At 39.9% G+C, this 72,089-nt stretch overlaps 2 protein-coding genes across 2 annotated transcripts; both read left to right on the forward strand.

Moving 5' to 3' along the window:
* Positions 1-12,931: 12,931 nt before the first annotated feature.
* LOC133806858 (uncharacterized) lies at positions 12,932-15,068 on the forward strand. Its single transcript, XM_062244943.1, has 3 exons — positions 12,932-13,787; positions 14,104-14,652; positions 14,734-15,068. Exons 1-3 carry the CDS (start codon positions 12,932-12,934, stop codon positions 15,066-15,068), a joined length of 1,740 nt encoding a protein of 579 aa, XP_062100927.1.
* A 6,994-nt stretch (positions 15,069-22,062) lies between these two features.
* Positions 22,063-46,524, forward strand: LOC133804632 (tocopherol cyclase, chloroplastic). The gene is made up of 10 exons (XM_062242778.1): positions 22,063-22,443; positions 22,539-22,783; positions 23,467-23,546; positions 31,975-32,051; positions 32,209-32,378; positions 33,037-33,134; positions 43,581-43,688; positions 44,824-44,940; positions 45,229-45,378; positions 46,115-46,524. The coding sequence occupies exons 1-10, from the start codon at positions 22,088-22,090 to the stop codon at positions 46,289-46,291; spliced, it is 1,578 nt and encodes a 525-aa protein (XP_062098762.1). The 5' UTR covers positions 22,063-22,087; the 3' UTR covers positions 46,292-46,524.
* Positions 46,525-72,089: the final 25,565 nt, after the last annotated feature.

Consider the following 72,089-nt stretch of genomic DNA (forward strand, 5'->3'; position numbering starts at 1 on the left):
CCCTGAGAGAATTGAAAGCGATAACTTCCATATATCACTTGGTCATCAAGTTCCCAACCCCTAGAGGAGTAGCTAGTATGAAAGGAGAACAAAGAGAAGCGAGGGAATGCTACAACACCTCCCTCCGCGCATCCGTGAAACCACGAGAACCGATGGCCATGGTGGTACACGAGGCACCACGCACACCCACTGGAAGCCCGCAGGAGCTAGACCCCAGAACCGTGGAGGAATCAGGGGCGGAACCTGTGGAAGAAATAGAGGAGGTTGAAGTCATGGAGGAACCGTTGAGAAAATTGAAGGTAGGAAAAAGCCTTCAGAATGACATGAAGGAGAGGCTGATAAGGTTTTTGAAGGATAACCTAGATGTATTCGCATGGAGTCACGAAGATATGGTGGGAATAGATCCTAGTGTCATGTGCCACCATTTGAATATCTCCACTGAGGCAAGGCCTGTTAGGCAGAAAAGACGAGCGCTGGACCCAGAGAGGTACGCAGCCTTGAAGGAGGAAGTAGACAAGATGAAGGCCAATGGGTTCATTCGCGAGTCATTTTACCCTGTATGGGTATCGAATCCAGTGCTGGTCCCAAAACCGAATGGAAAATGGAGGACCTGCGTGGACTTCTCAAACCTGAATAAGGCATGTCCAAAGGATAGTTTTCCCCTCCCGAGGATAGATCAGTTGGTGGATGCGACAGCTGGGCATGAATTACTTAGCTTCATGGATGCCTACTCTGGGTACAACCAGATTCCTATGAACCCAGGTGATGAAGATCATACGTCATTTATAACGGATAGAGGACTCTACTGTTACAAGGTGATGCCCTTCGGGTTAAAGAACGCGGGTGCTACCTACCAAAGGTTGGTCAACAAGATGTTTGCTAACTAGATAGGGAGGAACATGGAGGTATATGTTGACGATATGCTGGTGAAGACTCGTAATGCCGCCGAGCTCAACAAGGACCTAGAGGAGATGTTTGACACACTCAGGAAATATCAAATGAAGTTGAATCCAATCAAATGCACTTTCGGAGTATCTTCGGGGAAGTTCCTGGGGTTCATGGTCAACTCCAGAGGTATCGAGGCTAATCCTGATAAGATAAAGGCCCTGATAGAGATGTGCCGTCCCAAGAGTAAGAAGGAGGTGCAATGCCTAACGGGAAGGGTGGCAGCCCTTAACAGATTCATCTCGAGGTCGACTGACAAGTGCCTCCCCTTCTTCAACATCCTAAAAGGGAGCAAAAAGTTCGCTTGGGATGAAGAGTGTGAAGTAGCGTTTATCAAGCTGAAGGAGCACTTAGGGAAGCCACCCCTGTTGGCAAAACCTGAAAAGGGTGAAAGGCTATACTTGTACCTGGCAGTGTCCGAACATGCCGTAAGCACGGCTTTGGTTAAAGGGGAGAAGAAGCATCAACGACCCGTGTACTATGTCAGCAAGCGATTGGCGGACGCGGAGAGTCGATACCCTGAGATTGAGAAGTTGGCATATGCATTAGTGGTGGCTTCAAGGAAGTTAAGACCCTACTTCCATGCCCATGCAATCGAAGTTCTCACTAATAGTCCCCTGAGACAGGTCCTGCATAAGCCTGATGCCTCGGGAAGACTAATGAAATGGTCGATCAAGTTGAGTCAATTCGATATCGTTTATACCCCGAGAACTTCCATCAATGGACAAGTGCTCGCAGACTTCATAGTGGAGTTCACTGGTCAGCCGAATGGAGGAAGAAGTGAAGAAGAGGGGCAGTCAGTTGCAGAGGGGGAGACAAGGAGTGTTGAGGGATGGAGCCTGCACGTGGATGGGGCATCCAACGAAGGAGGATCTGGAGCAGGCCTCGTAATGACTGGACCCGAGGGACTCAGGATGTACTGCGCAATACGATTTGGATTCGAAGCCTCGAACAATGAGGCAGAATACGAAGCGCTTCTGGCAGGACTGCAATTGGCCCAGGGGCTGAAGGTAACACATCTACACATCTGTAGTGATTCACAGTTGGTGGTATTCCAGGTGAAAGGGGAGTACCAAGCGAGGGGACCCAAGATGGCTGCATACTTGGAAAGGGTAAGAAGCTATTTGGAGCAATTGGTGGAATATAGCATAGAGCAGATCCCGAGAGAGAAGAATATCCATGCTGATGCCCTCGCGAAGCTGGCTTCCACTAGAGATGGAGATACCCTCGAATTAGTGCCCGTAGAATACTTACCAAGGCCAAGCATTGCCAATCCAGACGTTCACATGGTCAATGCCCCGAAGGAGTCGTGGGTCAGCCCGATTATAGACTATCTGAAGGATGGAGTGGTGCCAACAGACAAGAGGGAGGCTAGGAGACTAGTTTACAAGGCAGCTCGATACACCTTGGTGGATGGGGTCCTATACAATAGGGGGTTTTCTGTGCCGCTCTTGCGGTGTGTTGATGAGGAAGAAGCTATGAAGGTGCTGTATGAAATACATGAGGGTGAATGTGGCAACCATGCAAGTGGACCGTCCACGGCTCGGAAAGCCATGAGGCAAGGGTACTACTGGCCTTCTAGGAGAGAGATGCTAATGATTTCGCAAGGAAATATGACAAATGCCAAAGGCATGCGAACTACCCCCGAAAACCCCCTAATGACTTGACCAGCATGACCAGCCCTTGGCCCTTCGCTGTCTGGGGGATAGACCTGATTGGTGCCCTCCCCCCAGGGAGAGGTGGTGTGAAGTATGCGGTGGTGGCCGTAGACTACTTCACCAAGTGGGTTGAAGCAGAACCTCTAATGAAGATAACAGCCAAGCATATCGCTACCTTTGTCAACAAATTCATTGTCTGCAGGTTCGGAGTGCCCTACAAGATTATTTCTGACAACGGCACTCAATTTGAAGGGGGAACGTTTGAGGAATACTGTAGGGAAAGGGGCATAAGGAGGAGCTTTTCGGCCGTCATGCATCCACAGGCCAATGGGCAGGTGGAGGCCATCAACAAGGTCCTAAAGAGAAACTTAAAGACAAAACTAGAGAAAATGAAGGGTGCTTGGGTCGAGGAGTTACCGAACGTGCTTTGGGCCTACAGAACCACTCCCCGCACTACCACTGGAGAGACCCCATTCTCCTTAGCATATGGATGTGAGGCTGTCCTCCCGATTGAGATAAAGATTAACTCGCACAGGATACAGGCATACGAGGACCAGGTCAACCATGAGGCAATGGCTGAAAGCTTGGACATGCTGGAGGATAGAAGGGAAAAGGCGCAAATGAGGGTGGCAGTATATCAGCAGCGGGCAGCCAGATATTACAACTCGAGGGTGTGAGAGAGAACATTCAGAACAGGTGACTTGGTATTAAGAAAAGTACTCCCCAACACGCGAGACCCGGGGGCAGGGGTACTTGGGGCGAACTGGGAAGGACCGTACCAAGTCGCTCAGTACATACCACCAAACACCTATAAGCTGGTGCGCATGGACGACACCGTCATACCTCGAGCGTGGAACGCAGAACACCTTAGGAAGTACTACCAGTAAGACTTCCACTCCCAGCGCAGGCAGTAGCTGTGTTTAGTTTGTTGCAGGTTAGGCTATCTCAGTAGACGAGAATCAAAGAGGTTACCTAGATAACCTCACAAGTAGATGTAAGCCTTTTATCTATTTATATATCGTTGTAATCTGACTACTATGAATGAAACTGTTCTCCACTTCGTATGTTACTTACTTCTTTATGCGAGTATCAACTAAAGTCCCCGCCAAGATAAATCTCACCAGGTACTTGGGGGGTAGGACGACAAGAGTAAACCAAAAAAAAAAATCTCTTATATTCAAAAGGATTAGATACCCTTATGAATATCAAGGGAACAGTTTAAAAGGATGACCTCTAACTAAAGGCCGTAAGGAGGGAATCACCCGATAAGTCTAGATCGGCCATTAAGCCGGCTAGCCAAAAAGGGTCTTACAAGGGACCCTTGAAAAAAAAATAGTACTATGTATAACGATGAGAAGGACGCTTCTCGCAAAAAAAGTAATAAGCGCGCGCAAAGAATATAAAAGGACCCCAACAGCCCAATGGGTTAACGTGTCCTTACAAGTATAATCAAGGTGCACCAGAAAGATTATCGCCATCAGATCAAAGAAAAATATGTAACCCACGAACAGCAGTAATAAGAGGGACTTACCAGAGCCCCTTAAGTTTGATAAAAAAAAAGAGAAAAAGAGAAGAAGTGGTGCGAGGGATTACATAGTAAAAGCATACATAGACTGAGTACAAGGGACCTACAAATCTCCACCTCGACCTTTCCACTCAAAAATCTTCTCGACGGCATAGTCCCCAAAAGGAGATAGGTCAACGGTGGGGTTAGTCCTCCAGACAGCATGCAACGTTTTCTCGATTATGCAATCCTCAACGTTCACAAGCTCAGCCTCAAGCACAGCGATCTTCCCGTTTAGATTTTGGATGGTAGCCTCCAACTGAATGTTGGTATGAGAGGTTGATGCAGCCCGGGCCAAGGCGGTATCCCTCTAGCATACCGCCTCGGCCAGTTGACTTGACAAGGCATCCTTTGCAGTCTCGGCCACCGATAGGTTCCCCAGTGCCTCCTCAAGCTCGTGTTGCAACCGTTGGGCCGATGAAGAGTGGGAGGCGAGCAGCCGATGGTTCAAGATGGAAGCCTGAGTGAGGGCGAGGATATGAAACAAAGCCTCAAGGGTCAGATGATATACCAGAAATAATATAAAAAGTATATATATGGCCATCATAAATGAATAAACCAAGTATCGCGACAGTTACCTGCAGGGAGGCTCGCATATAGGCATTCTCTAGCTCAGCCTCGGGGACATTGTGCAGCGTCCCCCATTCACCTTTGGGAAAGTTTCCCAAGTGATGGCTCATGGCTTCCCCATATTGGCTCGCCAAAGGATGATCTTCAGGAATAGAAACATGAGCTGGGCCGGGGGAGGCGTGAGTGCCTGCCGAGGCCCGCTTTGGCAAGGATGGGGACCGAGAAGGCCCTGACCCATCTGCAGTGGTGCGGGGAGCAGAAGAGTGCGGAGTCGTTTCCTGGGGTAAAGAGACGCCTGTGGATGCCCACCTGGGATGCCTCCTCGGGAGTGAAGGAGCCCCATCAAAAGGAGGAATGACAAAATTCCTTCTAGGCACGGAGGGGCAAGGGACAGGGGCATCGAAGGCAAACTCGCCGCCAGGCGTTGACGGCGACATCCGAGAGGTAGCACCGCCAATATGACCGTCATCAGCTACACCCTTAGCCCTGCCAGCAACAGAGTACAAGCAGGAGTAGTTCTCAGACACCACGGTCTCCTCAACGTCCATATGGTCGCCCGGGGGGTAGACATAGTCCCTATCGGCTACTTCATCATAATTTCTTTCATCGTGACCATATACCCACGGACTCTCGAGTACGGGTGCCGCTGGGGGTAGATCCACAGGGTCGGGAGACATAGGGCGTGGACCCGCAGGGATGGGTGACGCGGGGTCAGGTGACGCGGGGCGTGGATCCTCAGATTCAGAGGAAATGGAGCATAGGGTAACTTTCTGGTCCGGGGTCAGCAACCCGTACAAGTGGAGGTTGCTCTCTGTGAAAAGGGCGCTGGCTTGTTTGCATACCTTCGACATGGCCAGGATTTGTATTACTCGGTCATGAGCCGACCGTTTCAAGTTGGGGCCAACAACCCCTAAGAGACCTGCCATCAAACGAAAAGAAATAACCACAGTTAGAAAAGCTATAAAAAAAAGAGAGAGAAGTCGAATAATAAGAGAAACCTCTGATATATGGGATCAAAGTGAGAATAGCCTTATGTGGGGTGTTGAAGCTAGAGTGTCGAGTCTGCCCGCTATAAGTAAAGAAGTAGTCTGACTTCCACAACCCCCTATTGGAAATAGATCCCTCCACGAGGGAACTCCCTTTAAGGGCCGCGGCTTTCTGGAGTTGGTAGAACCCGGGGGCCGATGTATTCTCCCTCAGGGTGAAGAAGTAATGAACCTCACTCATCGAAGGCCCCCTAGAGTACACCCGACGGTACAACACATATAGGCAGCTAAGCATCACCCAGGAGTTGGGGGACAATTGTAGTGGCGCTAATTCAAAGTAGTCCAACACTTTGATGAAGAAAGAGTGAAGTGGAAAAGCTCCACCAGATCGGATTATGGAATCGCTGAATGCCACGAACCCTTTTGGCGGTGCGGACGTGCGTTCCTTGCGCTCTGGTATAACGAACTTGAGATTCAAGGGTAACTTATGAGCTTTCAGCATGTTGCCCATTTTCTTCAGGGTAACTGTGGACCTGCCGGTTTCATCGGAGGTGTCCAAGGCTCTCTTCGACATCTCGGGTACCTGGACAAAGACAGGCAGTTTATGAGCAACAGACTTTCTGAGGGTTCTGGGAGACCCCCCACATGTCCTATGCCTACCAGCGCTTTGCTTAACCCTAGGGCGCAAGACATGGGATAGGAGAGGAAGCACGGGCAGAACCATGGAAAGGAACTCCGGTTCAACCAATTCACGTCTACCGCCTTCGAAGGAGGAATCCCTATGATCGGGAGACTCGTCACGACAAAAGGAAAATGGCTCAGGGGGCAAGTTTTCTTCTAGGCAAGCAATTTCAGAAAGGCAATCCTGGAGGATTGATTGTAGCTGGGAAATGTATGTCGCTTGCTGGGGGGAGAGACCAGAACCCACGTCCCTAGGATGGGATTCTAGCTCCCTCTCCAGGTCGCACGCACTACAACAATATTGAGTATATATTACATTAAAGAATAGCATATTTTGAAAAGTGCTATTATTAATGGGGGATTAAAAAACACGGAACTGATGAATAGTGGGGATTAAAATTTTTGGCGCCATATGACTAAAATCCTAGGCGGCAAAATGAATTTATGCCAAAATTCCCTTTCTCTCAGATTTTCTCAAGCCTTTCTCTAAGTTACCCTTTCTCTCAGCCTCCATCTCTCACTCACGAAGCCCTCTCCGCCCTCACGAAGACTCACCGCCCTCACCGCCCTCAACTCATCTCTGCCTCACTGCCCTCACTGCCCTCACGAAGTCTCTCCGCCCTCAACTCATCTCTGCCTCCGCCCTCACGAAGTCTCTCCGCCCTCACCGAAGTCTCTGCCTCACGAAGACTCGCTCCAGAGTCGCGTCTCTCTGCCTCTCCGTCTGGACAGTAGTTGCATCTCCTACCTGATATTATATTTTGTGTTCACCGATCGCCTCAGCGACGAGGAGTCTCTTTCACTCTCTTCCGATCGTGGCTGGCCTTGCGCTCATTTATTAGTCAATCGTTGTTAGATTTTCTTATAAAGTTCATTTTAAAAAAAAAACTGGGAGCTTTCCATTTCTAAAGTGAGAGTAAAACTCATTATTTCTGACTAACAAACTTGTAATTAGGTACTTCTTAAGTCTTTCTTATATAAAAGATTGGCCTGCCTGATTCTGCTTGCAGATTTTGTGCATTCATCTAAAGCGTGTTTCCTTTAATGTGTTCGGCCAATCCTTTAAACTTCAGGTAATGCAATTTTCAGTTATCTTGATTCCTAAGATTTCTAACACTTGTAAGCCCCAAAAAATAGAAGGTTCTGGAACAGTTTTCCATGAAATCCAGGAAACACTTATAAATTGCTGCGTTTTAAAAAAAAAATTGGTCATTGATTGTATGTGATTGCAAAGTTTTTAAATACTCTTTGCCTTCACAGCCAAGTATTTGTAATGTGATTTTCAAGATGTGCCGACTTCTGACTCAAATCAATTTTAGTTTCTTAAGCATCTTTTTAGGATTAAGTTGCATATGTTATATGGTTTTTGCACATGTTATATGTGTTTTGGCTTTATGGTAGATGTTATAAACTACCTCGTATATGTTTACAATCATTGCTTAAGACTTCAAAAAATTGTCTTAATGGGATTCCATTTTACTGTTGTAGTTTGTTGATTTTTATTTATTATTTTTTTGGTAGGAATTGCATCAGTTCTTTACAATCCTAATCATACTATTACCTACAAAATAAATTGAGGAAAAAAATACCAGTTTTAGTTTCGAAAGGAAATTAAAACTGAACAATTCGAGAAATTGACGTAGTTAGTTCTCCTATTCTCACATTTACATCATATTCATGTATTTCTATAAATTTGTTTAAACCTACTTTTCTTAGGTTCATTTTCTAATAATCCAAACAAATTAGGAAGAACAAAATTGGGATAAAAACCATTCAAGTTGGCTAATCTTAATATAATCTCCTAATTTTTATTTATTTTTTACTGAAGACCTTAGATTAAAAGTCAGTGAATGTATGCCATTTGTGATAACAAATCTTGCCCCACGTGGCTTTAAATGAAACTTTAGTCTACCAATAATTATACCACAAGTTAAATTATATATATAGAGAGAGAGATCCAATTAAGGTAAAGTCAACCGTTGTATAGAAAATACCACATTAGCCTTACAATTAATCATCTATATATATATTATTTATGAATGTATGTATATAACATTGCTCTGCTATTAATACAGGTCATCCCATCCCTTCGTCAATAATCTTATATTTCTCTGGTATCGGCTTGCACTCAGGTTCCCACAAATCATATTGTGAAATTCTGTCCTAACTAAACTTATTGTGAAAGGTATTTTTTTTTAAAAAGTTTTGTACAATTTTCTTATTGACATGCATATATAAATATATATATGTATGTATAACATATAGTAAGAAGAACTAGTGGTGTATACGCGTGTAGTTGTTTGAATATTGTATGGTAATATACTTTATAATTTATAAAGGCTATTATTACATATATATAAATATACATTTTATGCTTGTTGTTTAATTTTAGTGTTCTTAACATACGATTGATACAGGGCAATTTAGTACATGCCGGAGGAAGAGTTATTTGTTCAGCCGAAGGAGATTTTCAATAATACAATTACCAAAGCAAACTAAGTACGACGGTAATAAACTGATCCAAATAACCCAAAACTCTATTAAAATTTTAGTATTATTATATAATAAATCAAACTCAGCTAATCATATGATTTAAGTTTATATATTTTGCTTATGGAATATTTTTAATTTATATAAGCTCCTCACATTCACAGTCTGTGCATATATGTTAGCATGCAAAGTTACGACTTACATGGTTGAACATGTATGTAATCTTAATTAAATCCCAGTATATTACGGTTAAACAGATTTAATGTTGTTGGTATCCTTAATTCTAACCAGCTTCGATCTTACCCAAGGATACAAACAAAGTAATGAAATAATATATAAGTCGTGTGTGGCCTCCTTTGATTTTCTCTCTTAGCTAGGAATTGGCTATGTGTGTGTTGTGTTTAATTAGTTCTTTCATGAAAGGTGGGTAGTTGGATTTGTTGTCACTGACTGTACTGCTACGTACTGAAATCATTGATTTGCTTCTTCTAGCGCAAAAATATAAGGTAGACACAAGCAGAAAAACACAAAACTAGTGGTGGATAGATCCTTCTTTTGATCGGGCAGGAAAACACACACAATATCATAGAATGAGTGATCACAGAGACAGTGGTTTCTGAGCATTGAAATCTATAAGATGGTTTAGTTTTCTTTGTTAAAAAAAAAAAACAGAATAAGAGCTGAACTAAAGGAGGTTATTATATTTTTTAATCAATGATCATTTGAGTATGTAAATAATATCTATGTCTTTGTTCATGTAATTTTTATTTTGATCTTATAAGCATGTTGTTCTTTCAATATGAGATAATTGTGACATGACTTTTTGATTTATTGGGTTCTCTACACAAGTTTCTAAATTTCTTTAACTCTTTCAGAAATTCAGAATTGGAGGGAACTTTATTTGCAGCAGTTTGCAAGAGGTATGTTTTCTTTTATTTTTGTTAAAATACTTTGCAAATGTTAGAGGAGTTTGAATATCTTAGATATTCATCCATAGTGAAGTAGGTTCTGAGATTATTATTATTGTGTGCTGCGGTGATAACGGAAGGTTGAGAACTTGTGTGTATTAGTGAAGTAGGTTCTGAGAAATTTGTGTGCTGCGGCGAGATAAGGAAGAAAACTTGTGTGTTGATTGAATATTTTGAATTGATAATGATTGATGGTTGGTTAATAAATATGGCTGAAATGTTTTCTGATTTTCTGTTAGTTATTTGATGTATATCTAATAAACTTCAAAAACCATAGAAATTTAAAAGTAGAATCGAAACCCATGTAGGGAAATATATTAGAATAATTATAGAAATAGCTTCTTGCAATTCAAAAATATATTAGAATAATTGTTCGAATATCAGGAGAAAGACCGCCATGAACACAAAGTACCTGGAGAGAAAAATAATATATATTATTACATAACTGAAGCACCCAGGCATCTATGCAACCAAATAACATATGATAAGTGCGTGTATAAACTATGCATAAATAACAGGAAATATTAGAATGTGACATCATGTGTGAGTGTGTGTAAAGCAAGAGAACCTTACAGTGCCATCTATGATTGCTGAAAGTGTCAAATAATCAAAAACATCTCAACATTCTCATTCTCAACATCCAATCAAAGAAGGACCCATAATAGCATTCACATTCTCAACATCCTACATGTACCACAGAAACAAGCATATTAAATACACATAAAAAAAACTATCAAATAGATCAGTTAAGTATGCAGTGAAACTAGGAAAGTGTTCGTCACCTTAACCACGCCTTTTCCAAGGTAGTCTTATCCTCCATCCCTTAGCTCAAGAGTCTCGTACACTCCTAGTTAAACAAAAAAGGAACACAAAATAGCTGAATCCCAATCCTAAGAAACGTTTATCTGAACAATAGAGCCAATAAAATAATTTTACAAACAGAGCATATCAACAGATTTAGTTCCAACAACAATTAATTTAATACAAATAGCATATCAAACATAAAAATTTAGAAAATAAAAATAAAATACCTCACTTTTCTCCTGTGTTCTAATAGTTTTCCCTCCCTTAGTTCATAAAATAGAAATATCGTATGAACTAACTCAGGATTCAAAATATATATTGTCAAGGTTACAGGCTCAAGAACACTCGAACACACTCCTCAGTCCTCACACAACTCAGAACAATATCTTTGTTTTTCTAACCTCTTTTCCAGAGGTCATATTAGTTATATATGTATAGGTTTCTTTCTCTCACATGTGGAAACGGCCACACTTAACTGTCAAACAGAATTGCAAAATTCATTTACTTGAGCCTAAAGTGATCCAAATATTATATCACTTATCATTATATTAAATTATAAGATTTACTATTTATAAAATTATGAAATTAATTATTAACATTAAATAAAAATGAGATAGAGGTTCAAAACTGATTTGTCATATAATAGTAATAATAATAATACATCCTCTGTAATGAACCATACATAGGAATACATTTAGGTGGCTCAAATAATAGCATTGTTAAATTTGGCACATAATAAATATTACATTTTTATTTATTTGTTCACTACTAATTAATGTCTTTTATTGAAATTTTTTTTAACTTTTTATATATATAATAATTTTTTGATATATATTTAAAAATATGATAAACTTTTTGAGATAATTTGTACTTTATGCATTAAAGCATAATTATAAATATTGTGCTAAATACAGCATTTGCTCATTTTATGAGCCAAATTTAGAAAAAATTACATGTTTTATGGCTTTTTTTAACAAGTTTACAAAAAAAAATACTTATTTTATGATTTTTTTTTATTTTTCAATTTTATGAATTTAATTTCCCATATTTTTGTACAAATATTAGTTTATGCCATATTTTTATTCTTAATTAAGTTTAGGCTTATTTGCATCATTCAACTATTTTGTCTTTTTATACATTTTTTTTCTTTTCTTTTTTTGCAAATTTTACCTAAGCAAGTGCACCACTATTTTTTTGTCATATACTATGAGGTTTATTATAAGTGAAGAATGAGAGAAGGAATGGCTTCACCCACTTCTATTTATCTATATTCTCCTGCTATGCTTTTGTGGATTTCTATGCAATATATTATGATAGAAAAATAGAGAATAAGAAATAAAGAAAGAAAGACCTTAGACACGTAATAATTTATGGATCAATAGATATCAAATTCTTGAACTGACAATACTCTTTATATATATATAAATATATATAATATTTCTTTGAGATGAGGATTGGAAATGCCAAGTTTAGCAATAAGACTAAATAAACAGCTTAAATTCATTTCTGAACTCAAAATCAAGTAATTTTAAAAATAATCATATAGTATATTTTGGTTGATACAATTTTGTATTTACCATTACATAGACTTATCAAAATTTTGCTTTTTGTTGGTTAGAACAGGACAACTAAATTGGTGATCATGTTGGATAAAATTTGGCTACGCTTCAATAGGTAATAAGAATTAGGGATTTAATTAGTGCTAGCTTAGTAAAATTAGTAACTTACTGTATTTGTTACTAATATATTATAAATATGAACTTGTCTTTGAATTGTAGAGCCTCGGATGAGTATAGAGAAGGCGCTAAGAATTTTGTAGAAATGTCAGAAAAGCTAGCTGGTTATCCAGAAAAGTTATTGTGTCCATGCAAAGTTTGTCGAAACTTAAGTCACCAATGTATTAACATTTTGTATGAACACTTAGTCATTTATGGGATTGATCCAACATACAAAATCTGGTTTCATCATGGGGAAGAATTATCAAGAGATGATGATGTAGAGACAATGGAAACATTTGATTCTTACAACTTGTTTAGGGCTACAAATATTGATGGTTGTGATTTTGAAAGTCATCTAGAAGGTCATGATGACACTTTTATGGAAAAAATAGAAGATGCAGACACTCCATTATATCCATAATGCACTAAATATACTAAGTTATCGTCAATTGTTGCATTGTATAAGGTTAAAACTACCAATGGATGGTCTGACAAAAGTTTTGATGAATTGTTAAGACTTTTGAATGATATGTTTCCTTTAGATAATATGATCCCCAAGTCTATGTATGAGGTTCGAAAATTTCTTCGATTATTTGATTTAGGATATGAAAAGATTCATGTGTGTTTTAATGATTGTTGTTTGTTTAGAAAAGATAAAGAAAACTTGCAAGAATGTCCAACATGTGGAACTTCACGTTGGATGTCAGATAAGCTGACTAAAAAGGTTCGACATGGTGTCCCAGCAAAAGTTTTGAGGTACTTTCCTATAATCCCTAGGTTGAAACGGATGTTCATGTCTAAAAGAATTTCAAAGGAATTAAGATGGCATCACAACAATAAAAGTTGCGATGGAAAAATGCGTCACCCAGTGGATTCAGCAGCATGGGAGCTAGTCAATGATAAATGGCCATCATTTTCAAATGAAGAGAGAAATATTAGACTTGGCCTTTCCACAGATGGATTTAACCCATTTAGTAATTTAAGTTCTAAGTATAGTGTTTGGCCTGTTTTGTTGGTCATGTACAACTTACCCCCATGGTTGTGCATGAAACAGGAGAATAATTTATTATCAATGTTAATTCCAGGACCTAAACAGCCTGGGAATGATATTGATATATACTTAGAACCCCTCGTAGAGGACTTGAAATTATTATGGAATGAGGGTGTTGATACTCATGATGCATTGGACAATACAAATTTCAAGTTGCAGACTATTTTGATGTGGACAATCCAAGATTTTCCAGCATACGGGAACCTTGCTGGTTGTAAAAATAAGGGATGTTTTAGTTGTCCCCAATGTGGTTATGGTACTCATTCAGAGTGGCTAAAACATAGTGGGAAGTTTTCATATCGAGGTCATCGGAAATTTCTTAAAGAAGACCATCCATTTCGGAGTAAAAGAAGTTGGTTTGATGGAGAAGTTGAGCATGGAAATCCCCCAAGAATCATGAATGGGACTACAATTGCTGAACACCTTAAAGATTTTGTGAATGTTTGGGGAAAATCCACTTCAAAGAAAAGGAAACAAAATGATTCAAAAGAAATGTGGAAAAAACGATCCATATTTTTTCAGTTACCTTATTGGAAGGTTAGCACATTCTTACTACTCTAAAAAAATTTTGTGTAAATTATTGTTTTTGGAGGAATTTCATTAGTTATTTCTTTTGCAATTTTTTTAGGAATTGTATGTTCGTCACAATTTGGATGTGATGCACATAGAGAAAAATGTTTGTGAAAGCATCTGTAATACATTGCTAGATGTTGCTGGAAAAAGTAAAGATGGACTAAAAGCTCGCTTGGATTTGCAACATATGGGTATTAGGAGTGCATTACACCCACAAGAGAAGGGGACTAGAACCTATCTTCCTGCAGCTTTACACACACTATCAAAGCTTGAGAAAGAATTATTTTGTAAAAGGTTGTTCTCATTGAAAGTACCTGATGGATATAGTTCAAATATTCGAAATTGTGTTTCAATGGAACAATGCAAGCTCATGGGCCTTAAGTCACACGATTGCCACATTTTGATGCAACAATTACTACCGGTGGCTATAAAAGGATTGATGCCATTGGGTCCAAGAGATGCTATAATAAGATTATGCACGTTCTTTAATCGAATATGTCAACGTGTTCTTGATAGAGAAAGCATAATGACATTAGAAAATGATGTTATTGAAACTTTATGCTTACTAGAGAGATTCTTTCCACCATCATTTTTTGATGTCATGATTCACTTAGTGGTTCATATCGGACGAGAAGCACGACTATGTGGGCCAGTCCAATTTCGATGGATGTATCCATTTGAGAGGTGAATCACTAAGACTTAATTGTTTTGTTTATTCTTATTAGTTTATGTGAACATTCTATTAATGATGAGCAATTGTGTGATTAATAGACGCATGAAGATATTGAAAGATTATGTCAGAAATCGAGCAAGGCCTGAAGGTTGTATTGCAGAGTGTTATCTTGCAGATGAGTGTGTGAGCTTTTGTAATGAATTCACTGACCATTCAATTGAACTAAACACAAAAAAAGGTCGAAATGAAGAGTGGTCAAATGATGTGATACTTGAAGGTCGTCCAATTTCTAGGAGGAAAGAAATTATATTGACAGATGAGTTGTTAGAAATTGCACATCGATACATTCTGTTAAATACATCTGTTGTGGAGCCTTTTCCAGAGTAAGTGTCTGATATTAGAAATTTTTTTTTTTTTTATTAAAAATGTAGTAATACTAACTCATTGGTCCTATAAATTAGGATTCACTTAGAGGAGTTGAAAAAAACAAACAAAATATATGAGAGAAATAGTGGATTATTTTGGAAGAAACATATACAAACTTTTTCAACATGGATGAAGGAAAAGGTAAATTAATGCAAACTAACTGGTTCATATCAGTTGTTTTAAATATCATTAAGAAAATTAACAATGTCATACTATTATTTGTATAGGTTCCTATGCATTCCTCAACTTCTGATGAAACTGATTTGTTGAAATGGCTAGCATATGGACCCAGAAAACATGTTGCTTCTTACACTGGATATATTATCAATGGTCAAAGATTCCATGTACATGACATTGAGAAGTCCACACAGAATAGTGGTGTCTCAATTGAAGCTACAACTATGTGTAGATCTAGTGCCAAAGATGTATCTCAAGTTCCTAATTTAGTTTCATACTATGGGGTTATAAGGGAGATAATCTTGTTAGATTACTATATAGTTCAGATTCCAATTTTCAAATGTGATTGGGCAAATGTCCCTAACGGTGTTAGGGTGGAGGATAGTCTTACTTTAGTTAATCTACACCAAAGTCAATGGTCTGTTGGTAGAGACCCTTTTATTTTAGCCTCACAAGCTAAACAAGTCTTCTACTCAAGAGAACATGATTCTTCCAATTGGTATGTGGTGATTAGGGCACCCCCTAGAGGTTTTTATGACATGGAAAATTATGATGAGCAAGAATTCATGCCTGTAATGTCTGAAGTTACTGAATCTAGGTTATATAATGTAGTGGAAGATGAACAATATGTTAGAGATGATTGTGAGGGTATATTAGTTTGATTATTGTTGTGTTTTTTGTAAATTGTAGAAGATGTTGCACTTGACATTCAAAGTTGTAATCAATGGAAATTTCAGTTTATACTTTAGCTCATTAATTGGTTGTTTCTTATTTGTGTATTTTTAGCGAAGAACTCTTGAAAACATATGTCTTTGATGCCAAGAATGACTGTTTATTTCTTTCTTTCTGACTTTTATTATATGTTTTTTTTTGTGATAATTGATAATATGTTGTTATATATGATTTTTGCAACTCATCAAAAATCTTACTAATTATAGAAACGGTTGATCAGAAACTAGTCAAAGAGTTTGCCAAGTACAAGATATGTCACCTCCATCTACAAAAGGAAAGAGGCCAAAACACATACCTATAGGAAAATTAGTTAAACTCCTCAATGAAAAGAGGAAGAGCTTTAGACTAAATTTGGAAATGGATAAGGTTGTTGAAGAGAGATATACTAAGGATGTGTCTCCAAAGAAAAATACACGTAGAATGATTGTAAGAAATGACTCTTCTGATGAAGAAGAAGTACCCATCTCCCCTGTGACAAGGAGATCTCTTAAAAATCTATTTGAGGTTGAACAACCAATAGACTCTCTTGAAAAAATAGTGAGACCACCTACTAATGACCTAATTTCTCCATTCTTAGCTTCAATGACAGCCACTAGGGGATCTATTAAAAGAGTGGTTGAAGTAGAAATTAGTCCTTCAAATGACCATGCCATCTCACCAACAGCCACAAGAAAATCACAACGCCTACAAATCCCAGAAAACCCAAATGAAACAATTGTTGAAAACTTGCCTGACGAACAAGAACTACCTGAAGAAGTTGTTGCACCTATTACCCAAAAGAGAACTAGAGGCCCTAGTAAAATGAAGTCTATTGCAATAGACAGTGATGGTCGTTTGGAAGTTAAGTTTAACTCAAAGGGACAACCAATAGGTGCAACATCAATATCTTTGTCTTCATTTTTGGGTGCACTTGTTAGAGAAATTGTACCAGTAACAATAAAAGATTGGAGGAAGATTCCTCTAGGAATGAAAGAGGTCTTATGGAAATCTATTCAGGTATATATACTCAGGTTTTATGCATTGAACATGAAATTTTTTGAAATTCATTTACATTAATACTAACCTATTATTAATTTTACTAGGCAAGATATAAGGTTGACAAAGATTGGCAAAAGAACTATATATTCAAAAGTATGGCAGATCTTTGGAGAGCTTCGAAATCAAGGCTAGTTACTAAAATAACAAATGCACCAAATGAAGAAGCAAGATTGAAACTAAAGCCTGATAATATTAAATCTATGAATGAGTGGAAAAGTTTTGTTAAGGAAAAAATAGTGCTGAGTTTAAGGTATTTTATTCTTAACATCTTATAACCAAATATATTTATGATTAAAATTTATAGTTTAATGTCTCTATTAACTTTATATTCTTAGGCTACAAGCGAGAAATTCAAAAAAATATGGACAAAGCAACTACCCCACACTTGTAGTCGGAAAGGTTATGCAAGATTGATTGATGAATTGGTAAAGCCAAACATATTTACAGTTGTTTTATTATAGAATTTGGTTTAGATATTTTTTTAATTTATTTTCTTATTTTGATAGATGAACCATAGTGAAACCAATACACCACCTTCTAGAGTTGATGTTTGGACCAAAGCACATAAGAAGAAAAATGGCGAACCAGTAAATTCAGAAGTGGCTGAAGCTTTTGTATACACCTTGCCCTTTCAAAATCATGTGACTTTAGTTTTAACTTAATCATTTGTTTGAATACATTTATTGATACTATTTATTTTTGAAGGATTTGGTTGAAGAATATAAGAAAGATCCTGGTATGTCTTCAACTACAAGTGTTAATGAAGACATCCTCACAAAAGTCCTTGGTCCTGAAAAAAATTCATACATGAGAGCTTTCGGAAGAGGAGTTACTCGATCAAAGTTGCAAATTGTGTCAGAAAGAGATGACCATTTGATGAAGATAGAAGGTCAATGCAAAGATTTGAAAGACAAAATGCAACACATGGAGCAACTCATTGTTTCTTTAATGAAAAATCAAGTAAGTATTTTGATGCTGAAACTATATTTTCATGTGGCTGAATTGCAATAATAACTAAGATTCATGTTTAATTTTTTGGTTAGTCTTTACTTTTGTATTTTTTTTAATTTTGATGTTGAATTCATGTCTTTCTATCTTACTTGTAAATAGAATACATCTACTCAGAGCGAGGAGCAATCAAATGTCAATGTTCAATCAAATTCTCATGTTCATTCCACTCAAGTAATTATGATACTAATTATATGAAAATGATAAAATCTAAAACATATAATATTCAATATAAAATCATTTACTGCTGCTGAATTTGTTATATTGATATATTGTTAGAGTGTCAAGAACCACACATTTGACTCAAAATGCAAAATATTAGATTGGATTGGATCTGGAGAAATTATTGCAGAAGGTTATTTTATCTCAAGTGACCCAAATGATGAGGTTCACCATGTTCCTCTTGGGCCTAGTGCTATGAAAGTGGGGATAGATCTTGTGAGAAAGAATGATGCATTTCTGTGGAGGCCTTCAACAATTATGTCTACTATAGAAGATGCTGTAGGTAGTATAATTGCATGACCAGCTGATAAAGTTATAATTAGGTAATTAACGTTTTTTATGTACTCTTTTAGTTTACTATAACTTTAAGTTGAAGCATTACTTATTTAAATTTTGTTGTAGCTAAACAAATGGACTCGCAACAAAGACAAGTGCACAAAGGATGATGAATTGAAGGATGGAGCAAGTTTCACGCATGGTTTACTTTTGTGTATCTTGTAATGTTTCTATTTTTCATTTTTGAAGTAAAAATTGTTCAAGATTATAAAACTTTATTATGTTATGCTTTCAAACTTAAGTTAGAACCAAGATCTCATGAAGTAGACACATTCATGGTTTGAATTAGTTATTGTTTAATGTAATACTTATGGTTTATCAATCTATTGAGAATTACATTTTATGATTAATTTTGAATTTTTTTTATCAAAATACAATAATGAAAATCTTTTAATTAAAAAAAAAACCATATAAGTATACTTATCAAAATAAAATTTAAAATTTTATTACTATATGTTATGATTTAAAAACATATTATAAGCGTAAAAAATCGTTATGGTTTATATAATATAACAAACTAAAAATGTTATCAAAATAATCAAATGTAACAGTTGAAAAGTGTTATGAAAAAAGTACAAGATTAAACTTCAAATTTATAATAAAAAACTCTATCTAAATGTTATTATTTGAATATTATAGCACCTAAAAATGTGTTATTGAATAGTTTAAGATAACACCGAACATAACATTCAAAAACTGTTATAGAAAAGACTGGACTTTTAATAACATGGGCTACGTTAGCATTTTCAGAAGTGCTATCAATAGTCCCGGTTAGCACTTTTTAAGTGTTATGAATACTGTTTTTTCTTGTAGTGACGCTTTATGTCTGAGGTAAGACAGTCTCCTGAGGTATAGCGCCCGCACACCCCCGCGGTTAGAGGGTCTGCGTGCGTCGAACTTTGAGTCAGAGGATGACAACTCAATAAATTCAACATTGGACGGACCTTCGGGACATCGCCTAGACGCCATGGACCAGCTAGGACTCGAAGGCGTGTACGCATAAGGGTGACTCTATATCTACAACATGAGTGTGAGGGTATAAGAAAAGGGCCTATGTATGGGTACTGGAATGACTATACGAAGAGAATGTTAAACTCTGAAGAATGAGTGTCGTGCAACCATCAATTCTACCCTCGCGTAATCAATGCAAAACAAAAGGGAGAAGAGAGGAAGGAGGCATACCTATGGGAATACGAAGCTGAAGGGGTGCAAGGATAGACTTGCGAAGGAGCAGGGGCAAGACCGTAGGAGCAAGGGAATGCCCAGCGTCACCACGAAGCTAAAAAAAGAAAAGGAAAAAAATATATAATAAATATATATATATAAACAAAAAAAAAGGATGAGTAACGAAAATAAAAGAAAGGGTACCTCAAGAATGCTTTGGAGGAGGATAGAACCCTTGAACTCTTGAAAATAAGTTGGAGAGCATGCCACTAGGCTAGGTAAGTCTTGGTGTGGAGAAGTGGCTTCAAGCCTTGGGGGTATTTATAGGGAAAGTCAATGCTCCCTAGCCATTGGATCTATCTCCCTATGAATGGTGGAGATCAAGAGTATGGGTAACCTTGGGATCCGCGATTGAGGATGATTGGTCCTTATGCAATCTTAGGAATTTTCATGGATCCCCTTTAGTGTTAGGTGGTTGTTGTGTTTCTTTGGACACTATAAAGAAACACAACTCCAAGCCTTACTTCGTATTTCTTTGAGTGACGTTGTGAAACTTTCCAAGGCTAAGTCCCCCAAGGTTGGCCGTACATGTCAGGCAAGAGAAATAGAGAGAGTCTACAAACACACTTAAAAGTGTACTTATAGACTCGGGGGGAAGTGTAAATGTGGAAATTTTTCCCTTGTGAATTCTATTCACAAGTGAAGCTCTATACTACGGGACATCCTAAAAGCTACTCATTGTCCGCACAAGGGGATAAGGACGTCACATGATGGTGAGGGAATTGGGCTAAGAGGGCCACCCTCGCTATGCGAGGGCCCTCGGCCGCTTGCCAATCCGAACGTCACCCTCGCTATGCGAGGGTCCCCGGTTGGCCATCTGCGTGCGCCCCGTTCCATCAAGCATCGAGCCTCGCCTGCACTCGGGAGAAGAAGGTCAGCCTCGCTACGCGAGACACCCTCGCTATGCGAGGGTGAGGCCTTGTTGTGGCGCCCGTGCCCCGAGCCTCGCCACGCCTGCACCCGGGGGGAAGAGGGGCAGCCTCGCTATGGGAGGGTGCTGCCATGTTGCACCGCCCGTGTCTTCAGCCTCGCTTTCATGTGACCTGCGTAGGCCAGCCTCGACTCCTAGCGCCTTGGCTTCACATGGCACCTACAGGTTGAAGCCTCCTTGGCATTGGCATGAGGAGTACTTAGAGACACTTAATGGGAATGCCAAGTCAGCATTGGGTATCAAACGGGGATTGATGAGGACGACCGGGTACAGGACACGTGTACTGACACGGGGCATACGGTTGTGGAGAGAACAGAGGCACGGCCCTGTGATCTGCATTTGAGGAGTAGTGGCGGTACAGACCTGTACGAAGAGTAGTGGTACCACTTGGACACCCCCGACCATACGCCAGAGCCGACAGTACTATGTCCTAGGCCACGACTCTGGCATCATCAGGGTAGACACCACTACGCCCTGAGCCACTACACTATCAGAGTACCTGCGTACGTCCCTGTCGTCTGGGACTTGTTTGTATCCAGGGCCAATAGAGCCCCCCTATAAATAGGCCCCAACCCCTCAGGTTAACGGGTTGGAAAACTGAGTGTATGAAAGAGACTTAAGAAATATATGATCCTAATTTTCATTGTTGCTTTGGTTTTCTTCTGTTGATTCGAGTTCTTTCCATCTGATTCAAAGCTTTCTGTAGTATAGAGATTAAAGTTTTCTAACCATCAATCGTTGACGAGTTCTTACCGTCAACAAATAAAAACAAAATAAGGGGAAGTTAGGTAAGTTTGTAAAAGAGTCTCCTCCCGAAGGTTATTAAATAAGGTTTCAATGATTTATTTTGGTCAATAAAAAAATAAAACAAACTTATTGACGTAGGCCTTTCAATTTGCTAAACTATGTAAAAATTCTTTGTTCAATCAATTTCATTATCGTTTTCCTATATATATCAACATTTCGTTAGAAAAATTATGGTTCACATTTTTTTTAGTGTCAATGGTAGCACAATTTATTATTTTAGAAACATTATATATTTTTTCATAACAAAATTGTTTGTTTAATTTTAGTATACCAACTTATGATGAACGAAGAAATTATGCCATTTAGGGTTAAGGATTTTAATTGATTTTCAAATATATTAGAATGTTTCAAGAGAAGTATGGATAGATTTTGTTCTTATTGAGTGTCCATATCCAAGTCCACGTGTCAATTACTGTCCAAGTCCACGTGTCAAGATCTCTACTCCCAGTGACAATGTACAAGGACCGGAACCTCTCTTTCTTTGTAAAATCTGTAAATATCGGTAATGGAAGGCATCGTTTTTGCACCCTGCAAACGTCCCCCCCATCTCCCGAGTCTTTCCCGAAACCCCAATTCCAGCTTCCTCTTCCATTACCCTTCAAATCCTAGTTTCCTTACCCCTCCATGGCATCGTCCCAAGAACCCCAATTCCAGCTTCCTCTTCCATTACCCTTCAAATCCTAGTTTCCTTACCCCTCCATGGCATCGTCCCAAGCCTGGGTTGATTCGCTCCTCCGTTTCCGAATTCGATCAAAAGCCGGTTTCCAGTATCGACAAAGACAAAGAGGGATTATCCTCTTCAGTTAGCCCAGTTTACACTCCCACACCTTCAAATAGGGAGCTTCGAACTCCTCACAGCGGGTACACATGCTCTATTTTGTGCTCTTCTTTATTGGAATGGGTTTTTTTTTTTTTTTTTTTTGGGGATGTTTGTTTACTTTGGCTGATTTATAAAGGTACCATTTCGATGGAAGTGTGCGGAAATTCTTCGAGGGATGGTATTTCAAGGTCTCAATTCCGGAAAAGAGGCAGAGCTTTTGCTTCATGTACTCTGTGGAGAACCCTGCTTTTAGAAGGAAACTATCGCCATTGGAAGTGGCTCAGTATGGACCTAGATTTACAGGAGTCGGGGCGCAAATTCTTGGTGCCGATGACAAGTACATATGTCAATTCTCTGAAGAATCTCAGCATTTTTGGGGAAGTAAGATTTTTGTATCTCTTTTCTTATTTACTTGTTTAGTTTGGACGAGAAATTAAAGCATTAGTGTACAAGTTTTTTGGTCTGAATTTTTTGTCTTTAAATGTTGATCTATGTTTTTTTTCCCTTTCATTGCGATTAGTCCATGAGCACTCTAATCCATTTCTTCTGTGTAAACTGTTATACTTTGACAGTGGTTTTAGTGGCTTGTTGGCCTGCCTGTTCTTTCCAACTTAAGTCATTTGTTTCGAATTTGTTGCATTTATTTTGAATATATATGCTTAATTGATCACCCCCGGAAAAAGACAAAATGATTTAGATAGAAAATGAAAGAGAGAAAAAAGATGGAATTAGACTAATCTAGAGAAATAAAATACAATTGAGAAAACGAATATAGGAGAGAGAGAAAAATAGAGAGATAACTTATCTAAAGCCTATTTATACAAAGGCAAATCACAAGATAAAACTAATATAAATAAGTAAAAATCTAATAAGATAAGATCAAATAATAAATCATAAATATCCTAATTATAAAGTCTAAGAGATAATCTTAATATAAAATCAAGATAATTTGTATTTACATCGAAGATTATGATGTAAATTATATTTATGATCTCCATCGCAAAATCTTGCTGTATTAGTTTAATCCTATTGAGTCTAACTGTACTTAAAATCTTCATGCATAGGTAGGCATGAACTGATGCTGGGGAGTACTTTTACAGCAGGAAAAGGACAGCCGCTTCCAAACAAAGAGGTTCCTCCTCAGGTTGATATTCCTTTTTTGTACTCATCTATTTAACTAGCTATCTGCGTATAATGAATGTATTCTTGAATCTGTCCTTATAAATGCTGAAGCAAAACGTTAGTATTATATTCATTGTTTTAGCCAGGCTAGCACAAGATTGTTCAATGAAACACAATTATTATTCTAAGCCTCTCATATGATCCATGGCATACTACATATTTTCCTAGTTTATATATATATATATATATTTGAAAAAGAGACAGAAGTCAAATGTCTTAGACTGACCTCCTCCCAAATTTATTAGGGAGCCTCATTTATGGCGGAGGAAAGCCGTAGTAACACAAAGATTAAAGCAATAAATTCATACAATAAAACATCAAAATTTCTATGCCAAAAATATAGTATCTTAAAACAAAATACAGCCCTACTCTTTGTTGAGATCTTGAAGAGATAAATCAACAAACCTTTAGTTTTATACACACACACGATGCAACCCAAAATTTGATCTTCTCCCACAAGTCCTCTACTTTGTTTTCTATATTTTCAAATATACGACCATTCCTTTCTAACCACACACCCCATAGGATAGCTAAAACTGCTGCCGACCACAACCTAGACATCCTTGTGCCTCCTCTAAGCTTGCAAGCCAGCAACTGGGCATACACCACTGGATGCCGAACTCTCTCAACAAACGGTTCCATAATGACGATGTAAATGAACATTCCAAAAAAAGATGGGAGAGAGATTCCCCATTGTTCTTGGAGCAAACACACCAACCCAGTGACAAAGACTGGAAATGCCTTCTCTTTTGCAAGATCTCATGAACATTTAAATTTTCCACATCTATCAACCATCCAAATATCCATCCAAATATCTTGATTTTTGATGGAACACAACTTTTCCACACTATTTTAGCCCATCCTTCCTCTACCATTGATTGATTTGATACAAATTCATGGAAAGCAGACTTACAAGATAAATTACCACTCGATCTTGGAATCCAAACTCTTGAATCCTTCAACATTCGAAATATTGGTTTTTGCTCAAGAATCGGGAGCATTTCCAGTAAATTTGGCACCTCCCTATCTCTCAAATTCCTTCTAAAATGGAGAATCCACCCACAATTAGAAGCTGACAATCCTTCACCCTCGACCACTATCTCCTTTATACTTCTATTATGAGCATTAGAGATTAGTGCCAAATCAACAAATAGGTCCTTTAAGGCAGCATCTCCTACCCATATATCCTCCCAAAATCTGATCCTCTCACCATTACCCACCTTGAAACGTACCAATCTTAGAAAATCATCATATAGTGTCGCAATACTTTTCCACGGGCCTTTGTAAGACAATCTTTCCCCTCATTTGGCATCCCATTGATTATCAATAACCCCATATCTACTTTTTATCACTTTATGCCACAAGGACCTGTCTTCTAATGGAAATCTCCACAACCATTTCTTGAGGAATGCTCTATTTCTCCACTCCAAATGGCCTATTCCCAATCCACCTTGAAATCTAGGTTTACACACCGTTTCCCAAGCCACCAAGTGTTCTGAGCCCAGCAATTCACCTCCTTCCCAAAAGAAATCCCTCATTATTTTCTCAAGAGTGTTTATAATGATTTTGGGTGCTCTATACAGTGAAAGATAATATATTGGTAAAGACAAAATAACAGATTGAATTAGAGGCAACCTCCCCCCTCTAGACAGATAAGCACTCTTTCATCCATCAAGCCTGCTGGCACATTTGGCCACCACAGGTTCCCAGAACGCTTGTTTCTTAGGATTTCCCCCTAAAGGTAATACCAAGTATTTCAGAGGTCATTGACCCTCTTCACATCCCATGTTTCGAGCCAAAAATTCAATTGACTCCACGTTCATATTCAACCCAAGTAACTGACTTTTGTGCAAGTTAATTTTGCATCCCTGATAGAGCACATAAGACCTTCAAAATGTCTAGCAGCTTCTGAATTGAACACTCGTCTTTCACAAAGAACACCGTATCATCTGTAAATTGAAGGTGACTTACTATGACCTTTTCTCTCGCAATGAGAAATCCGTGGAGAAGAGATGACTCAACGGCTCTATCTACCATTCTTCCTAAAATGTCCACCACAACAATGAACAAGAAAGGGGATAGGGGATCACCTTGCCTAAGACCATTGGTTGCGAAAAACTTCCCTCTAGGTCTCCCATTTATGAAGACAGAGTATGAGACAGAGGACAAACAACCCCTCATCCATCTCCTCCATTTTTGTCCGAAGCCCTTTTTTGCTAATACCAATTCTAGGAAGTCCTACTCGACATAGTTATAAGCTTTCTCAAAGTCAATTTTGAAAACCAGTCCACTTCTTCCTTTACTTTTGTATTCCTCAACAGCCTCATTAGCTACCAAAACCAAGTCTAATATTTGCCTACCTTCTACAAAAGCAGCCTGAGCTTCTGATATTGTGTCAGCGGGAACCCCCCTCAGCTTGTAGGATAGAACCTTGGAAATAATCTTGTACAGACTTGTAATTAGACTGATTGGCCTATAATCTTTGATCTTGCAACTGTTTAACTTTTTGGGTTTAAGGCATATGTATGTTTCATTCATACTTCCTTGGATGATTCCATCTTCTAAGAACCTTCTGAATACTTCCATCAAGTCTTCCTTCAATACTTCCCAGTTGGCTTGGTACACTGCCATTGTGAAGCCATCTGGGCCTGGCGCTTTATCCCCATTACAATCAAACACTGCCTGTTTAATTTCCTCCTCAAAGGGTCTCTCAAGATGTTCTGCTAAATACTCTGGTATCGTCTTCCAATCAATTCCTTTAATGTCTAAGATGCTTCTTTCGGAGGATTTATAAAGATTGGTATAAAAGTTCGTGATTTCACTCACTTTATGATCCTCATTATCTAATATTGATCTGTCATCTTTCTCAATCCTAGATATGAAATTCTTAGCTTTTCTGGCGCTTAGAATGTTGTGGAAAAACTTTGAGTTTGCATCTCCCTCTTTAGCCCATTTACATCTTGATTTCAACCATAGCCCTCTTTCCTCCTCAAGAAATTTGCTGCCACTCTTTTTTTATTCTACTTTCTTCCACAAACTGTAAGTTCTAGTTGCCCCTCTCCTCCAACCTGTCAAGCTCTGTGATTCATCTCTCTAATGCTTGTTTAAAAAATCTTTTACTTCCAAATTCCTTCTTACTCCATTCTTTGACCTTTCCTTTAACTTGTTTCAACCTTTCCATAAATTTGTACCCTAGCCATCCTACTGCTCGTGCATTCTTCCACCACTTTTCAAATTCCTTATTGAAGGAACTATGTTCTAACCATGAATTGTCAAAACGTAAAGGGTTGGATCCCCGCAATGGTGGATTGGAGTCAAGAACTATCGGGCTGTGGTTTGAAACGATCCTTACATGGACTTCCTGTCTAACAAATGAGTATAACTCATTCCATTTGTTAGTGAATAGAAATCTATCCAATCTGCATTCCATTTGTTAGTGAATAGAAATCTATCCAATTTGCAGCATATGGGTTGTTGTCTGAAATCTGATCATGTGTACATCCCATTATTTAGTTTGGGATCTATTAGTCGCAATTCCTTTATTAGGTCGTCAAAAAGTTTCATACTTATCATAGTAGAACTGCTATTCAGCTTTTCCTGTACTCTCCGTACCACATTAAAGTCACCCCCAAAACACCATTTTTCTTCGCAAATTACACTTAACCTCGTTATTTCATCCCAGAAAGCTGATCTCTCCCCATATCTGCTTGGGCCATACACCCCTGAGAACCACCACGGACTTTTATCTTCTGCTTCGATCAAAACCGATATTGAAAACTCTCCCACTAATGAATCAGTCACTTTTATGTTTCTAGTGTCCCATGCTATAAGGGTCCCACCTGATCTTCCTACTGCAGGAAGTAGAGTCCACGCCTTATATCTGAACCTCCAAATACTTCCTAAGAACCTTCTATCCACACTCCCTTTTAACTTCTTGGAGAACAATTAAATCAGGATTAATCTTACAAATGGTTGCCTTAATGGCCCTCCCCTTCTCCACTGTCCCGCTTCCCCTCACATTCCAAGTCATTATCTTCATTTAGACCTACTTAAGCCCCCATTCTTCTTCCGGTTGTTTTCATAATTCACATTGAATGTCAAATTTTTTAGTTCTCTACTCGGTTTTTGAAGTACCATCGACATCCCCATGTTGTTCAGAGATTGCACAAGAACACTCCAGTCCTGTGCTTGTTGTTGAGCAATCTCCTTTTTTTGGTGTGAACCGCTCTCCTGAACTAGATCATCTAATTCAGCATCTTAACCTTTCTCTTGTAATGACAAGTCCCCCACGTCCTCCTTCATATCTTCGTTTGTAACCCACAATTGTCTCATATTAGGCAGAATTTCTTCTAATTCTTCCTTCTCTGATGTAAGGGAATGGTCATCCTCATCCTCTGAGCTACCTCCAGTCGAACTATCATCATGATACCCATTTTCCTGAAATTCTTCAGTGCAATCTATTTCGTCTAGATGGCTGTCCACTGTATCTACTATTCCCATATTAGCCTCTTTTGAACAAACTTTCTTCTTTCTTGTGTCTTCTCTTCTTCTTCCTGATCTGAAGTTTCAATTTCTTTAATGAGGACTGAGCTCTTTCTTGCTTTGTTTGACCGATTAAAATCTGACCAAAAGAGGATAATTGCTCTTGAGAATGCTTCTCTTTCTTTTGGGCAGAACTCCTTATTTTTCACGTCAAAGCATGCTGTAGATACAGCCCTTGGGTCTGTTGCCTTAGTGAAATTGGCCCTGTCACTAAAAGTAATTGTTTTTTAAAAAAGTAGGCCTTTTTCCTTTACACTAGGGCCCAACCGAGTATCTCCTTTATGGGATATGGGCCTGTCATTATTTTTAATTGAAGAAAAAGGGCCTTGTTCCTCTTCACTAGGGCCCAACCGACTAACCCCGAGATGTTTTCCTTCTAGAGCCTTATTCAAAGCCCACTCAAGATGGCCTAATTGGGAGTTAGCATGCATCTCTTTCGAAAAAGACAGCTGCCAGGTGGGATTACTTTGGCATCCGACCTACACGTGTAAACTCTATACTCCTAAAAATAAGAGCTTTTAGGGTTTTTAGAGATTATGCTGTCAAAAAACCTTTTATAAACCCCCTCCAAACAAACCGCTTACTCCACCATTCCGTAATTCTTCTCCGTTCCAGCGATTAAAAAAGACTGCCTATCTTCCCAGCCGCAATTCTTCTTAAATGCCTTCATCCTTCCCAAGTTCCTATCCTCCACGATAATTGGTCCTTCAACACTGCCCAATGGACAGTTTGGGATGCCAACAGTCTGCTCCTCTCCTCCATTCCGTTCATCTTCCTCACCTCCGGTGGCCTGATTTTTGCTCAGAGTTTCATCCTCTTCATCTCTAAACCAAATTGATTGGCAAACCCCATGGAATCTATAACTCCTATTGTTGAGTTTGAAGCACTTGAGGGTGTACGTCGATCCCATCCAAGGCAGAGATAGAACCTCCTGAATGAAGCCGTTTTCATCACCACATAACTTTAATCGAGCGTGTGTGAGGAAATTCATCTCAGCAGTATCTTTGTCCACGTCAATGAGTCCACCACAGATAGCTCCGATTCTTCTAAACACCTGCATATTCCACATGTTCAATGGAATATCTTCTACGCCAATCCACCCATAATGACATTCCAATCTCTTATTTGTTAGTTGATTTGCTTGATTCCATGGTGCCAGACTCACTGTGATTATTGCAGTGAGTTTTAAGGGCCTGATTGGTATCCATTTCAGATACAATGTTTTGTTTTGGAATACTAAAAATATGTGGGGCCCATTTAAATCTTTGATTGGTTGACTGTTTTTTAAAATAAAATTCAAAACTCTATTATAATTTTACGAAGGAAAACTGAAAATGAAAAAATCATGTTTTCTCACTTTTTAAATTTCTTTTCCAAAAAGTCTAAAACCGACTATGAGTACTTTGTTATTTTGTTGTTGCTTTTTCAAAAAATAAAAATGATTTACATTAGTATTTGTTGTACTCATTGCATACATATATATATATATATATGCATTTGGAAAGTAAAATTAGTCACATGCAACTTAAATTCATATAACTATATAATATATTATCTGAGACTTTTGTATTCAATAACACGGACATTTGTATTAAATAAAACTGTTTAAGAATATATATTTATATGTTTAGTTAATTAAAAAAAATGTAACTTTAATTTTTAAAAAAACCCACAATACAGTATTGTTATGAATTTAATTAATACATTATTATCAAATTTTAATTTATCAATATTATTAAATTTTACTTAATTAAATCTATTGATAAATCAATATTTAATGTCATACAACCTATGTATATAAAATAATATTCAGATTCAACTAAACCAATCACATATTCAGTTTCCATTATATTTTCAAATTTAATACCAATCACAGATTCAGTTTTTTAAAACTCAAAAACAGTTTACAGATATTGAATCAATCACATTTTCAGAAACATGTTTTTAGTCACTAAATTCAGATTTTCATTTCAGAATCTACTTTTCGAAAATACAGTTTTCTAATCGCGAACCAATCAGACCCTAATGTTCCCATTTTCTCCAGCCTCGTCCTTTCCTCCTCACTATGACTCCATAAGACAGCTCTATCTTCTTACAATGCACTTATCTCGTACTTCTTTCCTAATTCATCGATTATTCCATATTGTATAGCTTCCCAAGGCACAAAACTATTTATTCTATGCACTAATACGACTTGGCTCCATTGTTTATCATTTGTGTTTGCTTTCAAGTAGTCTGAGAAAGGCTGTCCTTTTGAGCCAAAAGTATGGAATTTTTCAAAACTGAAGGCTGGATAATGCTCCCAACCTCCCTTTTTCTGCTTGGATCCTGCTGATTTCTTCACCTCTCTAGCCCAATTTTGTTTGTTAAAGGCCCTCTTTTCAACTGACTGAAACTCATTCACTGCTGCCTTCACTACGCTTGCCCATGTCTGTTTGGATTCTGCCTTCTTTTCTTCTATGATTCTTGTCTTTGTTTCTCTTGACACTTGAGGTACCTCCTTATTTGTGGTCTGCCTTCTACCTATTAACCCATTCAAACACTCCTGCAGTTCCTTCCATCCTTTTGAATGTCGCTCTCCTGGAATGATCACCGACTTTAACATCTTCTTGTGTAACGTAGATATTTTAACAAACTCCCCTCTGCTGTTCTTAAAGCACTCTACCATCAGCCTTAATGAGTTATTCCTGAAAGAGTGCTTGAATTTCTGCCTCTGTGAATCGCTGACCTCTTGTAGCTCTGCAATTGCTTCTATTAGCCATGTCGCTGCATCAATAGTTACTATAATCTCATACCATATTAATCTTGTTCTCTCACAGATTTTGACCGAGCCCCCGTCGTTGGTTAATGTTAACATGAAAACCTTATGCTCAGTATTGAAACTCCAATACCGCTTATGGCCCCTGAAGCTTGCAGAAACCGAAACATCTTGATGTCCATAGCCAGTGGGGTTATGAACATTTTTCTTCCCATGACCAGTGGGGTCAAGGTGCCTTTTCTTGATGTAAAGTCCATAGCCAGTAGGACCATGGAAACTTGTGAAACGCATTCTCACTTACTACTTCCCAGTTTATATTGTATCTTGTATGCTTGATGCTAAAGGAAATTTCTACACTGGATGGTGGAATATCTATTGACACATGTTTTGTCGACTTCATGCATATTTTATGCCATGCAGATCACTCATATTTATGGTTTTAATAAGGGATAATTGTGGCATAAGTACCCAATGTTTGGGTTTTGTACGCGGCATAAACCCAATGTTTATTTTTAGTGGCAAAAGTACCCAAAGTTAGTAAAACTGTAATTCCGTCAGTCTCCTCCGTTAGGCAGACACGTGTCATGTTTTTATTGATCCAAATCATAATTATTTTTAAACATTGGGTACTTATGCCGCGTACAAAACCCAAACATTGGGTACTTATGCCGCAAATATCCCTAATATATTATTGAGTTGGACCAATCACGAAGTGACACGTGTTGGTCCAGTCATCACGAAACGGAACCTAACGGAGGAGGCTGACGGAATTACAGTTTTACTGTTTTACTGACTTTGAGTACTTTTGCTACTAAAAATAAACATTGGGTCTATGCTGCGTACAAAACCCAAACATTGGGTACTTATGCCGCAAATATCCCTTTTAATAATTAACTTACCTATTGATTTATTTGATTTCTATCCTAAAACAAATTTTGTTTTTGCCAAGTTGTTATTTTGTATGCCAAGGCTTTATTTATTTTTATTTTGCAAGGATGTTGTAGGCTGTTTGTCATTGGGTTTGTGTTGTTGTTTCTTCCCTTAAAAAAAAAAACTATTTGGGCTCTCTCTGATGGGTTATTGTTCATAGGAATTCAATAGGAGGGTGTTGGAAGGTTTTCAAGTCACCCCACTTTGGCATCAAGGTTCCATTTGTGATGATGGCAGGTACGGCTCTTTTACTCTATTTCTTTTGTGTTATTAAAACATGTTTCTGTCATTTGACTAACCAGTGCTATGTTGGAAAAGGAATTTCCGCTGTAAACTATGCTGAACTTTGTTTGCTGCTTGGGCATATTTTGATGTGGTTAAGCTTTTTTCACAGGTCAAATTATGTAGATACTGTGAAGACTGCACGTTGGGAGTACAGTACCCGCCCAATTTTTGGTTGGGGTGATGTTGCCTCTAAACAGAAATCTACAGCAGGATGGCTTGCAGCATTTCCTGTATTTGAACCTCATTGGCAAATATGCATGGCAGGTGGACTTTCAACAGGTACAAGCTTTACTCCCAAGTCTGACCTAGTGAAAATCCTTAAGCTGACTGATTTAATATTAATCATTTTCCCTTTTCAGAGAGATTCGGTAATTATGTTAGTTATTTTTTGTTGCTGGTTCTGAACTTGATAGTGTGAAACTTAGTGGAGAAGCAATTAGCTAAAATATTTGCATTTTACTTCTAACATGGATGCAAAAGCCAAAATGAAAGTTTTATTAGGTGCTTTGAGGCTAACTCAAGTGGTTGGGTGAGAGTGTGTGAGGAAAAGGTTTGGGTCTTTCCTCAGTTGGGACTAAGGGAAAATAAAATGTTTCTTATCAAAAAAGAAAAAAAAAAGAAAGGGATGCAAACACAAATTTAAAATATAGAGAAAAGAGCATTTGTTGGATATACACTGGTTTTTGAATTGGAACTAAACTATTGAATTGGAATTAAGAAAGAGATTCTGAGATCATTAGTGCAAGCTTGAGCTCCTGCCCTCTTGTTTACTTTCATAAAATGTCAAGCTTTTCACATGGCACAGTTACCTAGAAACCATTATTTTTCTGGGATAATTATGTGCCCTATCGTATGGAATTTTATCCGTGGTTTTCTGTGTTTAAACCTGCTAGCATTCTTGGAAACGTTCCTTCTCACATTTAAATCTATATTTCAGGGTGGATAGAATGGGATGGTGAAAGGTTTGAGTTTGAAAATGCTCCTTCGTATTCAGAAAAAAATTGGGGTGGTGCATTTCCTAGAAAATGGTTTTGGGTAATTTCTTATCCATTCATCAGGCTCTTACTATATTTATTTAAGACCCTTTGCCAATGAGCTTTATCTTTGCCTCCTTTGTAGTGGAAAGAACAAAATATCTTACTACCCAAACTAAATATAAATGGGCTCAAATAATATGTTGCAATTATTATTGGCGGTAGGAAATTAGGACCAAATCCTAGATTTGGTTATTAGCTGTAGTATATAAACAGTTTCCTAATTTATAGGATTAGGTTTAATTTGTAATTAATGTAATACATATTGTATTGGTTATATAAACCATGTATATCAGAAATAAGAATAATAAGAAACAATTTTTTTTTTTTTTGAAAAAGAGGCGGAGGTCATTGTCCTAGACCGACCTCTTCTCAAATAAATTTAGAGCCATCACTTATGGCGGAGGAAAACCATTGTAACAACAAACAAAAACAAAACAAGTCCAAACAAAAATCACCAACAACACCCCACACTCCCCAATAGCAGTTAAAGCCACAAACTACCCCACTCCCTACATAGATCCAAAAAAGAGACCCCCTCGTTAAAGCCACAAACTACCCCACTCCCTACATAGATCCAAAAAAGAGACCCCTCAAAACCTCCAGATCTATACACCCAAGTAGCAACCCAAAACTTGATATTATCCCAGATAATCTCCACTGAACAATAAACTTCAAAAATCCTACTATTTCTTTCAAGCCAAATTGCCCAAAAGGTTGCCAACAGAGTACTCTGCCACAAACGAGCCACCCTTTTACCTCCCTCTAAATGGCAATGGAACAATTGAGAACAGGAGGAAGGCATCACCAAGAGACTCCAAACTCGGCATGCACGTTAAACCACACCTCCAAATCCTAGCCCTAGTGGCCTTTCACCTCTCAAATTGTAATACCATATATAGGAACAACAATATCCTTTTAAAGGAAAGGGTTACTCCACTTTACACCAATTGATTTTAAGATAGAACCCCAATTTTAGCCTAGCGACCTTTCTTTCCTCATTGTAATATGGTATCAGAGCCGAAGGTTTAGTTTTTTTTTTCGCTGTGCTTCGCTCATTCCGTTCTTCTCGACGGTCTCTGCTCATTCCAACGACCTCCATCTTTTCCGGTGGTGGTTCATCTCGGCCCTTAGGAGAAGTCGTCCCTTCCAATCGCACAACCTAAGTTGTTCAAGTCCTAATTTTTTTGTCGGTCACATTTTTTTTTTCAGTCGCCCCTCTGCCCTCCTCCGACGATGTTGACCAGTGAGGAAATTAATTCTCAGACCAGCGGGTCTACTACTCGTTCCAAGAATTCGGATACCACTCCTACTCTCTCTATTGGTTCCATTGGTTCTCTCTACAACCATGACAGTGGCTCCATTCAGATCACAACTCACAAGCTTGAAGGAAAAAATTACTTGCAGTGGGCTCAATCTATCAAGATTGTTATATGCGGTCGCGGTAAACTTGTCTATATCACTGGTGATCTTCCTGCACCTCTCTTGACTGATCCATCCTACAAGGTATGGCAGGCTAAAAATTCAATTGTAGTTGCTTGACTTATTAATTCTATGGACCCAAAAATCAGCCGCAGGTATCTGTTTTTTAAAACGGCTAAGAAGTGTGGGATGCTGCTCGAAAAATGTATTATGATCTTGGGAATACGTCATAGATATCTAAGCTTCGAACAAAAATTAAAGAGATCAAACAAGGTAATAACATTGTGACTCAGTATTTTTTTGGACTTACAAGATTTATGGCAAGAACTCGATTTGTATCTCGAGACCATACCTCTCTGTTCTGGATGTAGTATTATACAGCGACAACAGTTGGAAAAAGAACGGGTTTTCGAGTTCCTTACGAGGTTGAACAACAATCTCGATGAAGTCTGGGGCCAAATAGTCAGTCGTTCTCTTCTTCCTAATACTGAAGTAGCACGATGCCGGGTCATGCTTACTAGTGAATCCCAACATGTTGATGGCTCTGCTCTTGTTTCCCAGCCTAGTCCTTTCTCTTCAGGAAAATCCAATCTTGATCCTCGCCCAAACCGGAAGGGAGAGAGACTGTGGTGTGATCACTGTCAGCGTCATGGCCACTTGTTGGGAAATTCATAGGAAACTTGCCAACTGGACTCCTTGGCGTCCTAATGACCGCAAGGCATATCAAGCTCAGGGTACTGCTAACCCCGAAGCACCATCAACCACTGCATCGTTCCCATTCAGTAAGGAACAACTTGGCCACTTGTATGTTCTTTTGAATCAGTCCTCTCTACATTCTCCTTTTGGTTCAGGTTCTCATAATGCTTCTTGCTCTTTTGCTCACTCTGGTAAGTTCTCTTGTACCCAACAGTCTCAAATGACACGAATAATTGATTCTAGCGCTTCTGATCACATGACCAGTTTATATTGCTTGTTTGAGTCCTATACTCCATGTACTAATCACTCCAATGTCACACTGATTTAGTTCTCAAATCAGTTCATATCCCTTCCTTAAAATGCAATTTAATTTCTGTTAGCATATTGTCTACTCAAAATCATTGTTTTGCTAAATGTCTATCGAATTCTTGTCAATTTCAGGAACTATCATCGGGGAGAACGATTGGCAGTGCTATAGAATTCATGATGGACTTTATTTCTTTGAAGATCGTCAACAAATAATACCGCAGCCTAGTTTACCTACTTTGGCTTCTAGTTTATCTAGTTCTATTCCTATTTTAAATTCTTTTTCTATTTCCAATTATGACAAAATTATATTGTGGCATTATCAATTTGGACATCCTAGTTTTTTATATTTAAAACATTTGTTTCCATCATTAATTGTCAACAATAAATTCGATTCGTTACAACGTGATATTTGTCAATTAACTAAGCACACACGAGCAGTCTTTCCTCAAAAAGTTTATACACCAACCAGCCCTTTCTTTGTTGTTTACAGTTACCTGTGGGGACCTTCCAAAGTCACCACTTCCCATGGTCATTGTTGGTTCATCACTTTTATTGATGATCACACACGTATTACCTAGGTATACATACTCAAACACAAATCTGATGCATGCCATGTGTTTAAAAATATTCATGTTATGGTTCAAATACAATTTCAGACATCTATTCGTATATTGTGAACAAATAACGACATTGAATATTTCAATTTTGCCTCAAGACCATTTCTTACCCAAAAAGGTATTATTCACCAAAGTTCGTGCGTTGATACCCACAACAAAATAGTATTGCAGAACGTAAGAATTGTCACCTCCTAGAAGATGCTCGTTCCCTAATGTTTACTATGCATGTTCCTAAGTACCAGTGGGGCGATGTCATTCTCACTGTTGCCAATCTCATTAATCGCCTCCCTAGTCGACCACTTCGTTTTAGAACACCATATTTTGTTCTTAGTACTTCCTATCCTCATTTGTCTTCCAACACTTTGTCTGTTAAAACATTTGGTTGTATTGCATTTGTTCATGTTCATTCGAGGGATCACACCAAACTGAATCCCCGAGCCATTAAAAGTGTCTTTATTTGTTATTCTCCTACTCAAAAAGGTTATCAGTGCTATTGTCCTCTTACGAAGAAGATTTATGTCTCACGTGATGTCACGTTTTTTGAAAATTCTTCATACTTCTCTCCCACCTCGCTTCAGGGGGAGACTCACAACCTAGAATCTCTGCGGTCATGGGGGTTAGATATTTCCTCTCCATTGCTCCATAATTTCTCCTCTCATTTCAGATTCGACTCAAACTTCAGATGATCAATCTTCAAAAGATCTTGCTCCATCCTCTGGGTCAAATGAAACATATACTCATCCTCCAAATCAACAACAAGAGTTGCGTGTTTATTCTAGACAACAAAGAAATAACCAATTCATGAATTCCCAACATAGTCAAGAGACCAATCCGATGGTAGATCCTTCTCCTCCGACTATGTTAGGTATACATAACTCAAATATTGATTCAGACTTAGACATTCCTATTGCCTTGAGAAAAGAAACTAGGTCCTGTACTCAATGTCCCATCTCCAAGTTCATCTCTTGTTCAAACTTGTCATATTCATTTAAAGCTTTTACTTCTAGCTTGTCAGATATCGTGATTCCTAGGAATATTGAAAAAGCCCTTCAAATTCCTGAATGAAGAGCAACGGTTCATGAAGAAATGAGAGCCCTGCAAAAGAATGAGACTTGGAGATTAGTAGAATTGCCATCTGATAAAAGAGTGGTAGGTTGTAAATGGGTGTTTACTGTCAAATATAATGCCAATGGATCTATCGAAAGATATAAAGCTCGATTAGTTGCAAAGAAGTTTATACAAACCTATGAGATTGACTATATCGAAACCTTCGCTCCTTTTGCTAAACTTAACACCATCTGAATTTTACTCTCACTGGCAGCCAACCTGGATTGTGAATTGCATCAACTAGATGTAAAGAATGCATTTTTAAATAGTGATCTAGAAGTTTACATGGTTCAACCTCCTGGTTTTGAAGAAAATTCCAAGATTGTCTACAAACTCAACAAATCACTCTATGGCCTTAAGCAATCTCCTCAGGCATGGTTCAATCGTTTTTTAAAGGTAGTCAAGGGTTTCGGCTACACAAAGGGTCAAACTGATCACACTCTGTTCATCAAGCACTCAGAAAAAAAAGGGAGAACAGTATTGTTCTGATTGTATATGTTGATGCTATAATAGTTACTGGAAAGAATACTAAGCAAAAGAGTTTGATCAAAGAGTTATTGGTGAAGGAGTTTGAGATCAAAGATCTTGGAATACTGAGATATTTTCTAGGCATGGAAATTGCTAGGAGTAAGAGAGGTATTTCCGTATCACAAAAGAAGTATACTCTTGATCTTCAAAAAGATATCGGAATGCTAGAAAGTAAGGCTAGCAAAACTCCAATTGAACTTGGGATAAAGATCGAATGCTCAAAGGAGAACCAATTGACAAAGGGAGATACCAACAGTTGGTTGGAAAGTTCATTTATCTTTCACATATTAGATCAGACATTGCTTTCGCTGCGAGTCTGGTGAGTTTGTATATGTATGACCCACGCCAAGGTCATCTTAATGCTGTATATTGAGTTCTGAGGTATTTGAAGCGAACACCAAGCAAAAGGTTATTTTTCAAGAAAACAGATGAACGAGAAGTCAATATTCACAGATGCAGACTGGGCTAGATCAGTTGACGATAGAAAATCTACATTTGGTTTTTGTGATTTATTGTGGGGCAACTTGGTAACATGGCGAAGTAAGAAACAAATTATGGTTGCAAGGAGCGATACAGAAGATGAATATAGAGCTATAATCCATGGAGTATGTGAAACTATATAGATAAAAAAGACTACTGGAAGAATTGAAGATTGAATATGACCCATGGAGTATGTGAAACTATATAGATAAAAAAGACTACTGGAAGAATTGAAGATTGAATGTGAAGCTCAAGTTCGACTCTACTGTGACAATCGATATTGCTCACAACCCGGTACATCATGACAGAACAAAGCATGTAGAAATGGATCGTCACTTTATTAAAGTGAAGATTGATGGAGGGGTTATTAACGTTGAGCATGTGCATATAGATCAATAGCTAGCAGATATTCTTACTAAGGGATTATTTGAAAAAACATTTGATTTCCTCATTGACAAGCTTGGACTTGTCAACATTTATAGTCAAGCTTGAGGGGGAGTATTGGCGGAAGGAATCAGGAAACCAAAACTTAAGATTTGGTTATTAGCCGTAGTATAAAATAATTTCATAATTTATAGGATTAGGTTTAATATGTAATTAATGTAATATATATTAAGGAATAAAATGAGAGAAGATGTGAAAATGTTTTTCTTGTATATTCGATCAAATACTAGGTATGCTTTTTTATAGAGACTATAGAGAATAATCACAATAAGTGTCAAAGAATAAAAATCCTATAACTAAGGAAACTTATACACAATAAAAGACTACAACTATCACATCTAATACTACAGCTAATATTGCATATCTTTGTGATTTTATTTCTCGACTGTCTATACTCCCCCTCAAGCTTGACTGTAAATGTTAACAAGTCCAAGCTTGTTTGTAAGTTAAATACTCATTCAGATAGTCCCTTAGTATATCTGTCAGTTGATCAGTGTGCACATGTTCAACGCTGATTATCTCTCCATCAATTTTTTCTTTGATAAAATGTCAATCCACTTCTACATGCTTGGTTCTGTTATGATGTACAGGATTATGTGCTATATTGGTGGTGGACTTGTTGTCGCAGAATACTTGGATAGGAGCTTCGTATTCTATCTTTAATTCTTCAAGCAATCGTTTTAGCCATATAACTTCACATACCCCGTGAGTCATAGCCTTAAATTCTGCTTCTGCACTCCTTGCAACAACGGTTTGCTTTTTACTTCTCCAAGTAACTAGATTACCCCATAGTAGGGTATAATAACCGGTTGTGGATTTCCTGTCATCAATTGATCCAGCCCAGTCAGCATCTGTAAAGACTTCAAGCTTTCTTTCATTTGTCTTCTTGAAGAATAGTCCCTTTCATGGTGTTTGTTTCAAATATCTCAAGATTCTATACATAGCATTGAGGTGGCCTTGACATGGATCGTGTATATACTGACTTACTAGACTTACAGTGAAGACAATGTTTGGTCTAGTGTGAGGTAGATAAGTTTACTTACTAGCTAGTGATATCGTCCTTTGTTAATTAATCTCCTTCAAACATTTTAGTCTTGTATCCAAGTTCAATTGGAGTTCTGCTAGGCTTGTTACCGAGCATCTTGGCTTCCTTTAGGAGATCAACAGTATATTTTTGTTGGGATACAGAAAATGCATCTTGTTTCTGGCAATTTCCATACCTAGAAAATATTTCAATGTCCCGAGATCTTTGACTTCGAACTCCTTTGCGATCATCTCTTTTATTAGACTTATCCCCTCGATATTACTTCCACTGGCAATTATATATATTATCAGGATAGTAATTTTCCTTTTCTTGATTGCTTAATGAATAGTGTATGATTGGTTTGACCTTGTGTGTACTCAAGACTTTTGACTACTTTCGAGAACCGATCGAACCAAGCTCGAGGAGATTGTTTTAGGCCATATAGTGACTTGTTAAGCTTGAAAACAACCTTTGCATCAGGAGTTTCTTCAAAGCCTGGTGATTGGCTCATGTAAACTTCCTCTACAAGTTCAAAGATTTTTTACATCTAGCTGATGTAATTCCCACTCTAGATTCGCTGCAAGTGAGAGTAAGCCCCTAACCAAAGCAGAGGTTTCAGTGTAGTCAATCCCATAGGTCTGTGTGATTCCCTTTGCTACCAATTGTGTTTTGTACCTTTCAATAGAACCATTAGTATTATACTTGACTGTGAACACCCATTTGCACCTCACAACACTTTTATGAGGAGGTAATTTTACTAATCTCCAAGTATCATTCTGTTTGAGCGCTTTCATTTCTTCTAGTATAGCTGCTTTCCACTCAGGAATTTTAAGAGCTTCTTCAATATTCCTAGGAATAAAAACATCTGACAAACTAGAAGTGAAAGCTTTAAATGAAGATGACAAAATTGAATAAGAGATCAATTTGGAGATGGGATGTTGAGTGCAAGACATAGTTCTTTTTCTCAAGGCTATAGAAATGTCTAGATCAGTGTTTGAGTGATTATTACCTGACTCGTTTGGAGGAAGAGGATCTACCACCGAGTTGGTTTCTTGAATTTGGAGATGTGATGAAGATTCATGATTTGATTATTTTTTTGTCATCTAGAATAAACAAGCAACTCTTGTTGTTGGTTTGGAGGATGTGTATCCATTTCTATTAACTAATTAGATGAGGCAAGATCTTTTAATTTTGAATAAATCGGAGGGTGAGTCGATTCTGGAAGAGAGTGAGTCGATTTTGGAAGAGAGGAGTTTTGTGGGATGTGATGGAATTATGGATTGACTCAGAGGTAGTTCTAATCCCCATGACCGCTGAGCTTCATTTTCTTGATAAGTATTGGTCTCCCCCTGAAGCTCAGTGGGAGAGAAGTATGGAGTGTTTTAAAAATTACTAACATCTCTGTAGACGAAGATTTTTTTGGTAAGAGGGCAGTAGCACCGATAGCCTTCTTGATTAGGAGAGTAACTAATGAAGACAATTTTAATGACCTAGGGTCAAGTTTGGTGCGATCTTAGGATGAATATGGACAAAGGTGGTACGCCCAAAGGTTTTGACAGGAAGAGGGTTTGAATATAGATGAGGATATGAAGTCTGAAAAAGAGAATATGGTGTCCGAAAACCAATTGGATGACTAGGGAGACGGTTGATGAGATAGGCAGTAGTAAGGATGGCATCTCCCCAAAGGTACTTAGGAATGTGCATAGTAAAAAGTAGAGCTTGGGTAACTTCTAAGAGATGATGATTCTTACGTTCAGCAATGCCATTCTGTTGAAGGGTATCAACACGTGAACTTTGATGAGTAAGACCTTTTTCGGATAGGTAGGGTCTTAAGATAGAATTGAAATATTATGTGTATTATCCATTTGTAATATACAAATAGATGTCTGAAATTGTGTTTGAATCATGTTATGGAAATTTTGAAACACATGAACTGTATCAGACTTGTGTTTGAGGAGACACACGTAAGACGTGTGTAGTTATCAATAAATGTGATAAGCCATCAATGACCATGGGAAGTAGGGACTTTTGAAGGTTCTCACAAATCACTATGAATTAAAGAGAAAGGGCTGGTTGGAGTATAATGTTTTTTAGGAAAAACAGTCCGTGTGCTTAGCCAATTGACAAATATCACATTGCAAAGAACCATATCTATTATTGAATAATAATGATGGAAACATATGTTTTAAATATGAAAATTTTGGATGACCGAGTCGATAATGCCATAACATAATTTTGCTAGAGTTTGAAACATAAACAAAGTTTATTGTAGAGATAGAATTAGAAGCCAAACTAGATGAACAAGGTTGCTGTATTATTGGTTGACGATTTTCAAAGAAATATAATCCACCATGAATCCTAGCATTGCCAATCATCCTTCTCAAAGATAGTTCCTGAAATTGACAAGAATTGGAAAGAAATTTAGCAAGGCAACGATTGTCAGCAGTCAACTTAATGATAGAAATTAAATTGCATGTTAAAGAAGGAACATGAAGGACTGATTTGATAATTAAATCAGCCGACAATTTAACAGTACCAATTCCTGCAATAGGAGAGAGCATGCCATCTGCTATTCTAACACTAGAAGGATTAGAACATGGAGTATGAGATTCAAACAAAGAATATAAACTGGTCATATGATCAGAGGCATTAGAATCAATTATCCATGGTGTTTGAGAGAGTGAGAGCTGAGGAGAAATTACCAGAGTGGGCGACAGAGCTAGACGTAGTATGAAATCCAGAACCCATTGTAAATAATTTTTACTCGTGTGCTATGAAGAGAGCCGCTGTCGGGGCTATAAAGAGAGCCCATGGAGCCACTAGATTGGTTTTGGGCCTAAGTTTGGGCTTGAAGTTGGGTGGGCCCACTTGTTTGAGAAGAAACCTCTTAACTAGTTGACATCCTCAAAAGAAAAAGAAGACAAAACCGACTGTTAAGTTGGTTGGTCTGACTAAGTGGGAGATTGTGCGACTGGGACGTGAGACTGAAGAGAGTGAGATGTGCGACTGCCGTGAGTGGCTGAGATCCACTGGGAGGCTGAGCAAGATGAAGGGAGATCGTGAGAGCTTGTGCGACTTCTCTAGACTTCCGATGATGCGACTGGGCTTTTGGAGTGTGCGTCGAGGACTGAAGCTGCCGAAGCTAGAGAAGACAGTCGGAGCTTGAAAAAAAAATTTCCGAGGAGAGAGAGAAACGAGCCTATAGCTCTGATACCATAAGGAATAAAATGAGAGAAGATGTGAAATTTTTTTTCTTGTATATTCGATCAATACTAGGTATGCTCTTTTATAGGGATTGTACAGAATAATCACAATAAATGTCGGAATAAAAATCCTATATCTAAGGAAACTTATACACAATAAAAGACTATAGCGATGACATCTAATACTGCAGCTAATATTGCATATCTCTGTGATTTTATTTCCTGCCTGTCAACATATATTGTATTGGTTATATAAACCATGTATATCAGAAATAAGAATAATAAGAAATACAATTTTCCCAATCTCAAGTTTATCGTTAATTATATTGGTACATATTTGGGAAAGGCATGGCTACTAAAGGTGTCAATTTCTTCGACCAGCCTTGAAATAGGATAATTATTGCCAAGAACACATGAATATGAAACAAGAAATGTTGCCTACTTGATACTAAAGAATCAAATAAGGGCTAAGAATTGATTTGTGTAGTAAAGTCTTTATTTGGTGCCCTATTTAGACAATGCTATGTTACAATGTATTATTCAATGTTAAAGCCTCCTAATTAGGAACTAGGTGTAGTATTGTGTATTCTCATCGTTGGATTACTGTTGCACTACAGGTTCAGAGCAATGTTTTCAAAGGTGTGACTGGAGAAGTAGCTCTCACTGCAGCTGGGGGGTTGAGGCAACTACCTGGATTGACAGAGGTTTTTGAAAATGCTGCGCTGGTGAAATTCTTAACTAATAGTTTCTCTTATTTTTCCTTGCAAATCCCTTTCTCTGTTTCATAAAAATGTATCAAGCAGGGTAACTAACATAGTCATGTTTGTGGTTTACTCCACAAGTCTGAGGTACTTACATAACAATTGCTATAGCTCTTGCTCCCCAAATATTGTAGAGTTAGGCGAGAAACCCCAGTTTTGAACTTTGGCCCACTAAGCGAGCATGAGGGATTTCTGGGTATTAAAAAATGAAAACAAAAATGGGTTCAAAGGGAGATGATAAGAAAATGATTGGAGGGATAGCGATGTTTGTAACTTGTAACTATGCCACATGGACTCATGTGGTGTTTTTTTTTCCTTCCCTGTTTTTATTAGCTAAAAAAGGAAATGAAAGGAATTGGGAAATTCTTAAACTAAATCTTTTATTTACTTGTACATCAGGAATTTGATTCCTGCAGAACCACCACAAAAGCAGAAATTTAGTTTTCATGTTTGGGGAACTTAAATCTGGGTACAGGGGTGGGAGTCAAGTTCCCATTCGCTGACTTATCTTTTAAAATAAATAATCAGAACTATTTTAAGACTCATTCTTATTATGTACCTTATATCCATAAGTAAAGGGGTATTTTTGTAAATAAAACTTATTTTGATTTTTATTCCTTAACTTGTTAATAAGAATGAAATTTAAATTCATTTTCCATTCTTAGTCAAACTTACGAGTACACAGTAAACACAATAAAAATGCCCTTAAAATTTATGTTCATTTACTTTCCTTTCTAGTTCTTCAACAACTTAATTCCAATCCAATTTACTGCTTCTTTAGTTTAACATATACTTCATTATTCCTTGGAGAATAACTTTACGCTGATATGTGCCATAGGGTGTGTAGAGTATATTTGATAGAGGCTGTTTGATGAAGTAATGTGAAGCTATGATTTCTCTCAAGAAATATTTTCTTTTCCTTCTTAAATTGAAAGATGATTATACTTTTGTATATCATAATTTCCGATCACTACTACCAAATAAGAAATATGCATCAAGATTTGTTTCCATGGAAAAGAAAAAGCAGATTATATATCTTTTTTCAAGATTAACAGTTGCAATTTTCTGCATGTATTGATTTATGTGCTAAGCGGTGCAGGTTGGAGTTCACTATGATGGAAGATTTTACGAGTTTGTGCCATGGAATGGTGAAGTTAGTTGGGAAATTTCTCCTTGGGGTTACTGGTTCATTGCTGCAGAGAATGAGACGCACATGGTAATGGATATTATTAATATGATCTCAAGTAATTACATTTTCTCTTCATTGAACCGGAGTCTGCTTTTGTCTTGTAATTTATTTAAATGTATAGCTAAACACTTTGACAGCACTTGTTAAAAACCCAATAAAGTAAACAGGATCACTTTCTTGCCAGTTAATGGAAACTGCTTAGGAAATATAAGTGGAATTTCTTTTCCACTAATAAGATATCCTATATAATTTTTCCTTCTAGAGAACAAAACACGAGTATTGCTAATGGTTTATAATTTGTGGTTGATGAGCAAGGTTGAATTGGAGGCAACAACAGAGCACTCAGGTACAGCACTGCGTGCTCCAACATTAGAAGCTGGACTTGCTCCTGCTTGTAAAGATACTTGTGTTTCTGAACTGAGATTACAATTGTGGGAACGAAAGTATGATGGCAGTAAAGGAAAGGTGCAATGCTTGACACTAAAACAATTGTATTATAGTGTTCTTGTGGTGTTGATGGTTGCAGCAGATGAGATGCCTTTGTTTTGTGGAAGTGCATTGCTTATTATTACCTGGTTTAGCCATTTGAGGCTTTGGGTGGGCGAGTGCGTGTGGTGTTTAGGATTTGGGATCTGTTGAAGCATCTTGTTGATCCTTTTGTAGATTTTTAGTTGATCACCATTTCATATGGCATTGCACATAATCTGTGCGTCTAATTTTGAACAAGCTCTATAAATTTTATTGAACTGTGTGTAGCAAGTAGTGACACACATTACAGTTATGTCTGAACTGCCAGGTCAGGTAAGTACGGCCCTCTTTCTGTGGATTATACTTCATGTAGCAGTAACTAGTAAGAGCTCGTTTCTTTGACCCATGATTTTGGTTGGTACTTATTTTTCTTGGCTCTTGGCATGTTTCAAAAGTTGATAAAGCACATGCAGGACTGGTCCCATGTGTATTTTTCATGTGATGGCCTAGCTTTATTTTGGATGGAAACCAAAATTGAATAATTTCTTTTGTTGATATTGTTCCTTTTTTCTTTCTTTCAATAATTGGATCTTTGGTGGGTGTCCAATGAGATTTCAGAAAGTATTCATATTTATATACTGTTTTGCTCCCATAATTCATACGATATACTACTAATTACTACAACTTGATGAATTTTTTTAACATGAGATTTTGATATTATCCAATTTTGTAGGCCATATTGGATGTCACGAGTGACATGGCTGCAGTTGAGGTTGGAGGTGGACCATGGTTCAACACTTGGAAGGGTAAGACCTCCTCACCGGAGCTGGTTAGCAAAGCTCTCAATTTCCCTGTGGATGTAGAAGGCTTTCTCAACTTGGTTCCACCACTTAAACCCCCTGGTCTGTAATTGTGGTGGTCTATACCCGTTGCAAGGATTTTTGTTTTTTTTTTTGGGGGGAGGGGGATCAGCATTTTAAAACTCTCCATCTCAACCAAAATTCAAGTTTTAACTCTCGACCATTGAGATGGCAATGTCAATTGAATCTTTTAATGTTATACTTCAAAAAATTATAATAGTAATAGTAATTTAAAAAAACCACTTTACAAAATATAAATAAAAATCAGTTCATTTTAATTGAATTTTACACAAGTATGAGAAATTGGGTGAGTTGCAAGGAAATTTGAGCTACATGCTTTCTAATACACAAACTAAAAAATATGGGATAAAAAAATAAAATGTCATTCAAAGAAAAATAGACAAAATTACCCTCACATTCTTATGGCTCATTTTTTTTTTTTGGAATTTTTAAAAAATATGGCTTTTATGTATGTGCAAAATTATAGGATTTATATTTTATTAATTTGTATGAGAAATTTTAGTAAAAGAAAAAAAATTAAAATACGAGAAGCACAATTAATAATTAACTAAAATATGGAAGCTAAATTTAAATCAAAATAATTTTTTATTTTTTCTATCCTTTTTTTCTTGCTTATTTTTTCTTCAATTTTTTCCTTTTTTTTCCTTTTTTTTTATCAATTTTTTTCTTCATCTTTTTTTTTTCTTTCCATTTTTCCATTCTTCTTCTTTTTCATTTTTATTCTAATTTTTTTTGTATTCATTTGTATTGTTTTTTTTTTCTTCATATTTTTTTCAGTTTTCTTTCCTCTTTTGATTTTTTTTTATTTTTTTCCTTTTATTTTTTCTTCATTTTTATATTTATTCTTTTCTCCTTCCGTTTTTCTTTCTTTCATTTTTTCTTCCAATTTTTTCCTTCATTTTATTGTCTTTCTATTTTTCCATTATTTTTCTTCATCCTTTCATTTTTATTCATTCATCTGTTTTCTTTTTTCCTTCATCATTTCTTTTGTTTTTTTTTTCATATTTTTTTAGTGTTCTTTCCTTAGTTTTTTTCCTTCTTTTTTCTTCATTTTTGTACTTATTCTTTTTTGTACAACATTCAAATCTGAAGAAAAAAAATATGATAATAATGTGAATGATTAACCAGTTACCATAGTGGGAACATCCAAATTTGGAAAAAAAAAATAGATATGAAAACTTGAATGAGTAACCAGTAACCCTGATAGGAATATCCAAATTTGAAAAGAAAAGATATAAAAATATTCAAATTTGAAAGAAAAAAAAAATTATGATATGAAAACGTAAATGAGTACGTGGTATCCCTGATGAGAACATCTAAATTTGAAAGAAAAAAAAATTATATGTGAAAACGTGATTGTTATTGATTTGATTTTAAAAAAATAGTCACGATCTTTACAAAAAATGTAAAAAACAAAAAAGTTAGAACAAAAAATTGATTTAATTTTTTTTTTTTATGTATAGTAAAAAAATAAGTACAATAATAAAAAATGATAATAAATAATAAAATATTTTGAGTTGAAGGGGAGGCAACTTAATTTATTTTTACATAACTGTCAAAGATCAATCAAGTAACTAGTTACATTTGTAGTGGCCAAAAATCGCACCAAGCCCAGAACACCTAATTGGACATTACATTCCATTAAACGCTAATAAGTCCATTTAGTCAAGTCAGTAAAATAGATATGTTGGGAAACAAGAACCATTCTTAGTCCTATGTAAAACGCAACCCACTCACTAAGAGTACATATGGGCTTTGACCACGCCCTAGGCCCACAAATATTACTGAAACATACCCTCAGAACATGTCAAACACGTGGGAAAAAGGCTATCAGTTGGAACAATCTTCAGCTCACCCAAAAGAATCGATCCTCCTCCTAAAAAGGAGGAAGACCACTTCTCACGTCTATTCTCCAGGAGCTGGGCAACTAACCACAAAGTGTTAGGGTTTTATGCCCTAATTAAAACTCAATTTCTTTGTAATCTCATTTTATTATCAATAAAAAAATATAAATTATTTTTTTGACTTGGTCAATCACTTTGCTCACATGTTTTATTTTCATGATTATTTATTTAATATAAACTTCTATTAAGTCTCGAGCATATAGCTAATCATATTTCTAGTGACATAATCACAGTGGAATATAAATATGATTATATGTTCAAAATAAGTTAGTCCTAAGATTAGTCAGTGCACAGGATTTACACTGACTTGCCAATCTATGATATGTTCTACTTACACATCACAGTGTTATGTTCTTTCCAGAACATTAGCAAAGTAGATAAGATCGAATGTAATTGTTATATCGAACTGGACCGATATTGACAGTTGATAGGATAAGTAAACATACCGTTATTATCTATTCTAGTTATATCATATAGTTGATCATAGGTCAATTCAATCTCAATTCTGAGTAGTTAGTATTCTAATTGATTGTATTATTTAAGTTATTTGACTTGTTCGTTACCAGCTTACCCTACGGACTAGCCCATACTTACATCTTGGGAACTCGGTAGTATAATTGAGTGGGAGTGTTAATCATAGATATGAACATCTATAGCTTCTGATGAAGAAGTGAAACGATGGTTTCCTTTTAGTTTGGTTCAAGGTGCTAAATGATAGAGATCACATTTTAGTAATTAATATTAGTTTACTGAATATCATTTATAAGAAACTAAGTGTTTTAAGGATAAAATACAATGAGGGGTAAAACAGTATTTTAGTCCCATCTCATTGTAGACCGTCTATAGAGGATTGAGTGAAAATTACAATTGTAACAATGGATAATTAATAGCGTATCTATATTTGTTATAAAGCGTTCTATGAATTCAAGAGTGCAATTCCGAGTCTATAGTGAAGTCACGAGGAATTAATAAGTTAGTAAATTTATTTGTTAGATTTATGATAACTTATTGGAGCTTGAGTTCATAGGCCCATGGTCCCCACTGGACCTTGGATAAAATCATCTAGATAATCTCAATTAATTGATTTAATTATAAATTAGAATTATCAAAGCTGGTTAGGTCAATTTTGGATAGTTTCACAGAGTTATGTAATTTTGAGAAGAAAAGAGAAATTCTGGCAGATTTATTAATTAAGATAAATTGGTATCTAAATTAATAAATAAGTTTAAATCAAGGTTTAAATTATAAATAATTAATTTGATAAAGGATTTAAATAATTATTTAATTAATTAAATCAATAGAAAATAATAAAGGTCTTGATTTTAAGTCCAACGGGCTTATAATCAAATGAGAAATTTCACGGGCCCAAAGCCCATGATAATTTCGACCTAGGGCTGATTATTGGCTATTATTTTATTGATTTTTTAATTAAATAAATGACCTAATTGAGTCAATAAAAGGAATGTTAAGTGAGAGTTCAAATCAGTGACAGACACTTGTTTTCTGATAGGTTTTAGATTCTCTCTAAACATAAGTCATTTTCTAAGCCTCATTATTCTTTCTCTTCTTCTCTCTACATCTATCTCATGTGTTGAGAATTGTCCACTCTAGTCTAGGTGATTCCAAGGATACTTTGGAAGGCTGTGAAGAAAATTGAAGATGGGTATAGTTTCTTGGTAATACTATGCGACAGAAAGGATACAAGGGTTAGAGAAACTAAAGGAAGGACTCTATTATTCCGATGCGTATAATGTAAGTATTCTTATAATTATTTCTCTTTGAATGCAATTTTAGAAACATGTTCTAGGTTATCTCATATTAATTTGTTTAATATTAGATCTACATGAAAATAAATAAAGATCATGTATAAGTTTCCCAACACTAAGGCCTCTATAAATACTGGGGCCTAATCCTCTTGGAGAGAGGATTAAATCACGGAACTTCTACTCAAGCACTCACTCTATAGCTTTCAAATTCCTTTTAGCACTACTAGACCGATCACTTAGATCAACCCATCGCACCACATTACAACGACTTTATATTCATTGTATTTATTTTCTTTGCATCTATTTTCTACTCGAATTGCTTACTGATTTGACCGTCGGAGTCCCTTCGGCTGGCACCACCCTGATGTCCCAAGGCTTTTACGGTCTATCTTCCTTTGTTCTACAGGTTGTCGGTGCCCGCGATCAATCTATTCCGGTCATTGTAGATTTCAGCCTCTACAATTTGGCGCCCACCGTGGGGCCCTGACAAACTAAATCAGGAGCAAGGGACGCACATCCATCACTATGGAAAACTTGGAAGAAGGAGAGGTAAACATTCAAGCCCAACTAGCTGCCCTGATGGCCCAGATGAGGGAGACTAACGAGAGCCTCATGATAGTGCAACAAGAGAACGTAGCATTTTGAGAAGAAAATGCCACACTAAAGTCAAAGATGGAGATGCTAGAATCTGCTCAACGCCAACTGAGTCTCAGACAAGGTTTCGCACTCCAATCCCACCCATGCAACCATTCGACACTACTCCAGGAGCAACATCCAACCTAGCCTCAGGCCACCAGTCGACGATCACCCCAGGGGGATTACAAGATCAGACAATAGGCCAACAGTCGACCCCAACAGTTGGTGGACACGATGGATCAATCCCAGGAGGATCAAGCCAAGCCTATAGACCCCCACCAGCAGTTGACGATCCTATGACGGATGCTCAAGCGCCACCAACCACACCAGGAGGCAACCCAATGTCGAGTGCTCCAGAGGAGCCATCTTGGACCTTTGATACAACCATTCCCATTGCTTTACCATCTAATCTTTCTGTTGTTCCACCTTCAGGACAAAACGTTACATTAACACCTGAAGAAATGATTGAGCAGCTGGTGGCTAGGAATTTTGAAGGAATGGAAGCCATGATCCAAAGGATCCTGAGAGTCCCTGCAAGCCTCCCAAGCAGCTTTGCAGACTCTCCTTTCGTGGATTCCATTGTACTTGTGGAGATTCCAAAGAAGTTTATCTTCCCATTGATGAAGATGTATGATGGCACAACCAATCTAAATGATCATATAGCGAGCTACAAACAACGGATGTTCACCGCTGCCATTCCTCGCGAGCTATGTGAGGCTTATATGTGTAAGGGTTTTGGGTCCAGTTTGGTAGGCCCAGCCCTCCAGTGGTATACGAACCTACCTAATAACTCTATCTCTTCTTTTGTTCAACTAACTGGTGTATTTGTAGAGCAATTTGCTAGTAGCAGGAAGCTGGAGAAATTATCTGATGATCTTTATAGGATTAAGCAAAGAAGGGGGTGAATCACTTCGAGACTATGTTGCAAGATTCAATACGGAGAAAGTATCCATCACATCATGCAATGTTGTACAATGATTGCAGCCTTCCGGAAAGGCCTAATGGTAGACTCTGACCTTTATAAAGAACTGACCAAGTATCCTTGCAGGACCATGGAAGACGTACTAGCCAAAGCTTGGGCTCAGATCAAATGGGAGGAGGACGAATCAAACAGGCCCATCCATTCACCCTACTCATATACAAGGGAAAGTTGGAATACTAGGAGGGTAGAGCGCAAATACAGTACACACCATGAGCCATACCTGACCTCTAGAACCATCAGAATAAGAAGGGAGCCCAGACGCACGCTCCTGACCACAAGGCCGAGGGAACAAAAGAAAACACCCATCCCGGAGTACAATCTAAATGTAGACCCAGGAGAGATCGTGGCAGTAATGAAAGGGATGGGAAACAAATTAAAGTGGCCTGAAAAGATAAAGAAGCCAGCAGATAAGCGAGATACCACTAAATGGTGTGAATTCCACAATGATCACGACCACACGACAATAGAATGCCCGTCGAGGTCAACTCAGAGACTTTTTGTAATGCCCCAAAATCCCTAATGCGGTTTAATGGTTGGATAAGTAGGCCAGGAGGGCCATAATTGATTTATTATGCCATTAAATGATTATGTGCATGTTTATGTGAATTATATTATAATATGATGTTAAATGCATGCATGTGGGTCCACATTTCATTATAGGGGCATTTTGGTAGTTTGGCCCGTTGAGGGCGTAATTGTGTATTTTCATGCATGTTGGTGAATCATTGTTGAGGCCACATAATAATGTGGATTTGTTCGAGTCATTCGGGATGAGACGATCTTTGAGTGCAAGTTAGCGGTTTGGTCATAACAGGTTTAAGTTCGGGGCTCAGGGTGAGTCTCGGGGTAATTTGGTGATTAGAGTGTTGCCGAGAATTAAAGGGAAACGGGATATAATTTATTGGTATTTGATCATGATGGGAATTGGAGAGTGTTAATTATAATTAACGGGATAGGCGGGAAAGGACGGCTTTGCCCTTGGGGGCTGTTAAGAGATGAATTAAGCATGGGGGGTATTTTGGTCATTTGACCTAGGTTATGTATAAGTTGAAGGCTGTAGAACCTGTAAAACAAAGCCTTGTCTTTCCTCCCTCACGATCATCATTGAAGATGAAGGGTGCCTCGGATGGGCCGTTGGGCCGCGGCATGGTGAAGGAGGATCGCGGCGCGTGTTGGGGGTCGGAGTTTGGGCGCCTCTGGTTGAGGAGGCGGGCCGCGGCATGGCAGTGACCCTTAGTGGTATTTTGGCTAGAATGATGTTTTTGTCGTGGGGATTCAAACCTTAGGCCTGAAGATCGTTCCTACTACCCGGTTTAGTAAGATTCGTTGTCTCGGAGGCTAGGTTTTGGTCAGGGAAACTTTTGTGATTCATTTTATTGATGGAATCCCATAATTGGTTATGACCAGGTGACTGTCAAGGAACTAAAAGGTTGATCGTTCTCAAGGGTTGTTCTTTTACTAATTCTCGCTCGAACTAGAGGTAAGAAAACTGCACCCCATATGTGACATGCATGACTATCATTGAGGCATGTTGAATGTTTAAATGTGGACATTGATTGCATATCAAATGCTTAGAAAATCTTGCTCACTTGTGCATGGCACTGACTAATTAGTCATAATTGGCAATGGTGTCAGTATTAACTGTGAAGCTGTGACTCACTAGTCAAGTTCAGTGGTAGTACTGAGCACTGGTCATATGGTATCGACTAATAAGTCAAGAATGGTCTTAGAGTGTTTAACACAAGCCGACAAAGATTAAATCTAATCGACATCTGCATTGAATGACTCATCATGAGCATTAATGCCGGACCGACTTCAAGTTCGATGAAAACTAAAAGCGCTTGTCTAGCCTATGGCTAGTCACTTAGAGCCAGGGCCAGAAGGCCCAGGTGACTACATCGTCACATGGATATAGGTGCTGAGCCCCGTAGTGACTACTCATCAGTCACTCATCTGTTTAAGCTAGTGACTACTCATCAGTCACTCATCTGGTTTATGTTAGTGACTTGCTCATCAGTCACTCATCTGATTAGGCTATAAGCCCCATCAGGGTTAACAGAACCTCAAGTGTTAAATCGCTCATCTGATTAGGGCTAAAAGCCCCATCATGGTTAACAGAACCTCAAAGTGATATTCACTCATTTGTTCAGGGTTATAAGCTCTGTATGATTATCATGATCATCATTTGATATATATACTGTTAGGAGTGTGTCCTAAAAGCATGTAAAGACATTTGTTTATTCTGTGAATAAATAAATACATTGGTTTATTATTATTGTTATATTTAGATTGTTAAATTATTGTTTGAATAATTTTGTAAATATCATAAAAATTCCATATTCATTATTGAGGATGTGATCTTGTATTAGTACGAGAGAATTAAGATCACATGAATGAATAAAAATAGTCAACAACAACAAATTAAAGTTAAGGAATTCTTTAATTGGAGTTGTAAGTACGGTTTATTGAGTATCATAATGATACAAATAATCTAGATTCAGATTATTGATGTGGTAAGACATCTCGGTAAAGGTGCTTTATATAATATGATTATATATGACATGGACCGATGTGAATTAAAGTCTTTATCCAAAAACCATTTAACAATAAATACTTGTAATTCATATCATAACTGATGATCATTTATAGATCAACCTAAATCCTGAGTGTTCATGAACTCCTATTCATTTTTATTAAATCTTTTGATTCATTCGTTAAGGCCTCTTCAAAGAATGAGGCTAATGACTTTTGTTTTGGAGATTTAATATCATGGATGGCTGGGAACATGTATTAACAATACGGAATCTAATCTTTCCTAACGGATCGTATATTAGTTCCCTTAAGGGTTAATTCTGGAACTGAATGATTTTGAGCTCAAATCTATAATTAGATTATAGATTAATTATTCACTAGTGAATTAATGGTACTTAAGGAATAAGAAGTAAATTAGAAAGGTAAAATGGTAATTCTTCCATTCTAATTTATGAACTAATTAATTAGAGGGTTGAACTATTGTAAGATGGTTATATCAATGGACGACTTAAGAAAAGATTTCTGTAAAAGTACATCTATAACATAAAGAGTGCAATTCTGAATTTATAGTGGACTAATATCATAATTAATAAATTAACTATTATAATTAAAAATTTTAATTATTTAGTTTATTTATTGGAGCTTAATGTTATAGGTCCATAGTCCCCGAAATGGCTCAAACAATCACTGACAAAGATAAACACAAAAATGGGCAAAAATGACTTATGTGATAAGTAAAATATTTTTCTATGTATCAAACATAATTATTGTTTAATTATGTGTAATTAATTAATTAAGAATTAATTAATTATTTGATTTAACAAAAATATAATTAATTTTGAATTAATTTTGTTGACGCGGTTCTTCGCCAACAGGTAATTAAGAGAAGAAGAGAAAGGGATTAATGCTGAATATAGAACCGTCGCAGATATAGAATCTTAGAGAATGAACTAGGTGACTCAAGACACGTTTTTAAGTGGTTCGAAGGTTAAAATCCTTCTACTCCACTAGTCAATATTATTGATATACTCTGGGTATTTGGTTACAAAGCATACATCTATTCAGAGACTATTTTTCCCAACCCTTATCAACTCCCAGGTTCTCCATATTTATAGGAGAAGGCACCTGGAAGTTGGTAAGGAGGTCATCCCGTGACCTTATTATTTGTCATGTCAACTCTGTGACATTCATGATTAATTCCTAAACCTGACACATAAGTATGGTCAAATCGATAGGTAAGGAGATAATGGGCTGCATGGCCCAACCTAGCCGTGAGTTTCTGAACACGCACGTTCCTGCTGCGTGTCCGAGAAGTCAGGGAGATATCGGACACGTGATGTCAGATATGTGCACGTTTATCTTGCGTGTGTTGACTTTACAGAGGGTCAGAGCTCCATATATAGCTCGTGCCACGAGCTGCTCCCCTGACCCGACCTTCGGCCTTCAGATTCTTTGCTCCAGTCCTGGGCAACCTTGGCGAGTCCTTAGGGATTGCTCGAGCTAAGAAGGTACGACCTCGAAACGGGAGCTCCGATCCTGGGGATGTTCATGGACTAATTGTGATTAGTCTGTAGCTCGGCCTGCTAATCAGCCCGTGGGAAAATCAGGGCGTACATCTGCCCCCCAAGCTCCTGCTCGTGGTACATGACGTCGTATATAAGACCACAGTAGGGGATTTTAGACTTCCCCATAAACTCTTCACATTCCACTCTTTACGCAGGCGTCTGATACATGGAACGTCGTGGGTGGTGACGGTATGTCTTACGAGAACCGCATTTAATGGCCTAGCCTATGCCCAGCCGTCGTTTCGTATTTCGAGTGGAAGGCCTCGGATCCCTCACCAGGGCCATCCAAGAGCCTTCTACACGTGATCCTTCACGTATATAAAAAGGGGGTGGCCACTCTACGCACGGGCCACCCTTTCGTTCGAAATTTTCCAAATCTCCTTTCTTCTTCCCTCTCCATATTTCAGAAGAACGAAACCCTCAACCCTGTTGCTGCCATTTTCATCATTCACGAAGCTTAGGCGCAAGGATTTCTCCGAAGCTTTGGAAGCTACTACACCAATGAAGCTTCTACCAACGCAACGCCCTCGTCTACCTCCCAGCCATACACTATAAGTTTCCTGACCCTGTTCACTTTGAAAACATGCTACTGTAGCTTAGGTAAAAAATTTCACTGTAGCCGCATGCAAGGGTTTTCTGGGTTGTGTGGATATGGAGGGTGACAGCCCTTTTTAGGTTAGGGCACATTTGTTGTAGGAAATCGCTTTAGAGTATGGGTTTCAGGATGCTTTTTCTGGAAAAATTTATGGGTAGGAGTGTTGGGAATTTTCGGGTGCAAAACTGGGTAGCTTAGGGAACACGCCTTTAAGCGGTTTTGTAATTTTCTGCCTATTGAAACTTTCCCCCCCAAGGCAAATTCTATTTTGAACCCCCTGACACGCGAATTCCGAGTAATCTGGGATCTGTTGGGAGTATACGCGCGTGTTCACTGAACCGCGTGGTTCCACTCTCCACGAGCTGGGCTTACCTCAGCTCGTGCAAATAATAATTGCTTCTTTCTCCTGCTTGGGTCGCCTTTTCTAAAGTGTTTTCTTTTGTTCTCTAGGCGACCAGATGGCTCCAAAAAAGAACCTCCCCCAGAAGAACGTTGGAAGCTCGACCTCCCAGCAGGAAAAAGGAAAGGCGGTGATGCCTAGCTCCCCGATCCCCCGCTTCAGGCCGGCCGTGGAGAAGGAGGTCGAGGTGGCCCCCGACGCATTCTTTGAGGCGGAGAGAATCGTCTCAAAGATAACCGACCAGACGAAGATCAACAAAATCTTCCTCACTCACAACATTCCACTGGGGAAAGCCTCCGTTATTGCCCGACCTGCCTCGGATGGCGAGCGGAGTTGCACGCCGCTCGATGAATCGTTCGCGGCCTGGAGCGGTGAACACTTCAAGGCAGGGGCCTTCCTTCCCCTGGATCAGTACTTCGCTGATTTCCTGAACTACATGGGGTTGGCCCCTTTTCAGCTCCCCCCTAACTCCTACCGTCTGCTGGCAGGGTTGAGGTATTTATTCAAGAAGCAGGAGTGGGAGGTCCCTACTCCTGCTGATATTTTATATTTCTTTTGCCTCAAAGCCAGCCCGGATCAGCGGGGGCGAGGTGACGGGTTTTACTATTTAACCCGTTTTCCCAATACGGCGGCGGTCATCGAGCTGCCCAGCCACCCAAATGACTTCAAGGACCAGTTCTTCATGTCAACTAGGTTCCGGAACTGCGACCACCACTACTTCAATCGTCCTCGTAAGTAATCCCCGATCTTAGCTCGCCTTTTAAGTGTTATTTTATTTTAGCTCCTCCCGTATCCCATTCTGATTCCAGCCAATCTTGCAGCCATCTACGCGAGGACTGAAAAGTCTGTGACCCTCGGGGGCCAATATGAAACACTGGCGGGCTTGCCTCCCAGTGAGAAGGACTATCGCGCGCTCGTGACGGACGAGACGATGGTGTTCTGCAAACTGATTTTCCCAAATCAGACTCTGAACCTGAAGAGGCCCCGGGGGCCGCCCCCAGCTCGCGACAACAGACCCATCATCGTGGAGGAGGTCGCGGTAGAGGAAGACGAGGAGGACGAGGTGGCTGAAGTTCCGCTCGTGAGGAATAGGAAGAGGACCTTGGAGGTCGCCCAGAGGATGGGCGAGGAGAGGATCCAATCCGGAGCAGCCGTGGGTCCTTCCGGCCAAGGTAACCCTTACTTGTTTAAGAATCTAGATAGGGCCACTGCAGACCCCCGGCTGGTTAGGTTCAATCCTAGGCAGATCGTCCATCGTCACCGAAGGGATCCGAACCTGAACACACTCCTACTCCATTGTGTTGACCGGCTCGTGCTGGATCACCAAGAGAGCCGGCCTAGGGGTACCGTAGTAGTAGATAACACCCTAGCTTTTAGGTCAATTTTATTCGAGGAGTATGGGACCAACCTACGCACATGGCCATCACTCCAGAGGGGTATTTATGCTCCTGGGCTTAGGCAGTATGTAGAAGAGTCTAGCCCTGAGTCAGAACCGGACCTAGAACCTGCGCCAGTTCATGAAATAATCGTCTTAGGTTCTTCCAGCTCGGGGGGTAGGGTTCCCTCAGTATTCATATGCTTTTTTAGCTTTAACCTTTTGTCCTTATCTCCGTATGATTGCTAACTTGTAATAACCATGTTTTTTGTTTGACAGAAGAGATGTCTCAGCCCGAGGATAGCTTGCGGGGCATAGTCTTCGGGGGGAACCCCCCAGCCAGGCCAAGACTGAAAAGGCTCCGAGGTTCCAAGAGCTCTGCCGGGGTCTCCACTAAATCTCCAGCAAAGGAGAAGGAGAAAACTCCGCCAGCCCAGGTCGTGGGGGCGATCCTTCCAGCTGCCGGAGCAGGACAAATGCCTCCACCGCCTCAGCGAGTTCCGCCTGCCCCCCAGGACGGAGGAATGGAGATCGGGACTCCGGACATGGTAGCCCCCGAGGTACGCATCCCAGTCGATCCCCAGGACCTAGAGAAGATCCCAGAGGCCTTCCGGGGAACGGTGTATGAATCGACGAACTACGCCGTCAGCCATTTCTACAAGTTCAAAGAGAAGGAGCTCCGGGCTATTGAGACAATGAGCCCGGTTGACGTAATAGAGTCTTCAAAGGGCATGACCCTAACGGTAAGCTGCCCCATTCTTTTAAAGCTTTTACCCTTGCATATTGCCTTATTTTTCCACTTAGCCAATTTATCTTTCATTTCTTGTAGGGCGTCGCTGCAATCCACTGGAGCATCACCAGGGCCAGAGCTCAGCTCGAGGAAATTAGGACCGGGCACCAAGCCGCTCTCCAGGAGGCTCAGGTGGCAAAAGATGCGTTGGCGACCTCAAAGGCCGAGTTGGAGAGGACACGCTCGAAGGTCCAAGAGCTCGAGACCTCCCTTGCCACCTCGCGGAAAGACCTCGAGGCAGCGAAGACTGAGGCCCAGGCCGCCCTGGAAGCTGAACGGACCACCTCGGAGCAGTCCATGCAGGATCTGTTCTACCACTGCTGGGCCCACAACCCGGAGGCTGACTTCTCTTTCATGCCACAGAGTCTCTGGGCGCGCCTGCTGGTGAAGTTCCAAGCTCGCCTCGACAAAGAGGCGCCGCCCTCGGAGACTGGGGAAGCCTCTGGCGCGGCGGAGCATGGTGAGACAGGGACCTCCAAGGGGCCAACCGATGGGGCTTAGGACGCTTTTTCCTTCTTTACCTTCGGATATTTTTAAGTATTTTGTGTAACCTTTGCATGAGGTGTTTTCACCTCGAGACGCTTTGCCTTTAATTCACACTTTTTAACTTAGGCTTTTTTCATGCTTTTGGCTACATTATATATATATATATATTTTTAAAAAAAACTTAGTTCGCGTTAACTTTTATCCATATCTTGAACTCTTTAAGAAGAACAACGATAAATAGATTTAAATTAACTTCTAAGTTTTATGACCCGGTTAAAACCAGGAACTTATTTAAAAACTTAGTTCGTGTTAACTTTTATCCATATCTCGAGTTCTTTAAGAAGAACCACGATCAATAAATTTAAGTTAACTTCCAAGTTTTATGACCCAGTTAAAACCAGGAACTTATTTTGAAAACTTAGTTCATGTTAACTTTTATCCATATCTCGAGTTCTTTAAGAAGAATCACGATCAATAAATTTAAGTTAACTTCCAAGTTTTATGACCCAGTTAAAACCAGGAACTTATTTTGAAAGCTTAGTTCGTGTTAACTTTTATCCATATCTTGAGTTCTTTAAGAAGAACCACGATCAATAAATTTAAGTTAACTTCCAAGTTTTATGACCCAGTTAAAACCAGGATAGGACTTAGTTGGCGTTAACCCTTATCCGTATCTCGAGCTCTTTAGGAAGAGAAACGATCCATAGATAAAAATCAACATCTAAGTCGTTAAGGAGACCTGGTTATATCCAAGTACCATATGCCCCCCAAGTAACTGGGAAAGGGTCTTTCGTGGTTACTTTAAGATTACACTCACAAATATGCGTAAAAAAAAACCGATTTTTATTAATACATAAAAGTTGCCTCCCAGGCCTTACAATTGGATCATTGATAATATTTCTTTAAGTGGATGGCGTTCCAAGTCCGCGGGACCGCCCCTCCATCAGGTCGAGCTAATTTATAAGTTCCTTCCTTGATGACTTCGATGACCTGGTATGGTCCTTCCCAGTTTGGTCCCAAGACTCCATCTTTGGGATCTTTCCCGGCCAAGAAAACTCTCCTTAGGACCAGGTCGCCAACGCTAAAGGTGCGCCTTTTGACTTTAGAGTTGAAGTAGCGAGTGATCTTCTGCTGATAATGGGCGAGCTGGAGTTGCGAATCCTCTTGCCTTTCATCAATTAGATCGAGGGAATGGCACAGGAGCTCATGGTTCCGATCTTGGTCGTAAGACTGGACTCTATGCGACTGAACCTCAACTTCGACGGGGAGGACTGCTTCACTCCCAAAGGTTAGGGAGAAAGGAGTATGACCCGTAGGAGTCCGATGCGAGGTCCGGTATGCCCATAGGACCTGGGGGAGCTGTTCTGGCCAGACCCCCTTTGCCTCATCTAATCCTTTCTTGAGGCTCTCCTTTAGAGTCTTGTTGACAGCCTCGACCTGTCCGTTTGCCTGAGGATAGGCCACGGAGGAGAAGCTTTTCACAATTCCGTGCCTTTCACAAAACTCGGTGAACAGGTCGCTATCGAACTGAGTGCCTTTGTCGGAGACGATTTTCTTCGGCAGGCCGAATCGACAGATGATGCTTTTAACCACGAAGTCGAGTACCTTCTTCGATGTGATTGTTGCCAATGGTTCTACCTCGGCCCATTTGGTAAAGTAGTCGATGGCTACTACGGCATAACGGACCCCGCCCTTTCCAGTGGACAGGGCGCCCACTAGGTCTATTCCCCAAACAGCAAACGGCCAAGGGGCCGAGATCATCCTCAGCTCGACTGGAGGAGCTCGGGCAACTGCAGTGAATCGCTGGCACTTGTCGCACTTCTTCACGTATGAGATCGCGTCCTTGGACAGAGTTGGCCAGTAATAACCTTGCCTGAGAACCTTTAAGGCCAGGCTTTGCCCCCCAGTGTGGTCTCCGCAGAATCCTTCGTGAATTTCCTGCAGGATGGCCTTCGCCTCATCTGGAAGAACACATCGGAGGAGAGGTAGGGAGTGCCCACGTCGGTACAATACCCCATCAACTATTGTATATCTAGGAACTTGATATAGGACTCGCCACACGTCGTTACGTCCTTCAGGCAGCTTGCCCTTGACGAGATACTCAAGAATGGGGGTCATCCAGGTCTGCCGAGCATCAATCATCTCGACCTCTGCCCGATCTCCTTCTATACTTGGTTTTTCCAAGAATTCTATTGGCACCAACCCCAGGGTCTCCGTCTCTCCCGAGGTGGCGAGTTTGGCAAGGGCATCCGCATTGGTGTTCTGTTCTCGAGGTATCTGTTCGATCGATCCTCGCTCAAATGCGGACAGCTCGGCTTTTACCTTTGCCAAATAGGCGGCCATCTTGGGTCCCTGCGCCTGATATTCGCCCAGAACCTAGTTTACCACGAGCTGGGAGTCACTAAAGCACTGGACGGAGCTCGCCTTTAACTCATTGGCTATCCTCAACCCGGCTAACAAAGCTTCGTATTCCGCCTCGTTGTTGGAGGCCTTGAACCCGAACCTTAGCGCCGAGTGGAACCTATGTCCCTCGGGTGATATCAGAATGATTCTGGCTCCGGAGCCGTTCTCGTTGGATGAACCATCTACAAAGATCTTCCACAACGATTCGGGCGAGGTGAGCTGAGATGAGCCTTCTGATGGATCCTCCTGGAATCCCGTGCACTCTGCCACGAAGTCAGCCAAGGCCTGACTTTTTATGGCAGTTCGTGGAGTATAGAAAATCTTGAACTGACTAAGTTCGACCGCCCACTTTAACAAACGTCCCGATGCTTCAGGTTTATGCAAAACCTGCCTTAGAGGCTGATCGGTCATGACGTGTACCGAGTGGGACTGGAAGTACGGTCTGAGCTTTCGCGAGGCCGTGATTAGGCAGAACGCCAATTTTTCCATCAGTGGGTACCGTGATTCTGCTCCGAGGAGTCTCTTGTTGATGTAATAAACTGGCTTCTGAACTTGGTCTTCCTCTCGTACTAGTACGGCGCTGGCTGCGTCCTTAGTGACGGCCAGGTAGAGGAAGAGAGACTCTCCTGCCTTGGGCTTGGATAGCACAGGTAGTTCGGCCAGATGTGCCTTCAGGTCGAGGAATGCGCTTTCGCATTCTATTGTCCATTCAAACTTCTTGTTTCCCCGGAGCAGGTTGTAGAAGGGCAAACACGTATCGGTTGACTTGGAAATGAACCGGTTGAGTGCTGCTACTCTTCCTGTGAGGCCTTGAACATCTTTCCACGACCTGGGGGAAGGAAGCTCGAGCAGTGACCTGATCTTATCGGGGTTTGCCTCGATTCCTCGGGTATTAACTATGAACCCCAAGAATTTCCCGGATGCGACACCAAAAGTGCATTTCTGGGGATTGAGCCTCATGCCGTATTTCCGTAGTATTTTAAAACATTCTTCCAGGTCAGAAACATGGTTGTCGGCAGTCTTTGACTTGACGAGCATGTCATCAACATATACTTCCATGTTCTTTCCGATCTGGTCTGCGAACATTCTGTTTACTAGCCTTTGGTAGGTAGCTCCGGCGTTCTTCAGACCGAACGGCATGACCTTGTAGCAATAGACATTAGTCGGGGTCATGAATCTAGTGTGTTCCTGGTCCGCCGGATTCATCGTGATCTGATTGTAGCCTGAGTACGCGTCCATAAAGGACATGAGCTCGTGCCCCACCGTGGCGTCCACCAACTGGTCGATCCTTGGCAATGGAAAACAATCCTTGGGGCAGGCCTTATTCAAGTCGGAGAAGTCAATGCAGGTCGCCATTTCCCGTTGGGCTTTGGAACTAGCACGGGATTGGCGACCCAAATTGGAAATTTGGCTTCCCGGATAAAGCCACATTTTTTGAGTCGGGCTACCTCTTCTTCTAGGGCTTCAGCTCGGGTTGTTCCTAAACGCCTTTGCTTCTGAGACTTGGCAGGAACGCTTTTATCCAGATGGAGCGTGTGCATGATGACACTCAGGCTAATTCCTACCATGTCCTCGTGGGACCAGGCAAATACATCTAAATTAGCCCGGAGAAATGTAACCAGCTCCGTCTTCCTCTTGCTATAGAGGTTTTTCCCGAGCTTGACCATACGTGATGGATTTTGCGGATCAAGGTTCACCTCCTCGAGCTCCTCAATGGCCTGGAGCCCGGATCTGTCTTCGCCTACTCAGGGGTCAATGTCCTCACTCAAGGCGACCTTTTCCTCTTCGGCACTCTGAGGTTTTTCAATCTCAGGATCCACCAAGGGTCCCTGAGATTCCCCTTCGCCCTGAATGGCCATTGCCAGCTGCCCGGGTTTAGACTCTCCCTTCATGGAAATGCTGTAGCATTCCCTGGCAGTGAGCTGATCGCCCTTGATAGTACAGATTCTGGTTGAAGTAGGGAACTTCATGGCGAGGTGTTGAATGGAAGTGATAGCCTCGAAAGCTATGAGGGTAGGCCGGCCTAAAATGGCGTTGTAGGCAGCGGAGCAGTCAATGACCACGAACTCAAGTAGCTTGGAGACTGTTCGAGACTCTTCTCCTAGGGTGATCACCAGCTCGATCGTCCCTATCGCTGCCGTCCCTTCTCCCGAAAAGCGATACAGCATCATGGAGGTCGCCTTTAGCTCGGCGACAGTCAATCCCATCTTTTCTAAGGTTGATCGGAATAGGAGGTTTATCGAGCTTCTGTTGTCCATCAACACTCTCCTTACTTTCCGGTTGGCGAGATGGACTGCTACGACCAAGGGATCATTATGAGGGAATTGGACATGTCCTGCGTCTTCCTCCGTAAAAGTGATTGGTTGCTTCTCTAACCGCTACTGTTTTGACTGACGCTGCTCCGGGATGAACTCCGCTCCGTTGTGGGCCTTTAATTCATTCACATATCTCTTCTGGGCACCTCTGCTTGTTCCATCCATGTGCGGTCCTCCAGAGATGGTGGATATCTCTCCTTCGACCATGGGAGGAGGGACGTCCTGATCTACCCGAGGCCCGGGCTGACTGGTTGGGACTTCTAGAGCGGGTCGATTCGCTGGGACCTTGTTTCGTGAGTATTGCGCCAAGGGGCCTGCTCGGATGAGAGTCTCGATCTCATCTCTTAGATGCCTGCAATCGTCGGTATTGTGGCCGACGTCGTTGTGAAAACGACAGAATTTGGAAGTGTCTCTCTTTCCCTTGTGGTGTTTCAATGGTTCCGGCCTCTTCCAGGGGACCCGAGCAGAGTTGGCCAGGAAGATACTTTCCCTGGACTGGGTGAGCTCGGTATATGTTGTGAACACGGGCTTGAACTTATCCACGGACTTATTCTTCTTTTGACCGTGCTGACTGTTTTCACCATTCCCCTTTCTTTTGCCACCACCGGGCTAGTTGTTCTGCGCGACGTTGGGGGTCGCCATCACGATCTCCGTCCCCGTTCCAGCAGGCTTCTCGGGAACCTGGCTGGTCCCCGCGGCTGAAGCTTCAGCTTCTTCCAAGTTTATCCACTCTTGGGCTCTGTTAAGGAATTCGTTAACCGAGCTGACTCCCTTCCTCTGAATGTCTTTCCACAGGTCTCCCCCGACCAGGATTCCGGTTCTCATGGCCATGAGCTTGGAGCTATCATCTGCGTCTCTGGCTCGAGCAGCGACATTCGCGAATCTGCTCAAGTAGGCTTTCAGCGTCTCACCGGGCTGCTGCCTTACGTTGGCTAAGGAGTCGACCTGAACACGGGCGGCCTGAGAGGCGCGAAACGCCCTTTTGAAATCAGCTGAGAAGGTCTTCCAGGAGCTGATTGACTGTCTTTTACTCTGCTTGATCCACTGCCTGGCAGGTCCAGTCAATGTGGAAGGGAAGATCAAGCAACGCAGCTCCGGGCCAATGTTATGGGCCATCATTAGGGTGTTGAACATCCCTAAATGGTCCGACGGGTCTCCGTCCCCGTTGAACTTTGACAAGTGAGGCATACGGAAACCAGATGGGTATGCCGTCGCTGCTATGTTGGGGGCGAAGAGTTCCTTCTCCTCCCCCGAATCATATTCGTCTTTTTCTTTTTCTGATAGGAGCTTCCTCATCAGTTCCTCCATCTGAGTTAGGCTCTCGAGGGTTTGGTCCTGAGGTCCTGGGTTGTTCCGGGGCTGCCCAACAGCTCCGGACCCATTGTACATATTAGGTGGGTTATTGCCCCTCCTATCTTGAGATAGGTTATTTGGGACATTCCCTCCGTTATGTACTTCGGATCGGACCCCCCCCCCCCCCCCCCACCCCCCGAGCGAGCCTGGCTACCATCTCTAGCTCGATCCTCTCTGTGAGAGTTGAGGCAATCTCGAAGGTCGCCTCCCTGGGTGGTCTGGTGGCTTTGCGCCGAACTTATCCGCTGACGTAGGTATCCTCCAGAGAGATCACTCCGGCGACTGCCGGTCCAATGACTCCTGCCGGACAGGCTTGGAGTCCGCCTTTGGTGGTGAGGACCTGAGCTTTCTTCAAGCGCCCTGCTACGCCGGGAAGGTCCCACTGATGGTGGGTTTCTCCTACTACTCCCGTAAGCTGGGATGTCTCAGACGGGCCGAGGAGGAGACGGATATCTGATCGGAGATGGAGGATGCCTGACTGGAGAAGCGATCCTAGTTCCGTCTGGACGGATCAAATTTGGTGGGGGTCTTTCGGCCCTGCCAACTTGCTGGTCCCGCGCCGGACGATCTGGACGGGGCGCAGGACGGTCTTCGGGGACGGGCTGACGTCGTGGGCCCTCCCCGGATCTCCTTCGGGAATTCCCTCGAGCTCTCCTGGGCGTTCTCGAGGAAGGTTGAGAGCTAGGAGTTGACGTCCTGACTGAACGGCTGTATTGCTGTTGTCCGGTCCCAGGCATTTCCCTGAAGTTGGCCTCTCGATGGTGTGATGAAGGGGTGGAGTTGGCTGCCGGAAGTCTATCCGAACGGCTATGCCTGGACCGATTACCCCGGCGAGACTTTGAAGCCTCACCTTGCCTCTCTCCAACATTAACGTTGGTTGTGAGAGGGGGTAGTCGGGCCAGAATATCCTGGATTTGCTGACCGGATGCTGCTAACTGGCTCCTCGGTTGAGCATTCTCCATCTCCACCGCAGTATAATAACACGGATTCGGATTAGGTGGCCGGGGCGCCGAACTACCTGTATCGTCTTGGCCCGCCGGCTGCTTTCCTGGCCGCTGCTGGACTTCAGGAATTTGTTCATCAGGGATGGCAATATGATGAGCCTCCTGCCCATCATGCTGCTCTGTTTCGTTGCCACGCCTGGACCGAGTGGTCACCATAGTTGGATGTTTGCAGCAGCACTAATCGAGCTTGCTCTCAATGAAAGCACCAAACTGTTGACGCGGTTCTTCGCCAATAGGTAATTAAGAGAAGAAGAGAAAGGGATTAGTGCTGAATATAGAACCGTCGCAGATATAAAATCTTAGAGAATGAACTAGGTGACTCAAGACACATTTTTAAGTGGTTCGAAGGTTAAAATCCTTCTACTCCACTAGTCAATATTATTGATATACTCTGGGTATTTGGTTACAAAGCATACATCTATTCAGAGACTATTTTTCCCAACCCTTATCAACTCCCAGGTTCTCCATATTTATAGGAGAAGGCACCTGGAAGTTGGTAAGGAGGTCATCCCGTGACCTTATTATTTGTCATGTCAACTCTGTGACATTCATGATTAATTCCTAAACCTGACACATAAGTATGGTCAAATCGATAGGTAAGGAGATAATGGGCCGCACGGCCCAACCCAGCCGTGGGTTTCTAAACACGCACGTTCCTGCTACGTGTCCGAGAAGTCAGGGAGATATCGGACACGTGATGTCAGATATGTGCACGTTTATCTTGCGTGTGTTGACTTTGCAGAGGGTCAGAGCTCCATATATAGCTCGTGCCACGAGCTGCTCCCCTGACCCGACCTTCGGCCTTCAGATTCTTTGCTCCAGTCCTGGGCAACCTTGGCGAGTCCTTAGGGATTGCTCGAGCTAAGAAGGTACGACCTCGAAACGGGAGCTCCGGTCCTGGGGATGTTCATGGACTAATTTTGATTAGTCCGTAGCTCGACCTGCTAATCAGCCCGTGGGAAAATCAGGGCGTACAAATTTATTTTTGAGATTTTTGGTATTTAAATAATAATAAAAATTGGGAAAAATCACATGCCATCATTGGCATGTGTTACACGTGTAGCACAGTGCACAGTCACTGTGCTACACGCATAAGAGACTGTAATCAGTTTCTAGGTTCCACAATTTTAGTTATTTAAATATTAAATAAATAATGAGATATTGTAATTTGATTAAAATATTATTATTTAAACAAAAATTTGATAACTGATTAGTTATTTTCAAATTGTTTAAAATAACTAAGATTTTATTTTTAATATATTGGATATATTAAATATAGGATATCAGTTTTTTTTTTCAAAACGTAACTTTTCAGGGATAGAAAAATATCTAGAAATCTCTCTTAGAGAAAGAGAACAATGACACAAACAAAAGTCACTATTCTTCACAAAACCTAGGTCCAAACTTTATCAGATCTCATGTGTTGAGAACATCTGATAAATAATTTTTTGCCTATTGTTTGTATAGCGAGCCCACACTCATTCTTTGTGTGCTGAGAACATTTTGAAAGATCTTGGTGTGAGATCTCAAGGATTTAGCCATACAAAAAGATAGCAGCAAGGAAGGACATGAGGTAATTTTTTTCTATTCATGTCTTTGATTCAATATATATATATGCATGTGAAGAAGTAGATCTAGAAATCTTATAGGATTACACTAACAATTTGATTGTTGTTCCGCTGCGTATAATCTCTGATTTGATCAATAAAAACCAACATATACATGCATTAATGAGTTTTCTTGCTGGGCTTTTGCTCATGGGTGCTATGTGGTGCAAGTAAAGGGAAAGAAAAGCTCACCTAGCCTTGAGTGGAGAGCTTAGGTGGTGATGTGTACATATGCGACCGCTTGACCACCACGGCCAAAGAGTTTCTTGAAGGAACTAGGGGGTTAACCCTATTTTTGCCGCTTAGGTCGGCGGGTTGTAAATTTTACACCATAATGACCATTTTGTATTGTAAATAACTTGTAAATGTTTTTATGGGCCCATGAACAGTTTTATGTTTTAAATAAAATATATCCTTTCCTTTTTGATTGGTTTTGACCTTAACCTATTAATGACACCTAGATGCACGTTTATAACCAAAGAAATCGATTAGCAAGTTAAGCACGGTTCAAAGCTCACAGTAACGGTCTTCAAGTAATCAGGGCGTTACCAGACCAACCATGCCACCAGAGCCATCCCAACACATACGGACATGCAACGTAATATCAGGAGAATCAGAAGTGAGTGGAGTGACATAATCAACTGCCAAGAGACATGCAAGGGAAGTCTTGGGGACGGACGGAAGACCAAATAGGCCACCAACAAACTATACTGGACAGACCATAAGCTTCGTCGATGATGAAGCCTCAGATTTTCTTAATCCTCACCATGATGCTTTAGTCATTTCATTGTTTATTTCAAACTGTTTAACTAAACAAATATTGATTGACAATGGAACTTCAGCTAACATCTTATTTTTAAATGCTCTCAGGGGGATGGGGATTGATGAATCTACCATCATCCATAAGTCAACCGTGCTTGTGGGGTTCAGTGGTGAGCAAAAGCACTCTGTTGGTGAGGTGACATTGTATGTGTATGCCAAAGGAGTCAATCTCCAAATCAGATTCTTGGTAGTCGACTCACCCTTTGCCTACAACGCCATCCTTGGATCCATGCAATGAAAGCAGTCTCGCCAACATACCATCAGGTCATCTGTTTTCCAACTAAGTGGGGAGTGTAGGAGATCTACGGAGCGCAAAAATTGGCTTGAGATTTCTATCAGACTACATTGAAGGACAAACAAGCCTCAGCATAGCAACTACAACATGCTACATCATCGAGTGCACCTGTAGAGCCTGAGATGGAGGATCTCGATGATGTGAGCATCAGTGAGAAATTCCCAGAGCATACCATCCAAATAAGATCAAAGTTGACACCTGAGTTCTGTGCTCGACTCATCGATTTCCTAAAAAAGCACCATGACTACTTCGCATGGTCCCACGAGGACATGATAAGTATTGACCCTAATATTATCATTCATAAGTTTCAGGTAGACCCAGACTATCCTCCAGTCAAGAAAAAAAGGAGAATGTTTGCTCTAGAACGCAACAAAGTAATCAATGAAGAAATCCAGAAGTTGATCGACATAGGGTCCGTTCGAGAGATCGACTATCCTCACTGGTCAGCTAATGTTGTTGTGGTGAAAAAGAAGAACGGTAAGTGTCGTGTTTGTATTAATTTTACAGATTTAAAAAAGGCGCGCCTTAAAGATTAGTACTCATTGCCACACATAGAGATGATGGTGGATGCAACAGCTGGACACATGCTACTCAGCTTTATGGATGCTTTCTCATGATACAACCAAATACTCATTCATCAGGAAGATCAAGAAAAGATTGCATTCATCACTGAACGGGGGACGTTCTGCTACAAAGTCATGCCTTTTGGACTAAAGAATGCAGGAGCGACGTACCAAAGGCTATTCAATCGGATGTTCACATAGATGCTAGGCGATTTAATGGAAGTCTACATATACGATATGCTAGTCAAGTCCTTGGTTGCCTAAGACCACCTCGACCATCTACAACAAGCTTTTAAGGTACTTGAAAAATATAATATGAAATTAAATCCTGCCAAATGCTCTTTTGCTGTATCCTCAAGAAAGTTCTTAGGCTACATGGTGACCAAGTGTGGAATAGAAGAAAATCCATAACAAATAAGGTCAATTCAAAACATCCAACCACCCAAGAACATCAAAGACATACAACGTCTGAATGGTAGGATAGCAGCATTAAGCCGATTCATATCAAAATCATTAGAACATTGTCATATCTTCTTCTCAAAACTAAGGAAGAGTAAAGACTTTGTCTGGATAGAGGAGTGTCAGAGAGTGCTCGACGAACATAAGGCATATCTCTCATCACCACAACTAATGGCCAAGCCCAAAGATGGAGACATGCTTTACATTTACCTAGCAATGTCAGAAACAATCATTTGTGTCGTTCTCATAAGGGAAGAAGATGGTAAGCAACAACCTGTATATTATATATCTAAAACTCTATTGGATGCAGAAACTAAATACAGCCAGCTAGAGAAGCTTGCACTGGCACTCGTCACAACAGGAAGAATGCTCAGACTGTACTTTAAGTGTCACCCCATAGTAGTACTCACCCAATATCCACTTCGCTCTATACTACATAAGCCGGAGCTCTCAGGAAGATTGACAAAATGGGTTGTAGAGCTCAGTGAATATGACATCACATTTCAACCAAGGACTGGAATCAAATCTCAGGTATTAGCTGACTTTATTCCAAACTTCTCTAGTGATATGCAGATTCAAGTAGAAAATGAATTGTTATGTCTTGAACAACAAAAAAATGCCAAATGGAGATTGTCAGTTGACAGATCGAGTAATAGCAAAGGTTGCGGACTTGGAATAGTACTCACAACTCCAACGGGAGATATTATACAACGATCCATTAGATGCAAATTCAAAGCTACGAACAATGAAGCAAAATATGAGGCCTTAATAGCTGGACTCAACTTAGCAAAGGAATTGAATATAAAGAATATCGAAGTCACTTCAGACTCCCACCTGGTGGTCAACCAACTCAATGGAACTTACCAAGCAAAAGACTCCAAAATGACAACATACTTAGGGGAAGTAAAAAAAAGGTAAAACACTTCAGTGAATTTTCAATTGTTCAAGTTCCTAGATTAGAGAATAACCATGCATAGGCACTCGTAAACTTAGGCTCGACAATCCACATTAAGAATGGGATAAAAATCCCAGCAGTGTACATGCAATGGCCAGCCGTGTGGAAGCAACCAGAACAGTCAACGAACACCATCGAAACTCAATCTTAGATGACACCAATCATTGAGTACCTACTCCACGGCACTTTACCAGAGGACAAAAACGAGTCAAGAAAGCTAAGGACAAAGACAGCCAGGTTCACCCTCAGTAGCGGTCGACTATACAAAAGATTGTTCACTGGTCCGTTACTCAGGTGTTTGAATCCAGCCGAGGCAAAGTATATACTGACAGAGCTACATGAAGGCGAATGTGGAAACCACTATGGATCAAGGAGCCTGTGTAACAAAGCCCTTGCAACTAGGTACTGTTGGCCAACAATGAGAAAAGACTCATTTTATTTTGTTAAGAAGTGTGACAAGCGCCAGAGATTTTCTCAAGTGTCACATATGCCACCCGAGAAACTCCATTCAAGATTGACGCCCTGGCCCTTCATGAAGTGGGGGATGGATATCGTAGGAAAGATGCCAACAGTGCCAGGATAAAGAGTATTTATGCTAGTAGTGACTGATTACTTCACCAAGTGGGTCGAAGCATATGCACAAGTCAGGGACCGAGAAGCCAAGAGTTTTATCTGGAGGAATGTCATATGCAGATTTGGGGTGCCAAAGGAGATAGTGACGGACAACGATTCTCAATTCATAAGTATCGAGTTTCAAGATTTTTGCAAGGAATGGGGAATACAACTATCGTTCCCAACACCAAGATAATCGCGGGTAAATGGTCAAGCAGAGTCGACCAACAAGACGGTGGTAGCATCCTTAAAAAAGAGACTAGACAAATCTAAAGGAAGGTGGGTAGATGAGCTCCCAGGGGTGCTATAGGCCTATTGCGCGACAACAAAGACTTCAACAGGGGAAACACCATTCTCATTAACTTATGGAACCGAGGCAGTCATTCCTGCAGAGACAAGACTTCCAAC

The sequence above is a fragment of the Humulus lupulus genome, chromosome X (assembly GCF_963169125.1).
Source record: "Humulus lupulus chromosome X, drHumLupu1.1, whole genome shotgun sequence".
NCBI lineage: Eukaryota > Viridiplantae > Streptophyta > Magnoliopsida > Rosales > Cannabaceae > Humulus > Humulus lupulus.

Bases quoted from the DNA above. Each gene is read 5' to 3' on its own strand.
- LOC133806858 (XM_062244943.1), top strand. From the start codon at position 12,932: ATGATCCCCAAGTCTATGTATGAGGTTCGAAAATTTCTTCGATTATTT. The intron at 13,788-14,103 runs GTTGGTTTGATG...TGATGCACATAG, and splicing joins TCCATTTCGGAGTAAAAGAA to AGAAAAATGTTTGTGAAAGC. The intron at 14,653-14,733 runs GTGGGCCAGTCC...TATTCTTATTAG, and splicing joins CGGACGAGAAGCACGACTAT to TTTATGTGAACATTCTATTA.
- LOC133804632 (XM_062242778.1), top strand. From the start codon at position 22,088: ATGGAAGGCATCGTTTTTGCACCCTGCAAACGTCCCCCCCATCTCCCG. The intron at 22,444-22,538 runs GTACACATGCTC...TGATTTATAAAG, and splicing joins CTTCGAACTCCTCACAGCGG to GTACCATTTCGATGGAAGTG. The intron at 45,379-46,114 runs GTGCAATGCTTG...CCAATTTTGTAG, and splicing joins ATGATGGCAGTAAAGGAAAG to GCCATATTGGATGTCACGAG.